At 39.2% G+C, this 72,089-nt stretch overlaps 1 protein-coding gene across 3 annotated transcripts; it reads right to left on the bottom strand.

Moving 5' to 3' along the window:
* Nucleotides 1-13,772: 13,772 nt before the first annotated feature.
* Nucleotides 13,773-53,544, bottom strand: YWHAZ (tyrosine 3-monooxygenase/tryptophan 5-monooxygenase activation protein zeta). 3 transcript variants are annotated; one of them, XM_020969456.2, is made up of 6 exons: nucleotides 53,390-53,544; nucleotides 50,048-50,352; nucleotides 18,603-18,726; nucleotides 16,553-16,716; nucleotides 16,382-16,477; nucleotides 13,773-13,912 (listed from the first exon to the last, which is right to left on the bottom strand). In XM_020969456.2, the coding sequence occupies exons 2-6, from the start codon at nucleotides 50,339-50,341 to the stop codon at nucleotides 13,853-13,855; spliced, it is 738 nt and encodes a 245-aa protein (XP_020825115.1). In that variant the 5' UTR covers nucleotides 50,342-50,352; nucleotides 53,390-53,544; the 3' UTR covers nucleotides 13,773-13,852. The 3 variants fall into 3 exon arrangements, with proteins under 3 accessions (XP_020825115.1, XP_078009814.1, XP_020825117.1); XM_078153688.1 differs by lacking the exon at nucleotides 53,390-53,544 and adding an exon at nucleotides 52,516-52,612; XM_020969458.2 differs by lacking the exon at nucleotides 53,390-53,544 and adding an exon at nucleotides 52,512-52,610.
* Nucleotides 53,545-72,089: the final 18,545 nt, after the last annotated feature.

Below are 72,089 nucleotides of genomic sequence, written 5' to 3' on the forward strand. Positions count from 1 at the left end.
TTTATTTGTATCCCCAGCACCTAGTTCAGTGTTTAGCACATCATAGATATGTAATAAAATGTTTGCTAATGGATTGATTAAATGTGGCAAGCAGTCTCCAGTAAAGTACCTTAGGGATCTATGCTTGACCCCATGCTGTTTAGCAGTTTTATAATAGTGACTTAGATAAAGGCATAGAAGGCACGTACACTGGATGGCACATAACACATGGCAAGCAGATAACCCAAAGCTGGGATAATTAACACACTGGATGACACTCCTACTTTCTTCAGTTGATTTCTGCATGGCATGATCGTGAGGCCCTCCCCATCCTGGTTGCCTTCATAGGGATCTTCTCTTTCTTATCACTGTCTTTCCTAATATGTGACACCTGGACTGAAAACAATCCACCAGGTGTAGCCTAGGGGACAGGAGAGTATCTTAATGCAGGACTATATCATGATGGTTCTTTTGTTTTTGTTTTTGGTAGAAGGAGCTGGCTGCTAAAATAGCTTATTGACTCACTGATTTTTGCAGTCTACTGACTTGCATTTCAAAACACAAATTCTTTGCCCACAAAAGTCTGTCTCCAGTGCTTCATGATGTCATGGAAAAGACCCATATGATTATACATATTTGTTACATGGGTTTTGTTTTTCTTTTTCTTTTTCAGCTGGAGAAGAGGGAGAAGTAGGAGAGAGAGAAAATTAATCTGTTCATTTTTTTAGAGAATTTTTTTAAAGAAATGAATGGACTGGGTCCCCCTCTTCAAGAAGCAGCCCAGCTGCATACAGAGAGGTTTATCTTGAGTTTGCCACTGGGTGATGAATTGTTTTGGCCATTTGACAGATTGAAAATTTTGCTACGATGGAGCCTGAGTGTTGAGGAAAAAGAAACAGATGGTATGAAGAATCATGCAGTTCCTAGACTGTTTATAGACACTAATTTAACTATTGATTCTCTTTTGATATACTTCTGGAGAAGACTGAACCACATCCCTATTGACCCTATCACTATAAATGAAAGCAGCAGCATCCAGATGTGGCAGCTGAAGGGAAGGCTCCCTTACTAGAGGCAAGGCAGCTGTTCTGTTCTTGTGATGCTCCAGAAACAAGAAACATTTCATAAGACACTGGGTCACCTTGATTTAGTATGCCTGTGGTGAAAGTAAGTAAATAGATTAATCTAAAGGCAGTTGCAGCCAAAGATGAAGAAGCAGAGCATTACTAAATCACTATTGATTAGAGAAATGCAAATTAAAACAGTTCTGAGGTACTACCTCATACCTACCAAATAAGCTAACATGACAGACAGAAAAGGAAAATAATAAATAGTGGAGGGGATGTGGGAAAACTACTGGTTCAACTATTCTGGAGAGCAATTTGGAACTGTGCACAAAAGACTATAAAACTGTGCATACCCTTTGACCCAGCAATACCACTACTAGGTCTGTATCCCAAAGAGATTTTTTTTAAAAAAAGGTGGTAGGGAGGGGAAAGGACCTATTAGTACAAAAATATATATAGCAGCTCTTTTTATGGTGGCAAAGAATTGGAAATTGAGGGGATGCTCATCAATTGGGGAATGGCTGAACAAGTTGTGATGCATGATTGTGATGGAATAGTATTGTGCTTTAAGAAATGACAAGAAGGCTGATTTCAGAAAAACCTGGAAAGACTTATACAAACTGATGCAAAGTGAAATAAGCAGAACCAGAACATTGTACATAGTAACAGCAATTAACTGTATGGTGATCAACTGTGAAGGATTTAGCTCTTCTCAGCAATACAATGATCCAAAACAATTCCAAAAGACTCATGATAAAAAATGCTCTCTGCCTCCAGAGAAAGAATGGATGGAGTCTGAATGCAGATCAATCATACTATTTTCCATTTTCTTTATTTTTTTCATGGTTTTTTTTTGGTCTTCTTTCACAACATGACTAACATGGAAATATGCCTTACATGATTGCATATGTATAACCTATGTCAAGCTGCTTGCCTTCTCATTAAGGGGGAGGGGAGGAAAGGAGCAAGAGAATTTGGAAGTCAATTTTTTTTAATGAATGTTAAAAATTGTCTTTATATGTAATTGGGAAAAATGCTTTTTTTAAAAGAGAGAAAAAATGTAGAGCATTCAAAGGAAAAACCTGATAAGACCCTTGAAACAAGCCAACATATGACTTGAGGGAGTGAAAAGAGCAGTCAGTCAGCAGTGACACCTGCGGATTATACTGGTAATAAGTGGCAGAATGAGAACTCATACCCAAGTCTCCTTACTCCAAACTAGTGTTTTTATCACTGTATTATAATTGCCCTCATTCCTTGGAAAAGTTTAACCAATAATGATGATGATGATATCACTTTGTGGTTTACAAAGCATTTTCTTTTCCATAACCCTTGAGAGTAGATATTGGAGATATTATTAACTCAGTTTTACTGATGAAGAAACTGAGGTTCATAGATGCTTGAGGAGCCACTCAAGGTCACAGAACTAGTAGCAGAGCTAAGAATTGAACCTGGGTCTTTCCTGAGTTGGTTTACTATACCAAAGTATCTCATGTAAAGCTGAAAATTTAACGATCAGCTTTGATGAACCAAAAACTGACTCAGCCATGAAGAGACATGTCAGGCAAAGCAAAAACCAACTCAAAACATGACTGTTGACAAAGCTTTACATAGGTCTATGCAGGGGAACTGTTGGAGCCAACTTATACTAGTGCATCAGAAGTGATTATTAAATTTTTCAATGTGAATATTTACATCTTGGAAATCAGCAAAAGCTACAAATCTGGGTTTGCTATATTGTTTTGTTGATTGTCTAGACTTAAGACAGTGATGCAGAAAATGTTAATGATACAGTTGTTCAGTTGGCTCTGACTCTTCAAGACCCCATTTGGGGTTTTCTCAGCAAAAATACTGGAATGGTTTGCCATTTCCTTCTCCATTTTACAGATAAGGAAACTGAGTCAAACAAGTTTAAGCAACTTGCTGGAGGGTGGGGGGGTAGGGTCACACAGTGTCTGAGATCAGATTTGAACTCATATCTTCCTGATCCACTCTATCCACTGCTCCATTTACCTGCCTCTAGCTCATATTTACATAGTGCCAACTTTGTGCTAGAAACTATGTCAAGCACCTTACATATATTATCTTATTTGATCCTTACAACAATCCTGAGAGGTAGGTATTATTATTTTTTTCCATTTTACAGATGAGGGAAATGAGGCAAACAAAGGTTAAATGATTTACCCAGGGTCAAAAAGCTAATAAATATCTGAGGCTGGATTTGAATTCAGGTCTTCCTGACTCTAGAACTCTATCCATTGGGCCACCTAGCTGCCTTCTGTACTTGTGGCACCCCTCTTCCAACTTACCCTATTTCTGTTGAGAGCACCAAAATCCTTGCCAGTTTCACAATTTAATGTCATTCTCAAGTGTTCACTCTTCCTCACTCCATACAGCTAGTCAGTTGCTGAAACTTGCCATTTCTATCTTCACAATAGCTCTGGTATACATCTCTTCCCTACTCACCCAGCCACCATCTTAGTAGAGACACTCATTACCCCTTACCTAAAATGGTCTCCCTGACTCAAGTCCTCTTGCTCCAATCTAACCTCCACAAATTGATTTTCCTAAGGCATACATATGACCATTGTACCATGCCCCTCCCCCCCCACTCAATAAACTTCAGTGACTCCCTATCGCCTCTAATATAGTCTTTGGCAATTACTCATCCAGTGAGTCAATAAGCATTCATTAAATGCTTATTACATGCTTTGCACTGTGCTAAGCACTAAGGATACAAAGAGAGATGCTCGAGGATCAGCAAATCAGCTGAAATTCAGTGTTGGAAAGTTGCTTATAGCACTGAATAGATTAAGTGACTTGTCTATGGGGTTACAGACCTAGTTTATTTATGTCAGAGGCAAAACTTAACTGGGTCTGTCTGACTCCAAAGGTCAGACCTCTTGATACAGTAGACAATGAACTAGCCAGCCCCTTATTAGCAGTATGACCTTGGCCAAGTCACCTAATCTCTTCAAGCCTCAGTCTCCTTATCTGTAAAAGGGATGGGATTGGAGCTGAGGGATTCTTCCATCTCTAAATCTATGATGTTATCATTTAAATGACAAAACTATAATTCTTTAGTTGAAACAGATTTCAAAGAAACATAAGCAAAGTGATAGAAATGTTATTGTAGGGGCAGCTAGGTGGCACAGTAGAGTACTGGCCCTCGAGTTAGGAGCATCTGAGTTCAAATCCAGCCTCAGACATTTAACTAGCTGTGTGGCCCTGGGCAAATCACTTAATCCTGATCGCCTCTAAAAAATAAAAACAATAACAAAAGAAATGTTATTGTATCAAGTGCCACAGTTTATTGAATTCCTAATTCTACATATTTTCAATTTAGGGTTGGACAAGTAACCTGAGAATGGTATGTTTGGGGAATCTGGATATCCCAGCAAGACAATAATATCTAATATTTATATAGCATAGCACTTTAAGTGTACAATTGCTTTGCCTACATCATTTAATTTTTACAACTCTTTAAAGTATGTTATTATAATCCCTATCTTATAGATGAGGAAACCGAGATTCAGAGAGGCTAACTGACCTGCCTACGGTCACAAAACTAGACAGAGACCAAAACAGAATTTGGACCCAGATCATCCTGGCACCTTCCGGAGCCAAATGGAACAAGTTTAATCCCTCTTCCACATAAAAGTCCTTCAAAGTCATCTCTTCTCCAAGATAAACAGCCCCAAATCTTTCAACTGATCATCAGACATGTACTCAAGGCTTTCACCATCCTGGTTGCCTGTCTTTCCACCTCACCCTGATGACTCACATTAAATTTGTGGCATACTAAAACTCCCAGTCTTTTTTATTTTTAAGCTTGCTAGTTATGCCTCTTCCTGTCTCAGACTTGTGTGGCTGACTTTTTGAGTTAAGTATACTTTACATTCATGCTTAATGAATTTCTTCTTATTAGAGTCAGACAAATGTTTCAGACTACCAAGATACTTTGAAATTCTGCACTGTTGCAGCTATCTCACCAGCTTTATGTCATCTGTGAATTTGATAAACATGCTGTAATACCACAATCCAAGTTTTTTGTAAGGACGTAACACACCACAGGGAGACATATATATATATTAAAAAAAATTTTTTTTTTGCCTCAATACCCTTATCTCTACCAGGGTGGAAGTGTAGGGACACTCACAGGCCTGACCTCAACTACCCATCACCAAGGGACCCTTGATCTGCTCCATTTCTGACCTGAATCATTTTGCCCCTCCTTAGGCTCCTCGGAGTTTACCACATCAGTGCAGACTCCAGATTGGCTTAGTCCACTGCAGCTCCAAGCTCCTGAACTCATCATCAGCCTTGGCCTTTTTGACTTGTAGGGATTACAAGCTTACACAATTTGATCTGTCCTTGATGAAGCCATGTCAGCTTTGGGTCATCACTTCCTTTTCTAGCTGTTCACTTATCATTGTTTTTAATAACCTTTTCTACAATTTTTACAGGAATCACACTTATTGGCCAATAGTTTGTAGACTTTTTCAGACATTTTTCAGTAACGTCTCTTTGTGACTCCATTTAGGGTTTTCTTGGCAAAAGATATAGGAGTAGTTGGCCATTTCCTTTTCCAGCTCATTTTACAGAGGAGGAAATTGAGGCAAACAGGGTTAAGTGAATTGCCTAGGGTCACACTGCTAGTGTCTGAGGCTGATTTGAAGTTAGGAAGATGAATCTTCTTGACTTCAGGCCTGATGCTCTATCCATTGTGCCACCTAGTTGCCCTTGTAGACTACACTCCCTCCTTTAAAAAAAAATGGAAACATCTTTTAGTCCTGTGGTACCTCTTTTTCTCTACAATCTTTCAAACATCAGCAATCACATCTGTCAATTCTTTCAGTCCTGAGAATACAGTTCATCTAAGACAGATGACCTTAATTTTTCCATGGCAACTGGGTGCTTTCTTACTGTTTCCTAACTTAACTTGGATACCAACTCCCTAATAGACACATTTGTTGTGTCTCTCCCCATTGTGAAATAAGAACCAAGCAGTTCTTCTGTCATTTATGATCGTCCATGGCACTCTAGCAGTTCTCTCTCCTTTGATCCTCCTCTTTTCCTTAATGTAACTTGAAAACCCCTTTCTCTTTAGCTTTCGGAGACAGCCTTGGCTTGTTTGGAGGATTAGTACTCCTGACACAATTCTAGGAGGATTGCTATGCTTTTTATATTCATCCTTCGTTACCTGCTTGTTTCTGCCACACATCAAAAAAAAAAATCCTTGTTGGGAAGTTTTCAGTGCGACCACTTTAGATCTCCAGATTATCTTCATCCCATTTCCTTTTGTGTCCACAGAATTTCAAACTTGAATTTTCCCTCCCGTCTCAGTTGAATTCCCCTAAGGCATTTAGATTCAGGAGATCTTCCATTCTTCTGAACCTTTTGTAATCTCCTTTCTCAAAATCTAGGGAGCATTTCAGACTTCATTACTCCTCATTATTTTGAAGAAGAAGTAGTCCCTTATCTGTACAATTTCCTTTATATCCACCCATAGCAACCAGTTTCTCCTAGTGAGAATTAGTCCTAGAATCTAATTCCCCTCCTACTCCCCAGGACCGTTGTTAGTTCTTTGTGAAGAATTATAAAAAAAAAAAACAACAACTATTAAGGCAAGACAGCCAAGAAGTCATTAGCTACTCTACTTTTGGCAGAAGATCTAGCAGACCTGAAGTCCTCACCACTATTACTATTCTCATACCTCTCTGCCAGGCTTGCAATCTGTTTTCTGACCTGTTTTCTTTCTGTCCTGGTAACCTTGATGGCTCCCCCTTCATTTCACCCAATCCTCTACTCCATGCACCTCCCCAAACCACCCCACATTTTATTTTTTTAAACCCATCCTATTTATTTTGAATACGATACACCTATTCAGAACAACATACGAATCATGGTTTGGAAAGTAATAGCTCTGAATGGTATTACTCAAAAGAAACGTAGTTTACATATGAAGAAACAGGCCCATAGAGATGATGTGATTTGCCCAAGAACACACAATCAAATAGTAGAGTCCAGGTCTTCTGACTACAAATCCTAAGGTTGTACTTAAAGAAAAGGAAGGTCTAAGTAACTTCCACCAAAAAAAAGTCTGAGGAGTTTCAGGTAACAAAAGAGATGTGTAAATACATACTGAAGTTTCTAGACAGCCTTGGCAGTAGTATAACCCACGTGGCTACAATATAGTACTGATGCCACATGTTTATACAGAGCTTTCAAGTTTACAATATGTTTTCTTCAAAACAACTTCCAGAACCTTATACGTGTTTAGTGAATTTATTAAAGTTACAAAATTCACTAACATGGTAGAGCCATGATTCAAACCCAACCCTTCTACAAGTAAGAGAATCAGATGAATAAATGAGCATATTAAAGAATGGCTCTGTGATAAGCAGCAACCTGGGAGCATGGGGATGGGCACGGATAATGAAATGCTGCTAAGAAATGAGGCTGGAGTAGCAGCAAAAATCAATAAACCTAAAAGGATTACCACACTGCTATGTTGATCTGGTCATTAATCGCAGAATTCTAGAGGTAGAAGGGCACTTTGAGACATCATTCATTATTCTCACTTTATAAACATAAGTATTTATTAAGCACCTACTACATGCACTATGTTGCAAATACAGAGCCAAAAATGAACAGTCCTTAACCTCAAGTTTACATTCTACTAAGGGAAATGTAAATACTTGTTTGGTCAATTTTCAGTTGCGTCCAACTCTTTTGGGGTTTTCTTGGCAATGTTACTGGACTGGTCTGCCATCTTCTCCTCCAGCTCATTTTACAGATGAGAAAACAGAGGCAAACAGGATTAAGTGACTTGCCCAGGCAGCTATTAATTGTCTGGGGCCCACATTAGAACTGAGGAAGATGGGTCTTCCTGACTACAGGCCTGGCACTCTATCCATTGTGACCCCTCGCAGCCCCTGCACAAACATTAAGTATATACAAAATAAATGAATACAATGTAATTTTAGGGGTGGGGGGGCACTAGCAGCTGGGGGTTGTGTTTGGGAGTTATCAGCAAAAGCTTAATACACCAAGTATCTAAACAGGGCTCCAAAGGAAAAAGATTCCACGAAGTAGAGGTAAGGTGAGAAGATGCATTCCAGGCATGGGGTATTGCCTATACAAAAGTACACCAATGCAGTGGTATGTGTGAGGAATGGCAAGCAGGCCAGTTTGACTGGATGGGTTTGATGAGGGGTAACGCATGAGCTTGGATAGGTAGGAGGCAGTCAGGTTTAAAAGACAGTTCATGTTTGTTCCTAGAAGTAATAGGCTGGAACTTATTGAGCAGGGTCAGTCCTGAACTTAGGAATATTATTTTGGCAGATGTGTGGAAAACAGATTTGAGGAATACCAGTTAGATCATTAAAAGTCTAAGCAAGAGGTGATAAAAGTCTGAGTGGAGAGGAAGGTAACAGACATGAGATACTGAGAAAGAATCAAGCTGTATCCCACTGATTTGGGTGACTATGAGGAGCAAAGGGTAATTCAAAGTTATGAGTCTGGGCGACTATAAAAATGATGGTACCCTTAAAAAAAAAGGAAGGTGGTGGGGGGCGGAGCTTGGTTGTTGGTAGGGGTGTTGATTTTTTGGGGGGGCCTGAATTTGAGATGTTTGTGGGACATCCACCTAGAAATAAACAGTTGGTGAAAGTCTCCGTTGCCTTCTATTTAATTTAAATGACTTGCCCAAGGTCACCCTATAAAGTAATGGAAATAAGACTAGAACCCAGGTCTCCTAACTCACCAGACAGTATACTTTATACACTATGCTGCTTCCAAGTAAACTTGGCTAAAGTTCACATTGTCCAGAAAGCCACAGCTCATCACATCTGGTTTTCTCCGTGTTTGACTGGTATAGAAGGTGTAATGAACCAAGTGGCCACGTGGCCACCCAGTCCAACTTTCTCATTGTACAAATGAAGAACTCAGGGCATGAAGAGGAAATGATTTGCCTGAGATCACCCAACTAGAAAATGTATGCTGTGGATCTATACTCGTGTCTTCCTGATTCCAAATTCAGTGTTCTCTCCACTTAAATCACACCCCCTCTTCCGAGGTTACGTGAAGGTTGTTCTCCAGTTCAGCATCTGTCTTTTTATTCTCCCATTTCAACAGAGAATTCATATAACTCCTTTATAGATCAATGTGTTGGTGGGGTTTTTTTGGCCTATGAGGAAAAAACTTGCATTGTGCTTTTCAAAGAACTAGGGAAAAACACATGGAACTCCAAATGAAGTACCTCTCTTCTTCCTCTATTACACATTATTGTAACAGCACTTACTAGCACAGTGCCTGACACATATTAGGCACGTGTTTACTGACTCATTAGTCAAGAGACCTAGGTTCAAGTTCTGCCTCTGTCATCGCGTAACTTGAAACAAATCATTTAATCTTACTATGGTCTAATTTTCTCATGTGAAGTTGAAACAATCTACCTAGTCTCTCACAAGGATATAAGGACCAAAAATATGATCACGTATGTAAAGGCTATAGAAACCTGTTATTATGTACTATTTGTGAGCAGGTGTCCTATTCTGAAGGCCTTACATCAAATTATTCCTACCTCTCAATAACCAGTTGATCACATCCTACACCAAAAAAATGGGACAGAGGCAGCTAGGTGGTGCAGTGGATACAGCACTGGTCCTGAAGTCAGGGGGACCCGAGTTCAAATCTGACATCAGACACATAACATTCACTAGCTGTGTGACTCTGGGCAAGTCACTTAACACCAATTGCCGCCTTAAAAGAAAAAAAAGGGGGTCCGGGATGAACATGGCCCAGTCACTGAGGCTCTGCCTTGCTGTTGAGCTTCTTTCTCCAGAAAAGACCTGAGGCCCAAGGTAGGAATCAGCTACAACAGACAACTGCAAAAATTTAAGTCTCCTCCTCCACGCTGAGTTAATCAAAGAAAGAAGACACTTTGAACACACATCATTTTAGGGAGAGGTCAACTTCATCCAAGGGATTTAGAGTGATGGGGGAAGTTTTTCCTCTCTTTAAAAAAAAAAAAATCTGGGGCAGCCAGGTGGCGCAGTGGTTAAAGCACCAGCCCTGGAGTCAGGAGGACCTGAATTCAAATCCGACCTCAGACACATAACATTTACTAACTGTGACCCCAGGCAAGTCACTTAACCCCATTGCCTAACCAAAAAAAAAAAATCCAGTTCATTCAACCTCCTCCCTCCTTACTAGCCAAATCTTACAGAAACAGGTTCCAGCTTACGATGTGAAAAATCAACTAGGTGGAAGGAGTACCTGTATATGGAGAATGTTATTTCCTTTGTAGTCTGGGAAAAAAGATTTATGACCCAGGCTATGTTAGCCCTTGCTAGTAATGGTTGTTGAATTTAGAAATAGAGATATCCCAGAAATTTCTTCTAGGCAGGAGCCAATCCCAAGCTTGATGCAGCTAGAGTGGGGTGCTGAATGTGAAGACATGAAAGATTTATTCCTTACGCTCTAGAAACTTTAAAAAGATTCCTGTGTTTAATTTCCCCCCCCACATTTCCCAAAGGGATTCCAGGTTTTTTCCTCTAATTGTTTTATCAATCTTAACTAAATTTTTAAAAACTAGCATTCATCCAAGTTATTGTGTGTCCCTTTGGGAGGCTACACATTAAAAATCCAGACACCTTCTTTCCCGTCCTCAGAAGCTGAGGGACATTAATTAACAGTATATTCAATGGAACAAATCTTATTAGCTAACCCACTTAAACCATCATCCCTGCAGCACAAGTTGTGCTTTCATGTTTTTGATCCAACTTCCCCATGCACTGTCCACCATTCCCTCTCCTCACTCTTGGCCTACTGAATTCCTTCCCTTTCTATAGAAATTAACCAAAGTAATCCTTTTGGGTACTTTTACTGAACAATCACTTGTAAACATTTTCTACCTCCATCTGACACAGCATTTTGTTTTGAATCTAAGGAAATGATTAGCTGTGTATGTGCCATCTGTACTCATTAATGCTAAGCGCAGGGAGCAAGGACAGTTATTTAAAACAAAGTTTTTCACTATATCTACTTTTATAAAGCCTGGAATATTGCTTTATACTTAGTGGGCATGCAACTGTTGAATGAAGGTTGTGCCAAGTCCAAACCCTAGAGCAGAGGTAGGAAACTCGCAGCCCCAAGATGGCTCTCTAGGTCCTTAAGGGCAGCCCTTTTGACTGAATCCACAGTTCACAGAACAAATCCTTTAATTAAGGATATGGCTTTGAGGTTACAGGTCCCCTACCCGTGCACTAGAAGACTAGAGGAAGTCAAATCTAAATATTGTGGAGATTTAATTGACAAAAATAAACTGAATAGTATCCAGCCTTGGTGTTAAATATCCACTGTCAAATTTATAGTCTAGAGAGCAAAAAGTTAGTTATACTAATTGAATACTAACAGATAAATTAATCAAATGATCAAGTCCTTTTATAGGTTTTTTTTTGGGGGTTAGTTTTAAACTGAGCTTGTATAGAAAAAAATAACTAAAAAAGAACCAAATTCATGACAATTTTCAGATTTTACCGAATAGCTAAGCTAAGCTTCAAACTAGCTATACTTTCTCTTGGTCTTTTAAGAAACTTCTTTTTTTTAAGTTCAAAGAGATACGGTTAATTGCCAAGCGTAAAGTATAAGGAATGCTGATTGAAGATGATCTATTTATTCCAAAGTTGAAATCTCTGCTCCAAAGAAAAAGCCTTTGAAGCCTCCACTTTGTTCTAGGCCATCACCTCCCAGATTAACCTAAGAAGGATATAATGGAACAGTAGGCTTATAAAATAAACATTAGTTGAGATTTCAGTGCAGGATTCTCACCTCTGCTTATCATAAAGACTCACTGCCTCCCATCATCAATATTTATTGAGCATTTACAGTGTACTAGGCACAACAGAACATACAGAAAAACATTGTCCCTGCCCTTGAGGAGCTTACATTCTATAACAAAAAATACACCTCTCTCTTTAAATGGTATTTTGTGTTTGGTGTTTTCTACAAGGGTAGTGAGGGGAAGATTTTGCAGCGTGAGCTTTGGGTATAACTTAGTCCCACCATCACTTGGTGAGAGGATTGGGTTAAGGTAAGAGTTTAAGGCAGACAATAACAGACCATTCAGGGTAGGGTTTAGAGTGAGATTTAAAAAAAAAGCCACTATCTCACTAAATTAAGGGAAGATTTCCTATAGGAAATAGGAATGGAGGCAAGAAGTTTGTGGGATGCAAGCAAAGGAAGAAAGGAATCTCAGATACTGAAGCCAGAAATATCATGCTATCTTTCCCCACACAATACCCTCCCTCCCCCCTCCACCACCAGAATAGGAGTATGGTTGGTGACAAGGCAGAAGGAGAAAAGGCTAAAAGGTATACCTGACAAATTGGAATATGGGATTAAAATCCAAGGCAGGTTATAAGAATAGCAACAAATTCTTTTAAAGAGGGGCACTGGAAGCACAAACCTGATAGTTAACCAATGTCACCACAAACCATGAGACTTGTAGCTTCCTTAAGTTAGAAAAATGCCATACGAAAAATTTTAAGTGGAACATAATGATTTTATTCAGACCACCACTTTTTGTTTTAAAAGAGTAACTGAAAATCAGGGTGGTGGAGAGGGGAGTAATGTTTGGAACAATATGGAACACATGGAACTTTTGTCATTTGATAATTTTTATACTTTTTTAAAGCCCATTATATAGCTACCAAGTGGGAAGTAAATCTTCAAAATGTACAATCCTTTAGAGAAGTTTCAGAACTAAAGATTTGATTTACATAAAAGCTGTAGAGAAAGTAGTTGAAAAGTCCATTCATAAACTTTTATTCCACTTGCATCAACTTAATACGCACGTTCTTAACAATTATGCTTGGATTGTTCATGAAAATTTCATAAGACATTAAACAAAGCTAGCCATCATCTCAAGTTATTTCCCTGTTAACTATTTTTACAGCACATGCATGTTAGGCAAGTATCAAAAAAGTCACAAAAGAAAAAAACTTTTAAAAAGTTAAATACATGGGTTTTTGTTTTACTGCTTTGCTTGATATACATGAATTTATGAATATCAAGCAATTCATTTTTACTGCATCTTTGCTTGTATACTTGTTCTTAGGTTGCCTAAACCATTTTAAATAAATACAAATAAAATGAGTTTACAAAATTAATGAAAGCAAACAGCAGGTAACTTTATAAATAATGGAATGTGAACCATTCCTGCTCTTCTCCAGAGTAAATTGACTGGGTTAAAACTTTGTCTTAAGGAACACTTTTGCAACTGCAATCATAAAGGTACATTGAGACTGTGTATTCACAGATACACATGGAATGACATGTAATATCTATGGGACATCTGTTTCTACCACAGCCATGAGTGCTCCAACCTAAAGTACCACAATAACTACACCTGTGGCTGGAACCAATTATCCCTTTATCCCCCACCATGACAGACCAATATGTAGGCAGTTTTCTTTGCTTAGACATGGAAGCTGTTTTAACACTGGCCTTGTGAAATCACAATGTACCAAAAGTACTATGCCAAACATGTAAAACGTGTATAAAAATTCCATATCCCCATATTGGCCACCTCAGATGAAAACAGATAACTCCCCAAATGTTAACTGGCTCTACTCCCCTAATATTAAACATAAAAACCACATGGGAAATATAGAAATCCAAATAGAAGTAACATAAACCTGTCATAAATCGTAAACAAAAACTATTTGTGGGACAGCATGGATGACAAATGGTCTACTGTGTAAATTTTTGAATGAGGCAGACAAAAGTTGGAAGGCTGGTTAATTCTCCCCTCCTTCTCCTGCTTCAGCTTCATCTCCTTGGGTGTCCGATGTCCACAACTGATTAAAAAGAAAAAAAGGAAAAAGTTTAGTATCTATCATTTGAAAATGTAAAAAAAACACAACCTGCTTGTAACTTATGTTTTCTTCAACTTAATATCTAAGTAAATGTAATGAATAACACGGCATAACAATTATCACTATCAATCAAGCATGGCAAAGTATATACTGTTGTAACCAAGTTTAGTACCTCACCAGTCTTCCCAATAGGATTAACTACAAAAAAATTATTTTCAGACATCAGCAGTTATGAGATGAAACTCCTAGAAATTCTATCATCACCTTCATCAACATACAGGTTCAACAAACAGTGCATAAACCTGAAAGTAATGAACACAGTAGAAAATACATACACGTGTACATAAACATACACTAAAACATAGACCAGAAATGCCAACACCCTTAAACTAGACTATTATTTGTCATACACAGCTAAAGAAGATACCCCTAAAGCTGCCATATTTTCAGCTCTAGTCTGTACAAAGACCAAGACATTTCATATTTATAAGTAAATAGCACCAAAACATAAACATAGTTTTAAGGGAAAAAAGCAAAACAAAACAAAAAATTCTGGCTAAAATTTATGCTCAATACTTCTTTACCTATGATTTCAAACAAACTCCCCCCACCCCCAAATATATAAACAAGACCAAAAATAAGAGTGATGTATTTAACTCTAGATCACCTTATAGAGGTTATAACAGAGGAGGGAAAAGAAAAGCTAATTAATAAGTCAGGTGAGGAGAGAACCAAAAGATTTGCATACAGGTTATCATTCAATTTTAGATCAGTAGATTTGATTAACATTCAAATACAGAACCACAAAAAGATTCAAGATGAAGGGATTATTCTGACTGGAGTTTCAACTAACTAAGATTTTGTAAAGTAACCTTAAGTTCAATGTCCAATATTTATCACGAACATATAAGACACAGACTTACAGTTGGGTTTCATCATTCTACCTTTCAATCCAAGCGCCCCCCCAAAAAAAACCCCTCCGAATGAAAGCAGAAGGGGGGGGGGGGGGACACCTGGCTTGCAACCTCCATAGCTGAGAGAAGAGACCTTCTGCTCTGCCCACCTGCCTAGATATCTAACTTCTGTTGGTCCCTTCCTGCCTCCCCCCCATGTTGCTGCCCCTTTTCTCCTATCTATGTCCTTGTCTGCCCCCCCCCCAATGCTTTTTTCCTCTTGGTTCTATCCAGGCCCCAACATATTCCTACTCCTGCTCCTTTCTCTGCCCTGCTCCCACATGTCCGTGAACTGTGCTGGTCTCCTCCCTTCTCTACCCTCATGCCTGGGGGCAAATTTGCGTTATGCAAAAATCACTTCACAAAGAGGTCTGCTATGCAGTCTACTAATGATTAAAGGGAGAACACTTTTGTACACAAAACCTGGCAAAAGAACTAGAAAAAGTTGGGAGAGAAAAGGGCCTAAGGAAATGTGAGGGTAAGAAAATATGCAGGGTATATTTATAGACTCTGTTTGGAGGAACAGGCTACTAGAAATTATGTTTTACCCTAACCAGGTATTGAACCTATCATAACTTACTGGCTTTGATACCCAATAGAAACGAATACAATAGAGCACTTGATATTTTTGCAATGGGAGGTGGGGGTGGGTGGAGACTTAATTCCTATGTTAAAATTTCTTGGTTTTATCATATGCACAATTATATTCTGATGGATGTTTTGATCTGCTCCACAAATACAAATGGTTACTAAGAAGTGCTGCAGAAGAAGGATAGTACCTGTCTCGAAGCAATTTTAAAATTCAGAGGTCACTCTCTTGAGGCTAACCATGCTTTTTTGACAGTGTGTAACTTTGTGCCACTATTACACACATACTGGGTTTCAATATGGCTCTGTTATACATCGGATTGTATGCTCTTACCAAAGTTTTACCCTCATGAAAAAGAGCTATGAAAAAAGGTTAACTCCTCCATGCTACAGATCACTAAAAGTTAGTGTTCTGCTCTAACCAGTAAATTAATTAAAAAAAAAATCTTACTGTGATAAATTCATCTGATTTACTTATAGCCCAAGGAGTACATTCATTACAAATTGTTGAAGTTCATATTCCCTTCCACACACAATGAAGTCAGTTATGACCTCCTTTGTCATCCATAAATGCTGCTACTTATGTGTACCTCTTTAGCTATTGATCAAAAGCATTCCCCTCCAAGATGGTTTTAAAACGTAAAATATACGTAAAATTTTTGTACAATCCTAAATAGATAACTGAACTATGAACTTAAAATTAGTCTTGCTTGTAAAATTTGCTATTACAAAATCCTAATCAATTCAGAAACTGTTTCAGGACAATAGCTATTTCAGATGAATCATATTAGTATAAAGCAAAGTGAATTATCAAGCTAATTGCTTTCATTTTTAAAGTAACCAATCCAAAAGTGATTCTTCTTCACTTTATCAAGCATTACACCACTCTGGTTAATAAGACAGTACTTACTGTCAAGTTGTCTCTCAGTAATTGCATTATTAGTGTGCTGTCTTTGTATGATTCTTCACTTAATGTATCAAGTTCAGCAATGGCTTCATCAAAAGCCTGTAACAGGAAAAAAAAATTAATTCTCAAGTTCTAACTAAGTTGCTAAGTGTTCAAACAGAAAACCAAACTTACTGTCTTTGCAAGGGAGCAGGCTTTCTCTGGAGAGTTCAGGATCTCATAATAGAACACAGAGAAGTTCAAGGCCAGACCCAATCTTATAGGATGCGTTGGTTGCATCTCCTTTTTGCTGATTTCAAAAGCTTCTTGATATGCTTGTTGTGATTGATCCACTATTCCTGAGGAATGAAAAAGTCACACTTGTAAACTGATACAATTATTTTACCATGCAAAAAAAAATAGCAAATTTAAAGATAATTAAGTAACTGGCATAATACAAATTTATTAAAAACAAAAGAAATCCTTGCCTATTATCACATATTCAAAGTGACTAATTTAAGATGGTAACTCTGACTCTAAACTGTACACACTGCAATTAGGAAGGTGGAGACAAAGGCTAACACTGATTTTCAGCATAGTGGTCAGCTTTTGATAATTGTAGAGCACTACCACACGGACATTTTGTGACTGTCATTCTAAAATTCTGTTACTTGTCCTTCGTTTTTTTGAAGAGGCCTAATGACATCACATATGCTGGGAGTCAGGGTAAGGCATGCTTGGCTGTGATTGATCAGAGAACAAGAGTTCGGAAGACACAAGTGTTTTGTTAGAATATTTAGAGTGCAACTGGTTCTGGATTTGCACGGTTCACATTTCCTCTATGCTTCTGCATTGCTCATGGAGCACAGTGTAGGCACACCATGCTGGGCAGTCCTGTGCTAGTGAGTCTCATGTCTCATAATTGATACACAATGGATAATCTTCAGAGAGACCTTATGAGTGTCCTTGTACTGCTTCCTCCGACCTTCATGTGAGTGCTCTTTGTGTGAGTCCTCCATAAAATAGTCTTTAGGCAAACACGTTTGGCATTTGAACTACATGGCCAGCCCATCAGAGCTGTACTCTGTACAGTAGAGTTTGAATGCTTGTCAGTTCAGCTCTAGAAAGACCTCAGTGTCTAGTACCTTATCTTGTCAGGTAATCTGCAGGATCTCCTGAGACAATTCAAGTAGAATCAGTTCAGTTTTCTGGCATGGCCTGAGAGACTGTCCAGACTTCATAGGCATACAACAGTGTAGTCAGCATGACAGATCTGAAAATATTCAGGCAGTGATACCTCTTCTCTCCCATAACTTTCTTTTGGAGCCTTCCAAACACTGAGCTAGCTCTGGCAACACATGCATCAACCTCATCATCTATGTGGACAGCCCTGGAGAATATACCGCCAAGGTTAAGTGACCTTATCCACAGCATCTAACATTTCTCCATTTACTGTGACCAATGTCTCCACATATGAATGGTACAGTGCTAGCTGGTGGGAAAACTTTTGTTTTCTCAATGTTGATTGTCAGGCCAAAATTAGCACAGGTGGGAGAGAATTAATCCATACACGCTGTTGTACCTCACAATCATCTGTGAACAAAAGCCCTCTATACTTTGGTTTTGGCCCACAGCCTTTTCAAGGTAAATAGTTTATCATCAGCGTGGAAGCTGATCTTTATGCCATTTTTGTCCTCCACTGCAGAAAACATCATGCTGAAGAGCAGGGGATCAAGGACACATCCCTGCTTCACTTCACTGGTGACTGAGAAAGTGTGAGAGTATCATCCTTCATCTAAAACCTGCATAACCATGTGATCATGAAACTGGCATACAAAGCTATCAAATTTCTCCAGGCAACCCAATCTCAGTACAATCTTCCACAGGCACTCCTGACAGTTATTAGAGATGTATAGATATGTATGCCTATATGTAGTTCCAACTTCCCACTGAAGCATACATAAGCCAGAACTGAAAACTAAAAGTCTAACTTAAAACATATTCTCAGGGCTCACACAAATTTGAGTGAGAAAGTTTCCCCTATTATGTTCTAAATAAAATAAAAACAAGTATAAAAAAACAATGAGGATGGGGATTGTTTGAGGCGGGGGGGGGGGGAATCACTTCATAGTCTTTCACATTAAAAAATTTAGTGAGACAAAGTGAAATTGCATTCTCCTCAAAGGTATTTGTCCAAGTGCAAAAGCAAATGTTACTCATTAGTATAATTTTAACACTGACATACCTTTCTTGTCATCACCAGCAGCAACCTCAGCCAAATAACGGTAGTAGTCTCCTTTCATTTTCAAATAGAAAACTTTGCTTTCTGCTTGTGAAGCATTAGGAATCAAGAACTTTTCCAATAGAGACTTAAAAAAAAAAAGAGGGGGGAAAATCCTAGTAAGCATAAAGGTTTAGAAAATTTAAAAAAAAAACTACCTAGAATTCAAATGAAAGATAAAGTATAGTTTTCAATTGTTAGTACAACATTAAATACAAACTTGACACTAAAGCTAATATATATGCTTTGTTACTTAATAAGGGACACATTTTAATATATGTTATTTGTTTTGTTCAAAGGGTTGAAAAAAGTACCAATGAGATCAGAGATGCACTAATTATTTTAAAACTGCAAAGCTTACACATACTTCAGAAAGGTTTACCAATAGTTACCAAAACATATAAGCCTGAACAAATACTAAAATTTTAGCATTTTCTCCTTTTAGACTTAATAAAGAGATCCTTTCAAAGTCCTTAAGTTATCTTTATCTATTGCATAATCAAACTTGAAGATGACAATGTTTTAGATCAATAAACATTTACTAAGAGCCCATTAGATACAAGGCAAAAACTAATAAAACCTAATCCTTATCCTGAAGCAGCTTAGAAACTCTAGAAGACAGAAGAAACACACAAGAATTTTGACAATAGTGCCAGACATCTGTAAAATGAAGAGATTGAGCCAAATGATAAGACTCACTGAATTGTCAAGAGACTTACCAAAAGCTAGATAAAGTACCAATGAAGGAGAACCCCAGATGAACTTATCTGATTCCTAGTCAAAAGATTTGCTACCAGGGGTCTAAGAGCTCAGAAGGAGAAAACTGAACTACCTGTAGCTGGGAATCAAAGAAAGGAATCTGGAGAGCTTCACGGAAAAGATGACATTTGAGTTGGGCCTTTAAGGATAGGCAGGGTTTTCAATAGGCACAAGAGAAACCTAAAGTTTGTTCAGAGGGTGGAGAATTAATCTGATTCGTCTGATATATAGAATATACGTAGTAGGACAGTGGTAGGAGGAAAAGATAGGTAAAGGTCAGTTTTGAATGAGGATAAAAAAACCTTATGTATTTTATGGGCAACAGAAGCTATTATAGCTTTTAAGGAGGCAATGACTGAATATTTTTTAAAGAATACTTTTGTGGTTTTATGCACAATAGACTGGAAGAGGAGAAAGAAATTAGTTAAAAGGCTACTGTAATATCCCAGATGAGAATTAGTAATGGCTTGAAGTAACCAGAAAAAAGGAAAAGGGAAAAAACAAACAAACAAACCAGAAATAACCTAGAGTAGGGGGAACACTTGTCTTCAAAAGGAATGAAAAAATACTGGAGTTTAAAGAGTCTTAACCAGTGATTCAATGACAGAAACAGCAAAGTAATGTGAAAGAAATGGGATGGAAGAAATGAATATGGCTTTAAGACACACTGTATTTTGAAGGTTGTGGAAAGATATCCAGGTGATATCCAACTAGCATCTGGAAATGAAATCAGGGTTTGAAACAAATTTGGGAACCGTTTGCAAAGAGACAGTAAAATAATTGTTAGAAGCCTCTGGCACTGATAAGATCATCCAAGAGGCAAATATAGAAAAGGCAAAGGTTGAGAACACCTTTAAAGAATCCATACTTTAGATAGGTGGTATCAAACTCTAATAGAAAGGGATCCCCATGGACAGCATTTAGACTCAGAAAATCACAAATTAACATTATGCTGTCCTGTACTTTTTATTTATTTACATCTCGGCCCTAAGACCTATTTCCAGCTTCCTTTGAAATGAGATTAGCCCACTTTTACAAAAAACAGATTCCAAATGGGTCATCTAGAACTTAAAGCCTGAGATAAAGAAATGCACAAAAGCCAAGGAATAAGCCTACACAAATTCCCTTTTCACTATATTTAACATTTATTTCCACCTCTCTGATAGGTGAAGTACTAGTCCCAAATGGAAATGGGGAAAAAGGAAGAAGAAAAAGTAATTAACTTTATTTTGCATACCCATCCTCGTTGGCCAATCGCCACTTCTGGCTTTTGCCATTTGCTTCTTCAAAAGATAAAACCAATCTATCAATCCTTCCCTTAAACTGAGGATGGAGGGATTCAAAATATATAATTGTGAGAGTACCAAGTAAAACAACAATCCGCCACCCCCCCACCAGAACCAGTAAATAAAATATATAGTTATTGTTCAAAGGATCCAGATTAGTCCTAAAACCAGAAAGGAATATAAAAATGTTTGAGAATATTACTTTTGCAAAATGATTCAAAAACTATAAGGGAATAAAATATACAAAAGACTCTTACTAATAGAATAAGCCCTTCCTTGCATTAGACATAAATTGGAAGCTTAATTTTCATAACAATACAACACATTCAGAAAGGCAGATTTTGATCCTTTCCAAAACAAAGATGTGTGTGTGTGTGTATATATATATATATATATATTGAGCAATGTTGACGCAAAGAATTACACAAATATGTTTTTGAGCTGGAAAGGCCTTGGTAGAGATCCAGTAAAGGAGTTCTTAGAACACATTTTTCAAAACAGAAAACAGAAGTTTATTCTCCATTACTGATTTTGCATACTTTTTTGTATTTGCTTATCACCACAAAGTCAGAGTTTAGTTTATTTCTAAGTCAGAGTATACTTTATACTGCTTCTATATTATTTTGAATGATCTCTCAATGAAATTTTATCAAGAGCTCAGCTGACATGTCAGAATCCAGTTGGAGGGAGTCACAAGGGAGGAGGAGAGAATATTGGACTGTTATTATAGCTATTCTCACATCAGAAGTTAACTGCTACAGCACTGCTCTAATAGGCCATGTGCAGAGAGGATTCATACACAAAGAATTTGGGAATTCAGGAAGCTCCTTTCCTTAAACAGTAGGACAGAAGAAAAGGCTCTAGAGTACATACATACATATATTAAAAAAAGTTCTAAGCAGGTATTTGGGGCTGTTGTTTTTCCAGTCATGTCTAACTCTGTGACCACATTTGGGGTTTTCTTGGCAAAGATACTGGAGTGGTTTGTCATTTCCTTCCACAGCTCATTTTACAGATGAGGAAACTGAGGGGCAAACAGAGCTAAGTGATTTGTCCAAGGTCACACTAGTGTCTGAGGACACATTTGAGCTCAGAAAGATTACTCCAGGCTGGATACTCTATCCACTGTGCCACCTAGTTGCTCTAAGTTATAAATGGAGAAAGGTATTCTTGATTAAGGAAGCATGCATAGGTAGCTGGAAGGAAGTGAGCCTGATATTAAGAACACCAAACAAGTTCCAGAACTAAGCTGGGACCTGTGGGAGTTACAATTTGGCAAAATGCTATGCAAAAATACAAAAGAGTTACAGGACAAGAGTAAAGAAGCACTTATTAAGAATCTAAAGGGGGCAGGTAGGTGGCATAGTGCATAGAGCACTATGGCCCGGGAGTCAGGAGGACCTAAGTTCAAATGTGGCCTCAGAATAGACACCTGACACTTACTGAGTGACCCTGGGGCAAGTCACTGAAACCCAACTGCCTCACCAAAAGAGAGAGAGAAAGAGAGAGAGACAAAGAGAGAGAGAGAGAGAGAGAGAGAGAGAGAGAGAGAGAGAGAGAGAGAGAAGAGAGAGAGAGAGAGAGAAAAGTCTCTAAAGGGAAGGGAAGAAGGAAAAAGCCATCATCATCATCATCATCATCGGAAAGGGGGCTTTATAACAACTCCATTGCTAATTAATCAGACAGTCCCCTTAAATAAATCTTTCCTACATATGTAAATGCTAATTATTAGCTGCATGCTTATAGAATTAAGGCTCCCTAACACAGAATTAGAAACCAAATTAGAGATGTTTCTAGAACCTAAATCATTAAGTTATTCTTGAGAAGCTTTCAAGATTGAACCCCAAATTGTCCTTCTGAGCCATGAGTTACAAGAACAGAGGTGATGATAAAAATTAGAAGGAACTTTATAGATCAGCCAGTTCCATCCTTTATTTTACAAAGAGGAAACTGAGTCCCAGAATGGTTAAAATGACCTGATTAAGGCCACCAGCAGATTAGAGCTAGACTATGCCCCAGATATCTGGCTTCTAGTCAACTGTGTTCCATTTTCAGCATTTATACCTCTTTATATCTAAAAATGTGCAAACTTTTTTTTAAAATTCCATAACACTATGTTAAATAATAGGTTTGAGGGCAGAGTATCAGGCAAACCAAATTAAATGGGTGAGTGTTGGGGGGGGGATGCCATAGCAGTAACATTGAGAAAAACCACCTGAAGGGATAATGAATGGGGGGCCTTTCCTTAATGGTGGGGTTAATTGTACTTCACTTACAATATTCTGCTCTATTTTTCAGAAGCTAGCCCTAAAGTCCTGGCGCTTGGTTGCAATTACTCTGATGTGGTCAAGAGTCAAATGAAAAAGCCACTTTTCTCACCTCCAGAGACCTGAAGTACAAGCAGATTGAGCTGGCTTAGGAAAATATATGGTTCCATGTCAAAACACCCTCGTTAAAATGAGCAAACAGACTTACCAACGTGGCTAGTTATTTGAGGTCAAATGGCTACACTAAATGCCTTAAAACTGGGCTTTGGTATAACCTAACACTGTCTCTCTGTACCACTTTTGGAAAGCAGCATGTTAACAGTTAAGCACTGAAATAAAATGTATATGTAATTCACTATGAGGCTAACTTGGAGATAGAGATTATGTTTTTAAAATATTCAAATTAGAAAAGCATTCTAAAAATAAAAATGGATATTTTTTCCCCCTATTTTAAAGATAACTAGATCTTCATTGTGGAATTTGGATTATATACATTTTAAAATAGTACTTTAATGTACCGAGTAAGCATTTAGCACCACTGGATGCAAGGCATGTGCTAAGTTTGGGGACATAAAATGACAGTTCCTCACTCCTTTAAAAAAAATTGTCTCCTCTCACTATTATTACAAAAAAAAAAAAACACCAACCAAGGCAGGCAGGGGGAGAAGGCCTCCACTATAGTGGTTATCTTCTATTTAGAGATCTGTGGCAATACATGGACAAGAATCACCACCAGAAGGGAAGTTTTAGGAAGGGGTATCCTCTTCAAAAGTGAAGGGCAGATGGGCAGAGAGCTAGCTAGGTGGTGCAGTGGATACAGCACTGGCCCTGGATTCAGGAGGACCTGAGTTCATATCATGCCTCAGAAACATAACACTCAGTAGCTGTGAGACTGTGAGCAAGTCACTTAACTTATATATATATACATATGAGAAATAAAAATAACTAAAAGTGATGCTGGGGAAAAAAAAGTGAAGTGCAGGACGGCATGCCCACATCTGTCCAAGGTTAATTGGAATGTCTAAGGATTCACCGAGAACATGGCTGTATCAGAGGACCTCATTTTGAATGAAGATTAATTTGGAGACTTTGTGTGAGTGTTGAGAGGTCAGCAGAGTGAGACAGCTGAGGTCTTCCAGTCCAAAAATCTGAGTTTATGAACATATATAGCCAGCCCCCAGCACTGATGCTCTGAAAAGCAAGCAATGAAATGAACTTTGGGACCCATCCCAGTGGTAGCTGAGATGATGAATCACATGGCAGCCTATACAGCACTTGAACGTGAACTTGGTGGGTTGCGAGGATATGGAGAAACTTATATTAAATCTATGCTCACTCTCCCAGTGACTGAAATCACTAGGGCAGAGTAGTGAAACTCAAACAGAAAACAGGAGGGAGGTGGGAACTAATCCATACATAAGGATCCCTGTGTGGTGCATAGTGACTTGGCTTTAAAATGTATTATCTGTGTTTCAATGTATTTTTTATTCATTTTTGCTAAATATTTTTGAATTACATTTGAATTTGGTTCAAGCCACACTGAGGATTCAAGTGTAACATGTTGACATCTCTGATTAAGAGATCCCTGCGAGTGCTAAAGGGAAATGTTAATGTCCTAGCTAAAGTCTAGCTAAGTCTTCAAAGTAAACATCCCTTTATAAATGTTAACTGAAAGTAATCACTAAAAGGCAGTAGGGGTGGGGGAGAAAACATACTCAAAACAGAGACTTGAGCCAACACCTTGACCCTTCAGGGTTAATCCTAGAAACCCTGAGATATGTGGCTAGACTGACCCTGGGACAGTGACCCTTTGCTACATTTCATACAGTTAATTTTTGCTGAGACTTTTAGTTTGAATTTACATTTTTTTTTTCTGAACCAAATGTACTTCTTGTGAAAAGCAAAAATTGACAGTGCTAAGTATTTATTGGTAGATGAGGGACTGAGACAAATACACTGGTACACAGTTTTTAGCAAGGTAGGGAAGGAAGGTGACAAAGGAAAGAGTCAAAGTGTCAAGAAAATTTGAAAAGAAAACTTTTAGTTCAGGGGAGAGAGAAGGGAAAGGAATACAGAAAGACAATACAGAAGTAATGGTATTTGAATTCAACCTTCAATTTTATTAACTGACATTTATAAAGAACTCTTAAGTTTAAGCAAAGTATACTCACAACAACTCTTGTGAGATTCAATACTACAGGTATTATCTGCTCTACATAAATGAATGGATGAACAAAATTATCAGAGGGAGATTCAAACCAGATCTAGATCTCTCTCCTGATTTCAAGTTCATCATTTTTTGCAGTATCCTACACAGTCTCAAGAAAGGAAGATTCTGAAAGACAAAGACTGAAAAAGAATTGTATTGCAAGCATAGGGGACTGCCACAATGAATTTGAAGAACAGCATAGTCCAATTTGGCTGGAACAAAGTGTGTGAAAGGAAGTAATGTGAAATAAAGCTGCCAGACACTGAAACCAGGCTATACTGGGTCTTAAATATCAGGCTAAAGAGATCATATTTCTTCCTAAGGGCAAATAAGCTGCTGAATGTGAGCACAGGCAATGACATAGTTAGCCCTATTCTTTAGGATAGGGAGGATAAACTGAAGGGGAAGACACTGGCAATTATATGCTATTATAACAGTTTAGGTGAGAGGTGATGAAGGCCTGAGAACTATAGTAGTAGAATTAAAAGAGCTTGGTTACTTATTTGCTATGGGGGTAAAGAAGAAGAAAGAGTAGAAGGTAACTCCCAAGTTTTGAACCTGAGTGATTAGGAGGATAATGGAGTTATACAGACATAGGAAAGCTGAAAGAATGTTTTGAGGAATTCAGGTTTTTAGACATGTGAAGTTGCAATACTTGGTGACCATCCAGGTACATATGGTCCAAAAGGTATACATAAAGAATACAGTTGAATTTGAAGTTCTGAAAGGCATGAGAACTATGGGAGCAGAGTACATCAATAATAAAGAAGAGATCCTAACAGAATCTTAAGAAACATGAAAAAATGAAATTGCAAGAAACCAAAAATAGTCAGATAAGCAAAGGTATGAAGAAGTTAGTGCTTCCTAAAGTGAGAAAGTTGTTGAAGGCTTTAAGGTAAGAAATAGATGAACACAAAACCATAGCATTTAGCTATGGTCATTGGTAACCTTTGAGAGAGTAGTTTCAATCAAGTCAGGGAATCAGAAACCACATCATATGGAGTTGAGAAGTGAAATAAGTAGGCAGTGAGTAAGTAGAAATAACAAATGTAGTCTATTTTTTCCTAGGAGTGCAGCACTAAAAGGGAGAAGTTACTCAATACTCAAACCTAATCTCATTTATGTGACTAGTTCTATAACAATTAATACATTCCTGCCCATCCTGTGTGACTAACCCATGCCTTGCTCACATGAGTTCAACATGGAGGGTCCACCTGCTGTGTTAAGGTCCCTTTCTCATTTTTGTGATGATTGATGTCATGAGTTTACTAAGCCCACAGGTTGTCCAGCAGGCTATTCTGCGCTCTCAAGATGCGATCAAGCTCATTTTTTTTTACATGCCTTTCTTTGATAACTTATTCCTCATCTCTTTCATAAAATACTATTAGCAATATGCTACAGACTACTCATAACTACCACAGTCCTTTTCATTCTCCATTGAGTGAACTTCAATTCTCATCTTTCAGAGACTAACATTTTATGACCTGGGCTATACAGCTGGGAGAACATTGGTATTAAAAAAAAATAGACCTTTGTTCACGATAGTGAGAAATGATTATTTTCTTATTATATTAATAACCGATTTTATATACAGGACCCAAAGGACTCTTTTTGAGTATTAATAATCAGTTATTAGTAGTTTTTCATTTTTTTTTCTCATTTAAAGCCCAGTCCTTGTGAAGGACAGAACTGATCAGACATTCTCCTCAATCTTGAGCAGGACCTTACTGAACTAGGAAAGCTTATTTCTGATTAAGAGGCAAAGAGAACCTAACCTAGGTGAATTCTGGCCAACTATGTTCAACTTAAGTGGTCTGGATAGAGATGAGTCTCTGACCAAAATACTGACATGATCAAAGTCAGGTACCCAGTTCCTCATTAGAAAAGGCCCATCTCATTATAATATTCATTCTCTCATCAACTGTTAACCAGTCAAAGTTGATCTCCACCATCAGGGACAACACCTTTTCCAAAGGTATTTAAATACGCAACAGACCTCCATGCCGGGTCTTTGGTTATCAAGAACCACTGACCTCAATTTATTATCTGGCGGCCTAAAGAATGAACTGATTATTAATTATTGACAATTAATTATCCAGAAACTATCTCTTGCACTTTTCACTCATCTCACTAGGATCTTACAAATAATTTTTCTATTTTCCAAAGTCAGCTTCTTTTCCTGTTCAATTATTGAGCTCAGCCATCATCTAAGATAACACACGCACACACTGATTGCATTTATAGGAGAATTTTCAGGCTTTGATGCTCCAATTCAAAGGCATCATGCAAATAGGAGGATCTGGAGGACCTTGACATCTATAAAGAATCAATGTTCAATCTGAAGGAGATTATGGAAAAAAAAACTGCATGACAGTAGTGATTACATGTCTCTACGTATTCTCTCTGGCTTCAATAATTAGAATGCAGTAATATCAAGGAATTTTTAAAAATTCTGATATACACCTGGGAGATACCATATTGTACAGCAGAATTTAAGATAATGTTTTGCTCTATGAAATCAAAAGCCTTTAAAAAAGTCAAACTAAAGCATAGTGGGGTCAGTTTGGCTTGAGGGTAAAGAATAGTTAAGAGAAGGAACTTCCTATATTGTGAGGAAAGACACACAAATAATTTCAATATAAATTAGGTTAATTAAGTAAAAAGGAAAAGTTCCCAATACTATGAAAAATCTGAGAAGGGTGCAAAATCAAGAAAGGCTTTATGGAAGGTAGAGATGGAATTTGAAGTACTGAGACAGTATGTTTTTACCCAGAGCATTCTGTCATACCTCTAATTCATTTGCCTAATTTTCATTACTTAGTACAACTACCAAATACCTACAGAATTATTTCTCTGTAATTATTTCTCCTTGCTTTCAGTTAAATTAATCTATTAATTTAATTTTGCTTAAATAAGGAGACCTATGCTATACAGTTCCCTGCTTTTACTCAGTGCAGGGACTTGAGGGAAAGTGTTACTGGATCCAAGGGGTAAAAGGGGAAGAATGTGGAAATGATAAGGGAAGAATGAATGACTGGGATCAGGGAGTACTGTACTATTTGGAAAGAACATTTTCATTCGGATTTTACAAGATGTATAAGAATTTAAGTGGGACGGGTGTGTTGGAGAAGAAGGGGTAAGCATTAGTTAAAGTGTGAACAAAGGTATGGAGGTAGGAATGTGCTAGGAATATTTGTTTTTGAGTTTTGGCAGAGAGATGGGAGAGGGGAGAAAAGAATTTCCCAGTTTATCTGCATCATGGAGTTCATTCATGGAAGAAAGTAAAAAGAAAGTGCCAGAATGGGGAAGGCTTTAAGTACCAAAGGAGTCTGAACTTAATCAGGACTGAACACCTGAGCAGGGGTGACATTATCAGATCTATAAGCCACTATGCTGAAGATGTAAAGATTGGAAAGGATAGAGAGTGGGCAAGATTTTTTTCTTGGGGAAGAGGGAGAGGGAGATTATAATAGCCTACAAGGACGATCATGAGGTACTAGTCAGTAGCAAATGGAAGAGACAAAGATGGGAAATTGTCAAAGTGAGAGCAACAAAATCATATAGTCTAATGCTTATCATCTAAGAGATAAATAAAGTTAATTAAAAAGAAACCAAACACCTGTCATCACACAAATACTAAAGTTTCGGGGCTAGATTTACCCTCCCTAGGGCTTCTGGCTTTCCAAATTGAGGATTCTTTCAACTACCCACCACTATTACTATCTAACCGATTGTAAGAAATTCAGGTTTCTCAGAACAGACAGCATCAGAATCAATGATAATCCTTAGTTTTTAAACATGGAAAACAAGGACAGTAAGGAACTTCATGATCATGCTAATTCTAGGACTGGCTTAATGGACTATGGAAGTGGACAACATGGTATGAAAAAACACTGAACTTTGGCTTCAGAAATAAACATCACCTGAAGATCTTTCTAGAATACCTATGACAATTGGTTACTTGGTGTTTCTTTGAAGGTCTCTAGTGAGACAGAAAACACTTATCTTCTGAGGTAGATAGCACATTTACCTTTCAATAAGCTTTCTGATATATTCTAATTTTTCAGAAGTTTTTCTATCAGCAGAACTATGGCAGTCTGTAACCTCTACCCCTGTTCTTCTTAATAAATAAGTCAAAAGTGACAGTGAATGTAAGTTTACATCAGGTTTCTCCTTACGGGAATCATAGCATTATATACTGCATTCTAAAAGCAGAGGCTGCCTCTGAGTTTGCAATACGTTTCTGGAATAAAGTCAAACTACTGAAGGAATATTATGGAGCCTGGTTTTTAGAGCCACATCACACTATTAAGAGACATTTTTAAAAAATGAGAATCTCCCCCCCCCAACTCTAATAACAATTTCTGCAGGATGTTTTTAAGCCCCCCCTCTTCAGACTAATTAATTTTAAATTGCAAAACTGAGAGCTGGAAAAAAAAAAGAAAACCATTCATCTTTTCCTGGCTAAAAATAACTAGGATAAGAAATAGCTACAAATTCCAATGATAAGACAGGATAAGAAAATCAAAAGCTCAAAATAAGATCAATAAAGCATAAAGGAACACTGTGCCTGGTTAGCAAGTTAAGCTACTATAAGAGCCACCAAGTCCTATAAAAAGCACACCACAGCAATGAAAATAAAATAAGGCAAAGGGACAGAAGGGAAGTAGGAGGCAACAGCAAATGAGGTGGTTATAGTTTAAATGGCAGATAGGACAAAAATCAACAAGACGAGGTGAAAACTGAGACAAGTTATTTTGGAGGCAAACCAAAGTTGTAAGACAGACTTGAGAGAAGAAAATGTAATTGATGGGAGATTTTTAAAATGCAATCTCTAGAATACTATATTAAGAGATAATAGATTTAATACTGTATCCCCCAAATAAGAAAATAATTTTTTTGGAGACCTTGAATTACAGACGCGAGGCAATGACAGACGGTTCTTAACCTGAGGCCTGTAAACTTGGCTTAAAAAAAAACTTTTTTTTGATTAATGTATTTCAAAATATATGGATCTCCTCTTTGTAATATGATCTATTTTATTTTATACATATAAAAACACTATTCTGAGAAGTCCCATAGGCTCCACCAGATTGCCAAAGGGATCTGTGATTCAAAAAAAGATTTAAGAACCCTGTCTGTGAAAGAGAAAACAAAGTCAGGAAGACTTGGATTCTTCTAGTCCTGGTCCTACCACGTGGGCAATTAAAAAATCCAAAACTATTTTTTGTTTCCTCACCTGAAATATGAAAAAGTAAAGAGATGACTGTCCTTTCTAGGTTTAAAACAGTAATCTAATAAATAAGTTGTGTCAATTGTAATACATGTTATATATTGTACTGGTAAGTCTCTTGTCTTTGCAAATGTATTTTAGAATGATTTCCAGAAAACAAGACCAACTACAATTCAATCAGCCACAAGTATTTAAATTTACTATATTTTAAAATCTCTTATACTGACCATGCTAAGAAAAATGCTTTTAAAAAGTCACATAATCTTAATTAAAAAGTCAATCAAAAATTTTAAAAATTAAGTGTCATTTAAAAAATATATAACATATAAACTTTTCTCTCTACATTTTGGAGCAATTATATAGAAAAGTAGATTTGAAAAATATTTCTCTAACTTCCTCTGGGTGATCCCCCTAAGGCTGCTCCTTTGCAGAATTAAACACACTCTCTATCTCTCACCACATCAACCCCCCCCCCCAGCCCCAGTCTCTCTACTGAACTACAAAGTACCAAGCTACCCCTTGCCCTCCTCTCTTTCAGAAATCATCTACTCCCTACTAGACAGCTCCAACAGGGTTCTCAAAACCACTGTGTTCAAATACTCACTCTTGATTTCTCTATTTTCTCTTATTTTTAATTTTTTTTTTTTGGCTAGGAAATGGGGTTAAGTGACTTGCCCAAGGTCACACAGCTAGTAAGTGTTATGTGTCTGAGGCCACATTTGAACTCAGGTCCTCCTGAATCCAGGGCCGGTGCTCCATTCACCGCGCCACCTAGCTGCTCCTCTGTTTTCTCTTGACAATACTACCACCATTCTTCAAAATCAAGTTTCCAATGCACTCTTGAAATCTTCCTTATTCCTTTCCTCTCCATTCACATGCTACCACACCAGCTCAGGGACTACTTCTATTACTCCTTGCCTGAACTGTTAAAGTAACCTCCTAGTTGGCTCTACCTGCCTCTACTCTCCCCCTCCATGCAACTACCAAATCTGTATTCCCGAAGTAAGGGTCTGACCTTACTACTACTCTGCTCAAGAAGATCCAGTGGCTCCTCTCTTGATAAAATACAAACTTTGTTAAGTCCTACAAAATTCTACATATCTTTCCAGGCTTAATCGCAAATCATCCTACTTCACACCTCCAGGTTCTAATTATTTAAAGCTTTTAAGATCAGTAGTCAATTACAAAATTCTTGGATGACTACCCATCACCCATAAATATGTAACAGCTTATAAGTTGTTTTGAGTTTCAAACTGTTACCAGAAGCCAATTAAATGAAAGAGTCTAATTTCCAAGTGAAAATTCTGACTCATTAATCTTGCCTCCTACACTCTTAAAATGAGAAATGGCCTCACCATTTCAAAGTAATATCAAATAAATGGCAAACAGAACATGATCACTTTCAGAAAATCACTATGCTTCTAGAGATTCCATTACATTAAAAAATTGAAGCCACTGACTGGTAAACAGCCAACAGACAGTGGCAATTAATAGTTACTGCCTAGAGAGTCTTGGTAATTAATGTCAAAATGTTCAATTTTAATGGTTATTCTTTTTCCTGACCCTTCACTAGAAGTCCTATTCTTAATGCCTCATACTGGAATGTAGATGACCCTGCCAAAAGAACACAAGAGGTGTTCCATCAAGTTGGCCCCCTTTTTTGAAGCTGTCCTGCCAAAGACCAGTATGGAGCTCTTCAGATACTTTTTTTTTTTTGGAGGGGGGTGGTGGGGAGAAGGGTGGAAGGGAGAGAAGAAGGAACAGGAACTGTATAGTATGTAGGGAGTAACCATCACAGATTCCTTAAGTATTCCCTTCTGACAGACTCAGACAGGAGGACAAAGTCACGCCATTAACTAATTGTGCTTCTGAAGTGAAAAATTAGCCAACCATCTTGTCAGAAGTTAAAAGGTGATCCAGTGGACAGGGTTGTTACTACATGAAAAAGGACTAGGATCAGTAAAGGCATGAGTCTTCACTTTCCAAAGATCAACCTTAAAAATGAGGGAAAAGGTCTCTCAAAACATAGGTAATTAAAAAATTAAAGCACTTAAAGTAAACAATGGCAATGTTTTTCCAAAAGACAGGAAAAATTTTCGAAGGAGAATACTGATAAATTAGCTCTCTTTGCTTAGTAAGGAATTTGGCTAGTTAAACTGTTTGGTCATCTAATATTAGATACACTGAAATTTAAAATTATCCAATCTCTTAACACAATCATGAGTTATAATTAACTAAAACAGTGGAGATAAAACCAGCATGATGTCAGAACCACCTAACCTCTCTTCATATCTATACTACACCTTTACTAAACTAAAGTTCAACTAAGAACTAAGGGGGTAAAGGGCATGTTATTATTAGGGAAGGGCAGAAGGCTGGTGAAAATATGAGTGAACTGTATCTGCTTTCCGTTAACTTTCCATCAACTCAGATTAAGTGGTAAAATGGAGCATTCCTTCCACTCCTCTGTCCATCTATAGAGCCTTAAGCCTAAAAACAGCGAGTATGATAAAAGAGAAAACAGAAGTGTGACAGAGAATACAATATACAAGAGTGATCAGTGTACAAAATCCCTACAGGTAGCACCTTTGCTTTTTTTTTTTTTAAAAGAGCTATTATTCTAGATGTTTTGTTTTTACCTTCTACAAAAGCAGACTTCAGAGCCAAAATTCTGTCTTCAAAAAAAAAAAAGGTTAAATTAGGCAAGACTATTATCCAAATCTTAATTATTATTAAAGCAAAAAATGTCACATTAAAAAAACTTGGGGGCAACACATTTGAGATCAGTCTTATTAAAAAGAAAAATAGATGCTGAGTGAAATGAGCAGAACCAGGAGAATGTTGTACACAGTAACAGCCATGTTGTGCATGACTAACATTGATAGACTTAGGTCTTCTCAGCAATGCAAGGATCTAAGACATCTCCAAAAGTCTCATGATGGAAAATTCTACCACATCCACAGAAAGAACTATGAAGTTAAAAGGCAGAGCAAAGCATAACATTTGCTCTTTTTTTCCTTTTCTATTTTGTTTCTTCTTTCTTGTGGTTCCTCCTATTGGTTCTAATTCTTCTTTACAACATGACTAATATGAAAATATGTTTAATAGGAATGTATATGTAGAGCCTATATCAGATTGCACACTGGCTTGGAGAGGGAAGCAGCGAGGGAGGGGAAGAAAATTTAAAACTCAAAAGCTTATGGAAGTGAATGTTGAAAACTAAAAATAAATTAAAAAAGGGGGAAAAAGGAAATAGGCACTATAATTCATAATTCCTCAGATCAACTGTCCTCCTGAGTCCTAGCACAACACTACTGATGCAGCTGTACTACCACCTGAAATTTATAATGCTCTTCAACATTTTTATCTGATTTTTACAATTTTGTGAAGTATAAAAAAAAAATTAAAAAAAATTTGTGACGTTATCAAGTATTGTCCAATCTATTTTACAAATGATGAAACTAGCTCAGGTTAAGTGACTAGGCCAAGGTTGGAGAAGTTTGCCAATGTATGGACTTGATTACAATTTCTGACTTCAAATGTAACATATTTTTCAATTATATCACAGCTCCTTCAACAATAAAGAGTTTAACACTGATAGTGTTTGGTAAGACATGCCAGACAATTACTGGATAAATTACACAAGCAAAGCAGTAAATGAAAATAAAAACTCATTTACAGAAACAGGAAGAAACCTATTAACTGGACTAGTTCCCTATTCTCCTTTGCAGATGCCTCTACTCTTTCACTGGATTTAGAGGTGGCAACACAAAACAAGCAATTTCCTTCTCCTATGCTATCAACTAAGATGAGGTGCCACCACCAAATGTCATAAATGCTTCTATGTTAAAGAATTTTAGACTACAGAAAAACAAATTTACTTGTGAGATACTGTTTTATGAGGACTAAATATGTCTTAAAAGGAGGTTGTTTAGATTACATTCTTCACAAAGCTAGATATACAGATTAACCAGGATATTAAAAATTATTCCCCCTTTGTCAGCTGGTCAATCAACAAACATTTATTAAGCTCCTAGTGTGTACCAGGTACTGTGATAAATGGATACAAAGAAAAACAAAAAACAAAAACAACAAAACATAACAGTCCCTACTATTCAAAGAGAGAACCTACAAATTCATGGGAGCTGATAGTAAAGAGGGATAAGACGGACTCAGGACAGAGCCCTGGGGGTGACTGAATGAAGCTCTAGCAAAGAAGACACAGAAGGAACAGAAAGGTGAAAGGAGTGAGCAGTGTCATGATAATCTAATGAGCAGAACAAAGAGGTGATCTAACGGAAAATGAAAGGCTGCAGAGAGATTAAGAAGGATGAAGATTGAGAAAGGGACATTAGATTTGAGAACCAGGAGACCGGTGAGGGAAAAAAAAGATCACTGATAACTTTAGACAGCAGTTCCACTTGACTGATGAGGTCAGAAGCCAGGCCACAGACACCTAAGGAGGAGAGAGAGTTTATGGGCACAGACCAAACCAGTGAAGGTTTTTTGAAGCTGAGTAAAATAGGAGTGTTTGTACGTAGTCAGGAAACACCCAGTAGACAGGGAATGATTAAAGATTATCGAGAATAGGGATGATGGAGGGGGCAATCTACTAAAGATGGGCCGGAATGAGATTAACTGTACATATAGAGGGATTTGCCTTGACAAGGAAGACCAACAAGGTTAAAGAACAGTAGCAGAGGTTTTCAGTGACATGAAATAAGAGGAGAAAAGAGACAAATTCCTCAGCTGGGGAAGATGAGAAAGAAATGAGGTTTGAGAATAGAAGAAAATGTTTGGAGAAAAGCTACTGTGGTGAGTGGAATAGTAAATTAATTAGGAAGGTGTAAAAGTGAAGACCCAGTTGGGATTGTATAACAAGCTTGTAGTGGACTCAACCATCAAAGTTTTATGATTTTCTCCAGCTTCATTTGGCAGCATGTGAGCAGGAATGAAGGCAAGAATATTCCAAAGCTAAGGCTTGGCAAGGCAAGGTCAAGAGACTGAGTAAGGAGGCAAAGGATTTATGAGAAGATGACAGTATAAAGCTGAACTGGTTCATCATGGGGTCAAGATGGGAAAGGGAGGACAATGTAACCAATGTAGGAGTTATGGCCTGGTAAAAAACTAAGGAGGCAAGACACTGAAGGTCACAGTGAAGATAAAGATCAGGGGGGTTGCAAGGAGGTGGAATGACGATAGACTGTGATCAAATAAAGGAATTTCAGAGATCATGAATGTGGAAGTGGAACATTTGTGGATAATAGCGAATTATGTGTAACATTAATTTATGTAACAATGGTACTTCCAAGATTATTTAATTAGAAGTTCTTGGGAGACTAAGAAACAATCTTAATTCAATTCCTCCATATGAAAAACGGGATTTGTTATCTACTACTTTCTGCAATAATAACGACTATTCCTAATGTTTCCCAATACAAATCTTTAATCTACAGATATAAGTGCTATTAATCCTCTCCTTGCATTCATTTTATTTAGTATTTATCCCCTAACAGGCACTTAGGTTACTGGTGAAGATCAGTTAATCTTAAGTTACTTACACTTCAGAGTTAGCATATATCAGTGTTTAGGTCTGGGGACCCTTAGGGGGTTGGGTCCATAAGATCAAATTTGTTTTCATAATACTAAGAGGTTTTAATATCTAACATTGTAAATATCAAAAGATATAGCCCACATAAACAGAAGCTCTTAGGAAAGGGTCCTTGAGACTCTATTCTCTCCTCCATCCCAAAGCCAAACAATTGCTCACTTTACTTATAAGCTTAACTACAGAGAACTTCAACTAAAAATTTTAAAATATTTTATTCTTTGTGCAGCATCTTCTCATGTGATAAAAAGTTTTCTATTCATTTGCAAAAGTCTGTTTTTTTTGCAGTAGTGGCACAATAACTAATGAGAAGTTTTATTTCTACCAGATGACCAATTAAATGACATTAGGAGGCCAAAAACCTATCTTGAAGTTTTTTTTTAAATAACAATTCAAGATATTTTAAGCTTTTCTAGTCTTCTGGAATGTTTATAAGCAGCAGCTTCAAAGCACTTACTATATAGGCAAACCTGAACCAGACATGGGAATCATATTCTGCCAATGCAAACTGCGATAGCAAAGGGGAAGTAACAGCATCTAGGTAAAAGCCAAAAATGGGTGCTTGTATTTCTTGGGCTTATTCCCAGAATCAATAAAGCAACTCTGAAGCAGTAACATTAAGAATCTCACATTTGACACAGATACTAGCTGTGTGATCCTGGGCAAGTCACTTAACCCCAACTGCTTCACCCCCCTCCCAAAAGGGGGAGGGGGTAAGAATCTCAGTTAATCAGTACTGACCATGAATCTGCTAACTAGTGCTCATCCAGTCATAACCAAAAGAAGATCAAAAGCAAAGGGGAACCCATTTCCTCCTGATGTAATCTATTCTACTTTTGGATAATTCTAGTCACTGTGAAGTTTTCTCTTCAAGTTAATGCAACAAGCATTTACTAAGTGCCTATATCAGGTTCCAAGCACTGTGCTGGGCACAGGGTTTCACATTCTATTGGATTCCCAATGTCAAGCCTGAAAGTTACCTCTTTTCAATTTCCTTCCCTTGCTCCTAGTTCTGTACCTTTTAGGACCGAGAAGACCAAATTTAATCTCTTCTCCAAGAGTCTGTCTTTCACACACTAGAAAGACAACTCTCACTCTCTCTTCCCCAAGTCTCTTCTCCAAACTAAACATCCCCAGCTGGTTGTCCTCCTTTGTTCACTCACTAACTTACCAAAGTCATTCCTAATACATGGTACTTAGATCTAAATACAATACTCCAAATGTGATCTGACCAGGGCAGAGCAGAGCACAAAGGTGGTTATTACCTTACTAATCCTGCACATTGCCTCAATGCAGCCTAAGAATGCATCAGCTTTCTTGGCTATCATATCACACTGCTGCTAAATTTTAGCTCTCTTCCCTGGGAAAAGTAACAAAATAAAATGGACCATTAGGAGGGTGGGGGATGGAACATACAGACAGGCACCTAGGGACTAAGAATGTGAAATTTGGAACATAGCATGCATCAGACTCACTTGATGTTTTGATGCACCAGTTAATTTTGTTGAAATACTTCCCTCCCCACATTCTTTCACTTATATAGTATGCTTATGTCTTTTACATGACCCATTTAAGCATTAAAGAGGTTGGAAAGAAGACATTTTAAAACGAAAATGATGCTAAGAACTAAGCATATAAAAAATTTAATGGCACTGTGTCCTTAATTTTGATCTACTGAAGATACCACCATCTAACCTCCAACCAGTCACCAAGGCTCACTACCTGGGAATCACAGAATCATAGATCTGTAGCTGGAAGGGAGTTTCCAGGTAGCTGCCCTAGATGACCTCAGTTTGTTGATGAGGGAATTAAGGCCTAAGGAAGTTAAATAACTTTCCGGGTTACAAAGTTACAAGTACGTGAAGTGATAAATACTCTGACGTTAAATATAGCACTCTTTTCCACTGTTCTTCCCTTTCCCTAAGCCTCCTCCCCAAACAGCTGCCAAGTTTTGCTGATTCTACTTCCATATCATCTCTTTAACCTACTTCTTGAATCTCTTCTATTCAGAGCAGGTTGCTCATCGTGTTTCACCTGAACAACTGCAATAATCACCTAATTGGAATCCTTGCCTCCAAATCTCTTCCCCTTTCAAAGGACCCAAATTCTAAGCTGCCAAATTAATTTTCCTAAAGCCCAAGGATGACCATGGATGGTCTCAAGTCTTCCCTCAGTGGATCCCTGCTGCCACTGGGATAAAATAAGAACTCAATAGGGCATTTGAAGCTCTTCACAATCTAAGTCCAAACCTTTCTTTCTTATGTTATTTCATAGTACTCTCCTCTGCCTTTGACAAATCAGTGGTCCAGCCAAAATTAATTAGGTGCTCTACTTCAGCATTTTATCAACTAATATTCTCCTAGAGGGGCAGGCTCTTTCCTGACCTAGAGGAGGGCAGGAATGCTGATGTGCAAACTGTAGTACTTTTCTCTCACCTCTAGGATTTGGGAGGCCCACGTGACCTCCAGGAACTGGATCTCACCAAGACTGCTACCGTAGATTGTATCCAGCTCAGAGTGGAAAAAAAAACCAAAACGTATTGACAGACCAACTAAGATCAGATGAAGGAAATGTTAATACCTGGCCTGGAAAGAAGAAAACTTTGGGGGAATGGGGGTGGATGATAAGGAAGGGCACAATAATATGACATGCATGGTGTCTCCAATTCTACAATACTGCCATTTGATGTGGTTCCACTGATGGCAAGTACCGGGTGACTTCTAGATGTTAGACAACACTGTTTTACAGACACATTCCCAGACTTCTACTTAAATGGACATGGATAGTGACACAATGTTACAAAGAAAGACGAATCTGGGTTATGAATGTAGTCTTTAGTAAACCTCCCTGGCCTGGGAAACCTGAGTCATTAATTTAAGAAGAGTGGCATTAACTAGGCTTGCATATCTGTAACAGCAGATTTAACACCATACAAGAAAACAAGTCTTAAGTCATGGATTTCTATATTAATGTTGCTTGTGCAAACTGTTTAATCTGTATGTATTTTATCATTTCTTAACCCTGCTGCAACTCCTCTATTCCCCAATCCCAACAGAATCTCCTTCAGATTTCTTTTCCTTTTATTTATCTGTAGGGCCTACCTAGAACATGGAAAGTATTTAATAAATAGAGCTTCAAGACACAATTCTAGGACAGAGCAGATGCTAAGACTAGGAATAGCATTCCTTTCCATCAGATCCTTTAAAATCATCTAGGTGGGCATGTTTAAGCTCAAAGAGTGTGCAAAAAATATCTCCCTCTGCCATAAAAGGCATTATTTTTCTAGGGAACTGGACAGATAAATGACTCAGAATCAAAAGAACTTGATTCACTTTTGACAAATGAAACAATAGTTAATGAGTCCATCCTAATTCTTGGAAACAAGATCAATGGCCCTGAAGCCACTGGTCAAAAGAGGTATAAGTAGAGACAGATGTTTATATGGTCAAACAACAGGAAAGGGAAGTGTTTCAATAGAAGAACTGAATTTAGAAGTCTTCATATGCAGCATGCTAGAGATAAGGCTATTTGCTGAGTGGCACAGTACATCAATTAATTCTGAATCCATATCCTTCTTTGAACATTAAGTCCACTTGGCTATTTAATCACTCAGTATATATAACATGAATTTAATAGACTTATTAGTTACAAAGAAGATTTTTTGATCATTAATATATCAACTATTGATTCATGAAGATTGAAAACAAAAAAGGGGGGGAGGGACAATTGGGATTAAGTGACTTGCCCAGGGTCACACACCTAGTAAGTGTCAAGCGTCTGCTCTGAGGCCAGATTTGAACTCAGGTCCTTCTGACTCCAGGGCTGGTACCTATCCACTGCACCACCTAGCTGCCCCATGAAAACCAATTTTAGGCAAGTGTGGTATTATACTGCTAGCTTTCTAATCCCATTTCCAATCCCATATTTTACATCCTTCTACAATTTACGATTTGACATTTGCACCCAGCACCATTTCTGGACAGAGATTTTCCGGTTCAGGATGTGAAAGTGAATCCACTTTTTAAAGAGCTAAACAGATATGTCAATAGCATTTAAATTTCATCATGTTAAAATTTTTATATATTTTTTGAGAAACAGCTTCATAAATTTGGACTATATAATTACTTGTCTTTAAGGTACAATTAATAATTAGCTTAAATCCTTGCATATTCTTATGCAACATTATAAAATATATTTTTGGCAAAAAATACATACAACAACGATTAAAAAAAAAAACCAACCCACAACTTCCCCCAAATCTCTCAATTTAAGTACAACTGCAACATGAAAGCCTTCCCTGGTTTCAAATGCAAATTGTTCCTTTGCATTTATTGGTATTTGTAATGTATTCCCACTAGCTTAAGGGGTTTAACTTTTTTGCGTCATGAGCCCCCTTGTCAGTCTGAATGAAACCTATGGACCTTTTTATCAATGTTGTTAAATATAACAAAATAAAATACAAAGAAAACATTTGAATAAAGACGCAACCTGCTTAAACCCAGCAGATTAAGAAGCTCTACCCTAGCTGAATGTAAGCACTTAAGGTCAGAGAAAAGTCTTATTTTATCTTCAACATCTATCAGCAGGCACTTAAATTTGTTTGATGAGTAAAACTATAGTTAGTCATTCTGTGGCTATCCCTTCTTAGAAAACCAGATTCTCAGGACTAAAAGGAACATTAAAGGTCGTGGCATATAGAATGGCCTCATTTTATAGAGAAATAAGTCAAAGTCTTAGGAAGTCACAGACCAAAGCAGTAGCATAGCTGACTCTAGGAACAACCAAGTCTCCCAAAATCCCAGTCTCAAGCATATTGTGTATGGTATATCTCCACCCTCCAAAAAAACCCTGAAGACCTCCACCAGTTAAGTGGCAATTTATGAGATGGAAAATTCTGAAAGGAAGAGCAATTAAGTACTTGGAACTTATGCTGAATTACAAACCCAAGACAAAGTTAAGTTCAATTTATATTCAAACACTAAATTAAACTCCATGAACCCATAAGTGGACAATTTCAGTACCCCTGTAACTTGAGAGTTAACTGATCTTTAAATGTAGTGATCTTCCTATTTATTGATCTGAAACCAAGTTCCATAAACTTAATCCTATCAATAATGGATATTTTAAGACTCATTCCTATTATTTAAGAACCCCTCTGAGGAAAAAGTATAGAGTTCAAGCAGTGATCTGACAAACTAAGACGATTCTTCGAAAATTGGGATGGGCAGCTGCTAAGTGGCACAGTGGATAGAGCACCGGCCCTGGAGTCAGGAGAACCCAAGTTCAAGTTTGGCCTCAGACACTTGACCCTTATTAGCTGTGTGACCCTGGGCACAATTAACCCCAATTGCCTTTTATAAAAAAAAATTGTAGGGGTGAAAACCTTTTCAGCCTTGAAAATTTTGGAAAGCCATCTAATCCAAAGGCCCTATGGGCCTGTTCCAATTTCCAAAGATGAGCTAAATGAAACATCTTTCTCAAAAAGTTTCTTAATGCATTTGTAGACAATCTTTTTGTTGTATATATACATTCCCAGTTTTCTAGATCCTGCTAAATTAAATCTATCCTTATGTTATACTTAAAGCAGATTTTGACTGGATATGGGGTGTCTGGGCACAAAACAGTCCAAGTTAACCATGAGGTGGCAGCTATTAATGGAAAAACTACACTTCATGTTTATCTAGTGATGGGGTATCTTTTACTCAGCACCTCTTGTAGTTAACAGTGAATTCCTAAAATATTTGAGTCAAATTACAAAAGCTTGTGTCCTCAACTATGTTTCTTAACACAAGATTTTATTATTGGATTTAGGACTATGATAATGAGGTCTTTGCAGTATTTTCAAGGGATGAAAGTCTCAATGAATAAGGACCAAGACAACTCTGTTATACTAAATTCTGGACCATGGTGTGCTACACATATTAACCATCTCTCTCAGAAAAATTCTTTGCTGCTTTTAATAAGATGTATTCTGGAAGGCTGAGGGTGGAGATTACCTTAAAGGTCTTTTACTGTCAAGGGCATTATTTCTCACTTAAGTGATTTATAACATTCAATCTTCTATTTACTATTGGTTAGTTTTAACAGTGCCTTTGGGCACTGACTCCCAAAACTTAATATTATTAACAAACCCTTTAGTAGTAGTGAAAAAAACTTTTCACAGTTGAAACTTTCAGAAACCCCACGACAAACAGCAACACAGGAGCTTAAAATCATCAAGACAAGATCTGATTCTCTTTAAGAGGCAAGTCACTCAATTTTGTTAAGTATTTTTTCCAAGCAAAAAAGTTGGAGAAAAAAGTTAGCTCTCAAAGCCAGGAACTTTATCACTGTTTTTCTCTAGATGTCTAACATATACACATACCTACAAATCAAGTCCCTGGGGGCAAATAGCCTTAAAAACAAAAACCAAATACAATTCCATTACAAGCAGTCCAAGATACAAACTTGGGCCTTATAAGAGTATTGGGGGGAGGAGAGGAAAAGGGGAGAATTTGAGAGTCAGGATTTAAGAAAGTGTGGCAGGGAGGAGAGACGATCTCTTGAAATAGGGGCATAACTCCCAGACCATCCTACTTAGGAATATGGATTGTATTTTCTTAAGTGGCAGCTAGGTGGTGCAACTAAAAAAAGTGATTGCCCTAGAGTCAGAAACACCCCAGTACAAATGTAACCCTGGGTAAATCGCTTAATCTGTTGCCTTAGTTTCCTCAATTGCAAAATGGGAATGGATAATAATAGCACTTATCTCCCAGGGCTGTCATGAGGATCAAATGAAATGATAATGCCTACCACACAGCAGATGCTTAATAAATACTTGTTTAAAAAAAAAAACTGGACCTCTCTTTCCAGTATTTATATATGTGTGTGTATAAATTTTACAATTTTTTTTAGATTTTTCTTGAGAAATGGGCAAACTAAGAATTCTACCAAACAGACACTACAATTTGGGGCATTAAATTATTCTCTTACTCTGGGCTATTATGTTGCCATTCAACCCTGGACACTTAATCATAATAAAATACAACTGAGCCAAACTAACTGGCTATACTTAACCTATCAGTTTAAGTAAAAAAAAATAATTAAAAGAGATTTTGAACGTCAATAGAAAAAAATGCCTCCTCCCAGAACCAAGACCAACATATCTGAATACCTACTCAATGTTAGATACAAAGAAGAAACAAAATTTTTATTACTACAAAACTAGCCACCTATGAATAGATCAAATCCTTCAAATTAGAACACAGGTTCATCCTAAGTCTAAGAGCTATAGGAACTCTAAGGTCATCTGGTCAATCCCTTCACTGTCAGAGGGGAATCTAGGAGGCCCAGATGTGAACCGACTTGCCCAAGGTGACATAGGTAGGAAATGCAGCAGGACTAGATTTAAATGCAGGTCCTGAAACTTCACCATACCACACTGATATCAATTTTAGACTTGGAGGGAAAGTACAATAGGGTACGAGACAAGGTCCTTACCCTCCAATAATTTTTCTGAACTAGGTGAACAGATAAAAACCGTAAGAATACTACACAAGACAGAAAGTGTTGTGATATGTTATACAAAATATAATACAAAACAAAGATTAATGTGACTTTGAAGTGTCAGTAGGATTTAGATAAGTAAAAGGGAGGATAATAATACATTTAAGCTAGGAAAAATACAGGGCAAAAGCACTGAAATATGAATTAAAAGTATATGAATCGGTGACTCTGGGCAAGTCACTTAAACTCCATTGCCTAGTTCCCCCTGCCCAAAATATAAGAACCAATAAACATTTATTAAGCACCTACTTTGTGCCAAGCACAGTGATAAGCTCTGGGAATACAAAGAGGCAAAAGACAGTCCCCTCCCCTCAAAGAGTTCATAATCTAGTGAGGGAGACAATGTGCACAAAGGAAGCTACATTTATACATGAATTAGAAGTCGTTAACACAAGGATGGCACTAGAATTAAGAGGAACGGAAAAGGTTTCTAGGGATTTCAGCTGAGATAGGAAGTCAGGGAGTTCAGCACAAACAGCAGAGGGGAACAGCCAGAGAAAATGCCCTGAGCTGACAGATGGAGTGTATGGTTTGTAGAGTAATCAGGACAGCTATTAGTGAATCAAAGACTACCTGTCAGGGAATAAAGTGTAAGATTAGAAAAGTAGGAGGGGGGGCAAGGTTTTCAAGGGCTTTGGATAACAAATGGCTTTTTAGATTTTACCATGGAGGCAATAGGGAACCACTAGTTTACTGGCGTGCATCTAGGTGGCACAGTGGATAGAGTGCTGGACCTGGAGTCAGGAAAACCCCAGTTCAAATCTTGCCCCAGATAACTACTAGCTGTATGACCCTAGGCAAGTCATTTAACCCAGTCTGCCTCAGTTTCTTATCTATAAAATGAGCTGGAGAAGGAAAAAGCAAGATTCCAGTAGCTTTGCCAAGAAATAGGACAGGACTGAACAACAACAAAAAGTTGGAGGTTTTTTTGTTCGTATGGTTTTTTTTGGGGGGGAGTGGGAGGAATATAGTCTAACCTGTGCTTTAGGGCAATCATTTCATTGACTGAATGGAGAATGGACTGGAACAGCAAGTCTCCTGAGGCAGGTGGAACTACCAGCAGGATATGCAATAGTCCAAGAATGAAGCGATGTCCAGGAAATAGCAAGTAATTCCAAAAGGTAAGAAGTGGATTAGATCAATTCTAACCTAATACCTTCAACTTTACAGATGTCACTTTAAGGTTTACAAAACACATAATGAGGTAGGTGATATTTTTCTGATGGAGAAGTTCAGATACAAGATAGTACCACCCTGGCAAGCCACTTTAAGTGTGTGACACACCATGTGATAGTGCCAGGTCTATGACTTGAATTGAGATCTCCAACTTAAACTGCAACTTTCTTTCTCTTACACTGTATTTGCCTGAGCTAGTGTTCCTTCTATTACACCATCATGTTGTGGAGGAGATAAAACACCACCATGAGCTGCAGTAGTAATTTAATAGGATAAAATAAGTGTTTTGTCATAGATGGATATATAATATTTGGGGTGGAGTAGAAACAAGGATAATAATCTATGTCCTATGACCATTCGTGGCCCCCAAAGATGAGGAAGCACCTACCCCTTGGAATAGAGGGGGAAAACAGTATGGTCTACAGATCATGGATTTAGACCTGGAAGTGATCTTAAGAGGCCTTCTGGTCTTTTTCATTTTACAGGTAGCAAAGTGAGGATAAAGGACTAGTCTTCAGAGTTAGCAGACCTGATCAAATCTTGCCTCTGACACATAGTTGCAGTACGACCAGGTCTAAGTCATTTTAACCTCTTAGTGACCAGTGGGAGCTCCTCACACCAATTAAATCATATATCCATTCTCCCCTGGCCCCAGACTGGTTAGTCACTGTGTCTCAGAAAAGAAACCAACAATGATACAGATTAACAATTCACCCTCAAGACACAGGAGCCCCCTTTTTTGGATGGCAGGCAGTAGCATCCACAATCAAAACCCACATACAGAGATTAGTCAATTCAAATCATCAAGAATCTAAAAACCTACTATATGCCAGGCATACTGGGGATATTTAAAAAAAAAAAAGACTGCAACAGTCCTTGGTCTCAAGGAGCTCACAATCCAATAAGAGAGCAAATGTACCAACAACTATGCAGAGAAGATACATACAGGACAAATTAGGGGTCTGTAAAAGGTTCCTGGTAGCCTGCTAGGAAAATCTAGATTTCTGCAATGTATCTCAGGGATGAACAGGTGGTATGACAAGAGTACATATAAAGTTTTTGGCTTCAAGAACCTTTTTTCTAAATTAAAGCACTGAACTTAATTCAAATGCTAAAAAAAAAAAATCAACAATTTATAAAAGCATCATAAGAACGTAAGATTTAGAGCTTGAAGAGTTCTGAGGGGTCCACCTAGTCCAGGGGCGGAGAACCTGCAGCCTTGAAGCCACCTGGCCCTCTAAGTCCTCAAGTGTGACCCTTTGACTGAATCCAAACTTCACAGAACAAATCCCCTTAATACAAGTATTTGTTCCATAAAACTTGGACTCAATCAAAAGGTTGCACCCAAAGACCTAGAAGGCCACAGGTTTCCCACCCCTGATCTAATCCAACCACTTAGTTTTATAGATGAGGAAATCTGAGTTACAGGGAAGTTGGGGCTGACTTAATAACAGGTGTTAAGCAGAAGAGAGTTAGGAATTGAATAGTAGGTCCACTGACTCCAGATCCTGCACTTTCCACTATATTGAGTTACCTCCCCCTTTTAAAAAAATGATCTGCTTCTGTGTATGCAGGCATTCAACAAACTTTCTTAGTGCTTACTATGTGCAAGGGTCATTCAAAAAACATTCAAGACAATGACCACAAACTTCTTCAATAAGCAGCCCCCATTTTCAACAATAACCACTGTCAGGAATTTCTTGGTCTTTTCTAACCTAAATCTCTTTGTTAGAAAGGTATGGATTACTTCCTTTACTAGACAATTAAACAAATGGGTCCCTGGTATACTTTCCCCAGTAACTTTGTGTTTCAAGGTCAATAATTCTTGTCCTTTAACTTTTTTATAAAAAGTTATCTTTTTGCTGTCACTAAATGATCCCCAAGTTCTTGATATTTTTATCTATTAGTGGGGCCTAAATAAATGGATGGAATACTCTAGTATGGATTTGACCACCACTACTAAAACAGAGCATAGGTCAAAGCTTTGATAAGGTAGTGACAATCTTACCAATCTGGACCACATACTGAGTGCCCATACTTTGATTTCCCCATCTCATTCCTTGACTGATCTCCCAGATTTGACAGAATCAAGTGACTTCTGAAAAAATTTCTTATTCCTAGTGGTAGCAAGTATTCTAGGGCTTCAGAGGTTGTCAAATCCTAGAACAGGAAGGTTTTCTCATACTTCATAATCACGTATCTGGTTGACCTTCAATTATTGTAATACTGGAGATAGGCAATGTGTATAATTACATCACAGGTCAAGTAATTTACATTTGGCATAAAGTACACAAAACTGAAGGTCTTCTGACTTGTCTCCCTAGCTCAGTATTCTTCTGTGTTCCCCTGATGACATCATCATACAATTGCTGCCCAGTTAATGCACAATTATCAAACAGTTCTAGGCAGATCCGAATTTAGGCAGCTGATATTAAGATTTCACTTTAGTATATATCAAATATAATTAACCAGTCACCGCTGTCAACTTAAGAAAGTAGACAGGAGGGGCAGGTAGGGGGCGCAGTGCATAGAGCACCAGCTCTGGATTCAGGAGGACCGAGTTCAAATTCTACCTCAGACACATAACACTAGCTGTGTGACCCTGGGAAAGTCACTTAACGCCATTGCCTAACAAAAAACAAACAAACAAAAAAATAGACACAAACTTTTTTCCCTAGGCTTCCTTCAAGGGACAAGAGGAAAGGAAGCAATACATTTGATACGTAAATGTAAGCTCAAGAAATGTAAACTCAGAATTGAGTTGATGGGTACTTAAGACTAACTAAGCTTCATCCAGTATTTATAGAAGTCAACTTTTGCTATTAAATAGAAAAGCATAGGTAAGCTGTGGTAAAGTAGTGATAATATTGCAAATCTGCACCACAAACTGAGCCCATCCCCTTTGTCTCATAAATAGGTGCCATACTTGATTGATTTCAGAAATTAAACCTAAGGGAAGGGTTGTTCAAGCAAAGAGAAGAAATAAAAGGGAAAGGAAAGAATAAGTTGGGTTTTTTTTTAAGGGCAGGATACTTATGGGCTTAGAAAGAAAAGTCTGAGCAAATAATTAAACATTTACTGAGTTAGTCTAATACATACTCAAGGAAGTGGACTAAGCACTTTGGATGTGTGTGTGTAAAAAGATGAATAAAATGTTTTAAAGGAAAATTCATAATCTAGAAGGTTGACAAAGATATTATTAATGCTAGGAAGAGAAATATTTAGGAATGGAATCTTCACAAGTCTCCACTGCTGTCTTGAACTAGCCTCAAGAACTTTTGCCAGGTGGCTAATGTGTTCAAAGAAATGAAGAGTCCTCAAGTACATACTAGTCTCATTTTCAGGATATTCAAAGAAAAACAATAGACCCCAGAGCTTCTGCTCTCAACAGTTTGCAATGAGCCAAGGGTTGACACATGCTTTAATAGTAGGGTTCTTCTGCTCATGCTATACTGTTCTCTATGACCAATACAAATTCTTAGAGGGCAGACATCATATTAAGTTGACTTAATTTGGATTGTAATTCCCTCAGCTAAATTACTCAATACATAATGAAGACATATACTCTGGAAGTCTTTTCACTCAGTTGTTTGTCAAAAGAATTTCAAGGGGTATTGATCTCAAATCAAACACTACTCAAATACAAATGACAAGCAAAAAAAAATCAAGTTTATAATAGATAGTTAACCACAGATAAGAATTGAAGTTACATTTTAAATACTGAAATTCAATTAAGAACTCATACTCTTTGACAAGTTAAAGGCCTTAAAAATAAATGTATTTTGGATAGCAGGACAATACAGAAAATCCAGATGAGCACTTAACAGCATCTTTTGTACTCTATTATCCTGAGAATCTACAAATACCTACCTGGAAAGGTAGATTATCTTTTTAGCACAATAGTGTTATCATGATTCTTTTTATCTAAATTTTAACCTCATGCTGACTTGTTTTATGGAAGTTTGCAGCAAAATACAAAACAAAACAAAAACCTTACCTAGCAACTTCAATAATCAAAAAGAAAATTATCATATCTCAGCTTGAATGAAAATATTCAAATCAGACACCCAAGAAAATGAAAGTAATTATTAAATTACAGATGTACACTAAATACTAGCTGATAATTAAAACTGAAACCATAGTCAGAATGATACTCATTTTCAAGCTTTTGAATTTATACCTCAATAATCCAAGGAGACAACACTGACTCCCTTTTCTTTTGTTTTAGGACACAACTCTCCATAAAGTAATTTTTAAAAAAAAGTTTTAACTCCAAGTATACCTCTGTATTTCCAAATTACAATTAGTATGAAAAATATTAATTGTCCTTTAAATACCCCCTCCCCAAAACCAGAACAACTCTCCTGGTAGTGGTCATGAATTTCTCAGCACATAAATCATTCCATGCATATGTATTAATAACAAAAAATTTCAATTCAGCATTATAGAAACATTAATTCTTTATTCTAATTCATTTAAAAAGTTGGCAAACTTGACCATGTGTTACTCTGTGAGCACGAAATTCCTATTTTCAAGGTACTATAAACAGGTAAAGAAGGATTATTCTATCAAATTCTATATTCTCTAGGCCAGAAAGGCACTTTGATAAACCATCCTTTCTTAGAATTAAGCTGAAACTTAGTATTTTGGTTTTTACCGCAACCTACAAAGAAAATTCATATTTGAGGTGTTCAGCATCTTTATCACAGCTACCAGTGATCAAGGCAATAGCAACACTGTGGATGCCAGACAGTTTTCTGCTTGGCTGACTCATTTTATTAACATTACATCAGCTAATCCAGGGAGGGGTACTACATCTATAATGAGACTCCTATTACCAGCCTCTTATACAAAGCACAACACAGAAGAATTCCAATACCCCCCACCCCACCCCCCAGACAGACAGACCAGACAGACAAGACACACACACACACACACACACACACACACACACACACACACACACACACACACCCTCTCTCAAGGAAAAGCGGGTATACAATGCGTAAGTCCTGTTACTCTATTCATAATTATCCAAATACAAGTCTTCTATCCCAGGTACCAAAAGACACAGCGAGAATAAGTTCTAAGACTAGCTGAAAAGCTTTTCTTTTAAGAAAAGGTACCCCACTCCCTTCTTTTTCTACTCTCTCCTCCATTTGGGATATAAAAAGGGACATAGCATTCCACAAAAAAAAGTGAATCTTAAGATCTTACTCAGTTTAATAGAAAACAAAAACCAAAGGAAGGCCACAGTCAAGCTTATTATATCTGATGTCCTCTACAACACAGAGAAGCTATATTGAACATATTTATTGATTCTCACCAGTACATCATTGCAGATATCTCTTAGTTCGGTTTCAATTTTCTCTCTGTATTCTCGGGCCATCTGCTGTTTTTTCTCAGCACCTTCCGTCTTTTGCTCAATACTTGAAACAACCCTCCAAGATGACCTTCGAGCCCCTACGACATTTTTGTAAGCAACAGAGAGAAGATTCCTCTCCTCATTGGATAATTCAGCTCCTTGCTCAGTTACAGACTTCATGCAGGCTGCCATGTCATCATATCTCTCAGCCTGCTCAGCCAATTTGGCCTTCTGCACCAGCTCATTTTTATCCATGACTGAATGTTCTGAAGGGAAAAAAAGTAGCATTTTAAAGACTTCAAAAAAATTAAAATCTAAATCCAGTAGAGGAATATTACTGTAATTAAGTAGTCATGATAACCCAAAAGGTACACTGATTTCCCATTGTCAATGGATACAAAAATTCTCATACAGGATGATCAGAATCAAAATGGCTAAAAGACCAATTTATTTAAACACATTCAGATTCTGGATACCCCCCAAAAGCTTCATAAGTTCATCAATACAAATGCTGTTACAGTGTCTTAACTTATGGACACCACTGTTAACTCTGAACTATCATCTTTAGTCAAATGCTTAAAACTGCCGTTTCCAATCTTATCACTGAACTAGAATTGAGCAGTTTTTCTAACTGTGGCTACTTTTTTTATGACCTGAAAATTTCATTGAACCCTCCAAACACTTGCGCCACTTTTACACTGACAGATCCATATTCTACAGGTTATGGGTGTTTACATTCATGATGCTTGTTCCATTAAAAAAAACTTATGACCTGTTTTGGTATAGGGTTCATATTTTATTAGAATTTGCTACAGAATTACCCAATTACTTTTTTGGACCACCTTTCGTGACCATTAATAACCAGAACGGTGCACACGTCCAGTTTGTGAATTGAAAAACATTTTAATTGTTTTATTTATTCCCTTTTTTCTTTCCCATCTAACTTCCCTTTTCCTAATTCTAAAGCTCCCTTGATTTTCTAATTTACCTTCCGATAAATTTTAATGTACTTAAGAGTGCTCGAAATTGACAAAAAATTTTAAGCAGTAAAAATTACTTTATAGTCACTTTGGATTAAGGTAATTCTTATGTTAATAAGTGAAGATCAGTTTCGTCACCATGGAATTAGAACCTAATTATCCCACTCCTCCACAAGAATTCCCAAATTTTATCAATTTTTCTCATACACGTGTTCTTGTCTTCAAGTAGATGGATGTTCACCTAGCAAAAACTGTTAGGTATACTTAAAATGCCTACATTTGATGCAGTTTCAGCTCCTCTTGATTTTCAACATTATATTATGACTAAGGCATCTTCTAGAGGCCTAATTTCAATCACTTATTAAGATGTCATATTAACCATCAAAATAGTTATAAAACATGCATGTTTAAAATTAGTTGCAGAATAGGGTTTTTTTGGGGGAATATCCTCCAACCCTCGGGTACAACGGAAGCGGAGGTTCTCACATGAAATAAAATGGTGCTTGTGGCATTACTTCTTCATGGCCTCGCCCATCAAGCCAGGACAAAACGAGGGTTAAAACTAGACCTCAGAGCTGGTCTTCAAGGAGCCCGAGGCTGAGCCCCTCACAACCTCCTAGCCCCAAGACCCTCCTGACTCCTCCCAAGTTATAAGCACAAGTCCCCTTCTCCTCCTCTCTTTGTCATGGCGGATCTGTGTCACCGAGCCCAGCCCACGGCTAGGAGCGTTAATTCCCCCCTCCAACCAGAGCGAGAGGGAGGAGCTGCCCGCGCCCCCGCCCGAAGGGGAGGGGGCGCCGCTCTGGCCCGCCGGACTGCGCGGCAGCAGTGCCTGCCCCACCGAAGCGGAACCACTAGGAACCCGGTAATGGACACACCCCACAGGGAGCGATATCCGCCGCGGCCGCCAGTCCTCGCACTGCCCCAATTACCGAGGCTCTAAGGACACAACAGCTGCAGCAGGTGGGGGGAGAGGGGTTGATGAACCACGCCCAGACAGACAGAGAGCCAGCCCTCCCCCGGGCACCCCGGCAGCGACTGAGGCCGGCCCGAGAAATCAGGGCAGAGGTCTAAATGGGATTTAGCGCCCTTCCGCACCCCCCCCCGCCGAGCTACATAGCCAGCCCCTCCCCTACCTGATCTCCCCGCCCCCACCCGATCTCCCCCTAGCCCATTCGCCAGGGCCTCAATAAAGCAAGGAAAAAAAAAATCCAAAAATCCAAGACTCCCTTTCCTACCCCACCCTTCCCCTCTCCGGGAAAACGCTAGGCTTTTCTCCTCCCACGGCTCCAACCGAGGCAAATTCAGCTCCACTACAGTGTGTGCATGCCCCACCCCAGAACCCTTCACTCTCGGTGGGCGGTAGTCACCCCCCATCCACACCCACCCGGGACAAGCCGCATTTGCGGCCTCGGCCAAGAAGCCGGACCTCGCCCCAGGGCTACCTGCCTGACACCTCAAAGCAGGCCCCGCCAGGACGCGGTCTCCCCCGGCGCCCTCCCCTCTGCAGCGGCACCAGTAGGTGGCCCGACTCCGGCAGGGCCAGCGCCGCCTCGGCCCCTCGGGGGTGGGGTGAGGGAGGGCTGGGGCCCCCCCTCCCGCCGCCGCAGCGCCCGCCCGCGACCAGAGCGCCGAGCCTGCGCCTCCGAGAACGAGGGCGGGAGGGAGGAGGGAGTGGTTCGGGGGAGAGGGAGGAGGGTGGAGAAGAGGGGACAAGAGGGGAGGGGGCGGCCTCACCTGCGCCGCCGCTGCTGCTGCTGCTACTGCAATGCCCGCAGCGGTGGAATAATTATCTGGGGAGGTAGCAGAACACAGGGAGAGGCGGGGACGGAGGAGGAACAAGGGAGAGTCTTTCATTTTCCCCCTTTTTTTTCCCGGAGAGTGGCTGGAGGGCAGGACACAGTGCTACCACCCCCGCCCGCTCCGCTCCGCTCCGCTCCCAGCGCCTCGAGGACGGACGCCTGTCCCAGGGGATCTCCGGGGTGGGCGCGGTTTTTTTTTTGGTGGGTGAAAGGGGGGAGGGGAGCGAATAGGAGCAGATCTGGGGCCGAGTGGTTGAAAAACTGCTGCTCCCGAAATCAGTAGCCGGAGGCATTAGCAAGAGCGGCCCGGCTCCAGCGGAAGGGAAGCCACCGCCCCGTCTCCGCCTGAACAGACTCCGCCTCAGCCCAGCGCCGCTACCGCCCGGCCAGGCGGCCAGCCGGGGAAGGAGGGAGGGGGCGGCCGTAGGGGAGGGAGATTTCTTCCCCCACCCCGCTTCCACCCCTTCCAAGGCAGGGCTGAGAAGAGGAAAAGGCCTGGGTGCGGCAGCACCATCGCTTACCTGTGCCCGGAGTGAGTGGCGGCGGCGAACGGACGGACGGGGGTTTCAGCGGTCTCTGGGCGGCGGCAGTGGCAGCGGCGGGGCTGAGACTCTGTCCCTATATCTCTCAGCTCACAGGCTCCAGCCGCTCCGCAGACACGGGGTTTCCTCCAATCACCAGCCCCGGCAGCAGGGGCACCACACGCACGATGACGTCAAACGCTGCTATGGCAACCACTGATTGGTGCCCACCGCTCCAGGGCCCAAGCGCAACCGCCGCTCCTGGCGCGCGCGCGCGAGGAAAAAGAGCGAACGAGCGTGGCTGGGGAACGCGCGCGACCCGACTTTTACCCAGCCCCCACCCCTTTTCCTCCTTCCTCACTCCCCTATCCTGGTCCCGTGAGCGCCTGCGCAAGGCGCAACACCCTCCCTCGCCACCTCTCTTACCGCAGCCCAACCTCACTACCCTTTCCTCCTCCACCCCCACCGCCCCTGAAACTCCTCCTTCCACCCCACTAGAGGGAAGAACTGCCGCCCCACCTTATCCTTTCGCTAGGTCCCTCAACGCCTGCGCCAGTCACTCCCTCTGGCTGAGGCTGCGTTTCAGCAACATCCGGGGCCTTTCAAACTCTACCTTTTCCCCCCCTCCCGCTTCCCTCTTCCTTCCCCCCTCCCCCCCCAGCCCTCCTCACCCCCCTCCCTTTGCCGCGGTTACTGCCCCCAGGGCTGGGTCCAGCGACCGGATAGTGTGAGCTGCCCCTCAGCTCCTGCATTGTGATCGATCTGGGGTGGGGCTGGGAGGGGGGTAGAGTGGCCTCCCCACCCCGGAACGGTCGGGGGGAGGGGCAGGAGAGCTGCCTCGCCCCTCCCCCTATGCTCCCTACGGGGCGGGGCCGGCCTGGCTGGGCGGGGGCGGGGTAGACCTGGAGTAGACATCTACCCCTTTCATTTCTCCCCCGCCCAGTTCTCTCTTCCTCTCTCCTCCCCTCCTCCCTTCCCACCGGCTCCGCTTTACCTGCTCGGCTCGGGGAAAGCTGTCTTGTGACCTTTTAAGGCTCGGAAAAGAAAGTAAGGAGTCCAACCCCCTGAGTGAACGTTGAGTGACGGGGAAGTTTTCCAATCCGGAGTTCGGGATCTGGGAGGACTGACGACTTGGAGAGGACTACGGGGGTGGGCCCTAGACCTAGGTGGAGAGGAGGAAAGAGGCGGAGGTGGAGGAGAAAGGAGGGAGGGAGACGAACGGGAGGCGAAGGCCTCCCCGCGCCCAGAGGAGGAGGAAGAGGGCCTCCGAATCCGAAAAGACCTGCACCTACCTGGGCTGGAAAGCAGAGGCTTTGATGGGGAGTGGTAGACTGGGCGTTGTGAGGACGTTAGGGAAGTCAGTGGTTGGAAAAACCAAGAGTGCTGGAGAAATAGGTTGGCAGAAGTCTCTTGTAGATCGTGCCTCAGCATAGTGCATTGCGGTCCATTTATTAGATGAGGCATTTACGTCCATCTCTCTCTGCTAGGCCTCTTGGTGCAGAGATTTAAAATGCAGGAGTCTTTAATGCCGGGCTAGGATAAGGCTAACACTTCTAGTGTTCCCAGGGCCAGTAGAGGACATGGGAAATATTGAGAAAATGGGTCACAGGAAAAGGGCAGCCGGTGGGAGGAAGTGGTATTGGTGCTACAAACATGCCAACCCAAACTACCAGGCCTACCGTTGGAACTACAGCAGAGAACTTAGGGAATTCTAAGACGTTCTCTCAGTATAAAATCGGACTCTCACTTCTTTATATTTGAATGTAATAAATGGACTCCTAGGAGGAGATAGGGTAGAAAGAACGCTTCCCGCACTGTTGTCTCAGAATGGTCTGTAGGACCTTTAGCAGAAAGTCTAGGTCAGGAGTGGGAAACCTGCAGCCTAGAGGTAGGAGGAGATCAAGTGCAGCCCTTTGACTGAATCCCCTTAATAAAAAGGATTTGTTCTGTAAAACTCGGACTCAGTCTAAAGGAGTCTCCAGGCCACATTGGCCTGGAAGCCAAAGGTTTCCTACTCCTAATCTAGGTAGTTAAGATTGAGAGGCCCAGCTTTTACTTTCTGTCGTTATGAGCACCTCTGCCTCAATAGTGGTAGCTTTATGGAGTTGCTACATCTATTCTAGTATTATGCAATACCAAGAGTCCATCGTTTTCTACAGGCACTGGTTACAGTATCTGGAGCCACCAAGCAGTCCTGGAAACTCCCTAGGGACCATTTGTCTGATTCACAGTTAGTATGGGAATGGTAAAAGTTGTAGAACCAGTCAAAAGTTAGCAGTGATGAGCCCAATTTAGTGGGTTTTTTTTTTCTTTTCCCCTGAGGTCAGGGTTAGCTTTGTGGGATGTTTAAATCACCTGTAACAGCTAAATGAATTCTGAGAGAGTGACTCATTCAAAGTGAATAATGTTAAAAAGGCCTAAATTATCTCTTATAAAGTGATGCTAAATTGTTTCTAGTTTCATACTAGGCCCTAGAAATTTGACAAAGGATATTAAAGATATATCATCTTTTAATGGAATGCTTTCAAATCTGTGTACAGAAAATGAGCTCTGTTTTTAAAAGGGTATCCATATATTGAACTTGCTTTTGGGAAGAGCTAAGGAATTAAATTGTATTATATTGAAAGTGACCTTTCTAAAAGTGCCTTAATTGGCTAGGAGAACAGACAGATTTAACGATCAAAATATTTATTAAACACTTGCAGTTTGCAAGATAATATATGTACTTGGGAGGTAAGACTCAATCTCAATCAATAAACATTTACTAAGTGCTTACTACTGACCAGACACTGCACCAAGCTGTGGGGATACAAAAAAAGAGTAAGGGGCAATCCCTGCCCTCAGGGAGTTTACAGTCTAATGGAGGAGACAACATGCAAACAAATATATACAAAGCAAGCTATGCACAGGATAAATAAGAAATAATTAACAGAGGAAGGTACCAGAATTAAAAAGGGTGGGGGAAAGGTTTACTATAGAAAGTAGAATTTTAGATGGGACTCAAAGTAAGGCAGAGAAGCCAGTAGACTGAGATGAGGAAGGAGAGCGACAGGCATAGGGGACAGCCAGAGAAAATTTCAGGAGCCAGGAGTTTTCAGGTATCGTTCATGGAACAGCCAGGAAACCAGAGTCTGGATTGAAGGGTACATGTCAGGGAGTAAGGTGTAGGAATAAAGGTAGGATAGAGCTAAATTATGAAGGGCTTTGAATAACAATCAATGAATTTAGTGTTTGATCCTAAAGGGATTCCTAATAGGGAACCCCTGGAATTTATTAAGGGGAAGATGGGATGAAGTGACATGGAGAAAGCTCTGCTTTAGAAAACCAAGATTATTGCTACCTTCAAGGAGCTTATTACAATTTAATGGGGGAAATAAAGATATATGGTAGACATGTGGAAAGTTAAATTTAACAATACTTCAAGAAGAGGTGTCATAAAGTTAACAGAAGTTAAGAACAGAAAGGCAGATTTAAAAGGTCTAAATGGAACATAAATAGGTTAGGTAACTGTGGCAACAGGTGAGGTTTCCCAGTGTAGAAAATATAGTTTATTACCTATATTTCAGGTGGAAGAATAGAGGGAAAATGTCCCTTGAAAAAAAAAAAACGATGTTGGAGGTGTAGTTGGGCTAATGAAATAAGAGATTTGTAAATCATTTAACCTCTCTGTATTTTAATTTGTTCACCTATAAAATTGTATATCCCCACCTTTCTTATCTCATACTGATAAGATGAATTGAGCAAATACATTTTAAAGTGCTTTGAAAGGTAGAATTTTACTTCAGAAATAAGGCTATTTATCAGTGCCCTTAGCTGGAGAGAGGCTGACCCACATATCCCCTCACATCTCTCTTAAACCCCCTACCTGATAACCACTCCCATGATTTCTCCCCAAGTCCAACTCCTGTCTTGGTAAGGAAGGGAAAAAAAACAAAACATTTCACAAGTGGGAAGATATAGATTATTCAGTTAGAGCAAGTTTGTCTAGACCATTAAGATTGTTTCACTCAGTTCTAAGACCCTATGGTTATACAGGTATGTCTTTATTAAACCATCAAGGCAAGAGAATATGAATGGACCACCACAAGTCCACTACCTACTCCTCAACAAATTCAATTTCATATTAAATACTGACAATATGCAAGGCACTAGGCTACGCACTGAGGAAACAGAAATGAAAAATGACAGTCTTTGTGGGCAAGAAGTTTATAATGTAGTGCGGGGGAGCAGGGAGGAAATAGAATATGACAGAGATATGACACAATATGTCCACAAGTATATTACAAGGTAAGATATATTAGAGGCAAAGGAAATCTTGGCCAAGTATAACAAGAAATTTGAGAAGGGAAGACTTTGTGGAAGAGTGGCGTAAGGATTGGACTTTAAAGGAAGGTGGACCTTCAAAAGATAGAGATGGGGGCAGGGTGTTTCCCCCCAAAAAATGGGTATGATGGGTTGGTAGATGAAAACTGGTGAGAATGGGGTAGGTTGAATAGTTTAGTTTGACTAAAAGATAAACTATGTGAAGAGGAATAGTAAGACATGTGCAGGATAGGTAAGTTGGAGACAGATTGTGGAATTTCAATGCCATGGTAATATGTTTAAACTTTATTTGATAGGCAATGAGAAGCTGTTGAAAGTAAAGAAATGACATGTTTATGGTGGTACATTAGTAAGAATAATCTGGCTGCTGTTTGGAGCCTGATTGGTCTGAGGATAATGAGGCAAGTGGACCCGGGAAGAGGCTGTCACTGTAGTCTGACTAAGAAGAGATGAGGGTCCAAACAGTGTATTTGCAAGTGAGACTCAGAGACATTGTGGAAATGATGGGACTTGGAACTTGACTGATGCGAATAAAAGGACCAGGAATAGTCCGGGTACGGTAAAAACAAACAGACAAAAAAACAAAAACATGCTGGATTTCAAATCGGAGGACCTGGATTGGAAACCCAGCTCTGCCACCACCACTCCATTTGTAATCTTGGGAATGTCACTTGATTGCTCTTGTCCTCATCTGTAAAGTAAGAAAATTGGACTAGATGGTCCTTAAGGCCCCTTCCAGCTCTAAATATATGATGGCATCATTCTTCTGGAATTTAGGGTTATGTATTTAAACATTAAGGTTATATATCTTTAGATTGGGGATCACATAGAGGATATTGCGTCAATTGAAACCTCATGTGCGGATGAGAACATCAAAGGTGAGTATAAAGAATCGAAGGCATGCTGAACGGCAGAACCTTGGAGAATACATACTGTTAAGACCTCAGAGAAGGATGAGGAACCTGAAAATGAGACAGGAGCAGTCAAAGAGGCAGGAGCATAACCATGAAAATACCATGAATAATATGAATAAGAAGCTAAAGGAAGAGTTCAAATTACACGCTCCACCACCCTGATGGTGTCAGTTGCCTCCTTTTCCTATGCAAAGTATCGTTTTAAAACTTTGCTAATCTGATATAAAGTCACATTAATATTTTGGCCTAATTGGCCAAAGTCCATATATTGGGATTAAGATCTGGTAACTAACCACAGGTAAGCAGTCTTTGAGCCATGTGGGCCTAAGCATGGGGTACCACTGGCAAGCCTAATACATGACTCAAAAAAAAAAAATGAGAGGGGGAGAAAGAAATAGAGTTGGAGAAGAGAAGAGGAAGGAAAGTCTAGCCTCACCGTTACAACACTTAACTGAAATTTAGGAAAAGCATTTGTTCTCAGTCACTCTTTTTTCTTCTTGTATGACGCCAGACAGTAATTTTATTACTTTTTCTTACAAAAGATTTATGTGATAGTATCTTACACCTGCGTCACATTCCTTGACCTGTTTCCTACCCCTAGACTTGATTATAATTCTCTCTCCCTGTTTTTGAGTTTATAATTCTAATCTCCCTGGCCTAGACTTTGTCTGGGGCCTTCTCAAACTTGATATGTTTTTTTAACTAATGTTGGCATCAAGTATAGGGTTTTTTAATGTCTTCTAAAAATTACCTAATATGCCGTGAAGATTTAGTGAATATTAAATAATATTACATGTGTATATATAGCAGTTATGAGGCTGTAGTAGAAATCAAAGAAATACAAATATATCACTTGCTCAGGAATATCCAATATTCTTGCTCAGGATAGGCATAGTTCGAACTTATTTGGGCTAAGGATGATCATCCAGTCTTATCCCAATTTATTTGAAATTGGGCAAATAAAACTATAAACACCATTACCTTTTCAAAAATAGACAGCTGTTGGAGGTTCACCAGATATTTGCTAAGATTTACTGGCATTAAAGTGAAGGTGTTGGCATGTACTAGTTACCAAATGAAATAATGGGGTTATGAGAGTGCTTTGTACCTGATACTATACAAATACAAGATATTATTGTCATCATTGCTGAAACCCTGTCTGCATTATTCAAGGACTTCCTCTGGAGAAGTAATCCCATGAGAAGAGAAAATGAGGAAGACTACATGTACTACCATGTCTGTCCAACCAATTGATCCTGTCACTGTATGATCCACAAGGCCTATGTAGGGAGCTAGAAAGGTAGGCAGTGCCAGGGTTCCAAATGCATACTCATTTACAATTCAAAATTGGTCAGCAGCAGTCAGGGAGGAGAAAGGTCAGAAGAAGAATTTGTCCTTTGCTGGCCTTGCATTTCGGTCCCAAGGACCCAAGAAGAAGCAAAGTGAACATTTGGAATTCATTAAGGCCAAAATGCAACTGAAATGAGTAAATCTTAGAGAAGTGGAAAATAATTTGGTTTATCCACTTAGTAAAGACAAGGTTCTTCCAGAGGACCCAAGGACGTTATGATTTTCTGGCAGCTTTACTAGATCTGAATTTTGGTGGACTTTATTTTATTTTTCTTTAAACTTTGGCTGGGTTCTTACCTCCCTTTTTACACTTATTTCAGGATAGTTGCTCTCAACTTGAAACCCCTTTTTAAAGTCTAGGTTTTCCTAACCATAAATCAAGGTGACTTCCTCAGAATGTTCTAGTAGTTTGATGGGAAAAGCAATATGTACTCAGCCCACAGAAGGATATTAGACAACTCATTTGAAGAAGCCAAATAGGTTTTTGTACATGATTATCTTTCAAACAGTTAATGCCTGACTTATTTGTTAGACATTGATTTTTTTAGACAGGTTAATAAAGTTGGCAGGCTTCTGACTAGAACAACTAAGGAACAAATAAGTAACTATTGTAGGAACATTTTAATTGATAAGTGTCCAAAGAAAGAAATGGACAAACCTGCTGATGAATTTCAACCGGAGTTTGTCAGATAATCTTACTATGAAGTTTATAAGAAGTCATTGTTGAACAGCAGCCTCTTTCCTTAATAAGAGTTATGACAGTGAGTTTACAGCTGGTTACTCTCCATGCATGCAAATAGCTGTGCAAGAGGCGCAAATAAGTTAAAATTAATCAACTAGGATGCATCTGTAGATATGAGAGAACAGGCACTAAAAGTGGTGCAAAGATCAATCTGTAGAAAAAACAATTGAGCAAAAGGAACTTGGGTGACTTAAGGAAAGTTTTGATTGTTTTATTGGAGTAGGTTAGGAATCATAGGTCAGAAAAAAGAACTGGGTGTTGTATTTGGGGTAGATAGAAAGAGAAGAAATTAAATAGGAAGAGACTTAATACCTCTAACAAAGATAAAAAGTAAAGAAAATCTGGCTTTTAAAATTTGGCTATGACATGTAGTTTACCTTTACAGGAATAAACTTGAAATTTTCTGTACTGACAACTAAATAGCAGTTGGCTCCAGAATGCTAATTGTATTTTGAGCCTCCCTATAGATTTTTTTTTTAAATCTCAGACATTGGGACATTGAGACTTCTGCTCTGTATTCATCTCCCTTAAAAACTTACAACAAAAGACCTAGGCTCTGGTAATTAACTATGTAAACTTGCTTATCTTAAGAAATTTAGTAAAAACCTTATTGCTAGTTTGATTACAAACATTTTAAATTGTTTTCATTTATGTGGGTCTGCTTACAACTAACTTGTAAACTGGGGAACAAGGATGTTTTCATATTTCTTGGCTTCCTGCCTCCTTCCCCTTAATGCTTAGTATGGGTGCCTTTTATATTATAGGTACTTAGTAATTATTTGTTGAATCAATGAAAGTTTTAGTTGGAGATGATTTTCCTTGATATTGTAGTTGAGGAATAACTTCAGTAATTCACATATAATTTTAAAAGCTTAATATTAATCATTTTATTCCTTCCCATACATTTCACAATAAATACTAAATTATCTAATTAAATTTAATTTCCTTTCATTTCTCTTATTCCTAACACTGCTGTAAATGTAGATTAGGAGTGAAATTGAGAGGATACTATCCTCTTCCCTTGAGAATAAGGACAGGCGAGCCTCTGAGCCACACTGTTAGACAAGAACCTAATTAGTTGACTCTGGGGCCAGCTCTCATCAGCGGCTGTCACCCCCTAGCAATCTGATCAGCCCAGCACCAGTTCTTTGGTGTCTTCCTGCTACCCAGAGATAGAAACCTTCTACATGAAAAGACCATACCTATTTTCATTTCCTTCCAATCCCAAATGGAATAACTCAAAGGAAAGGAGACACCTATTTGTGCACAATGTCCTGACTTACGTATCTTGCCTTGGTGACCTCTAGGATATTCTGGAGATGAGCTTGACTGAGTTCCAGTTCTGCCAGATACTCATCCATTTTCAGGACTTTGGTCCAAGTGCTGAGAGCAGAGAACTGGGAATGGAATCTGGAGCAAGGAAGTTGTGGCTGGTGCAGGAGTAGCTTTGCTATAGCAAAAGTTTGTGGTGGTAAAAAAAAAAAAGTAGGTCAGTCATATTAATTACATGAAATAAAGATACAGAAATTCTGTTGGAGGGGTATGATTTGTACAAATTTTCTACCTACCGGATTGGGGATGGTAGGTGATAAGTGAATTTTTATTTAAAAGGCCAATAAAAAGGGTGGTTCAGAAATATATAGTTTGAAGTGAACAGCAAGTACAAGAGCTCGAAAACCACCTGGAAGAATAAATAAGTTGTTCTGGAAGAAGAAGTGGGTATAGTGCTGGGAAGAATGTAAGCCATTTTCATCAAGGTATTAAATACTACTTTTCTCCCCTTTTCCTCATCTTCTGTCGCCACTTTATCCTTTTTCACATGATGAAATGGTCTTACTTATTAAAGCTAACTCTCTACTTGTTCTAGTGATCATGTTCCATCTTATCTCCAACAGATTGTCCCCTCTATTATCCCCACTGTCTCACTTATTTTCAGTCCCCCCCCCACCCCACTGGGTCATTTCCTACTGCATACAATGAAACCTATGTCTCCCCTATCATGAAAAAAATCTCACTAGATTCTTCCATCCCTGCTAATTATAGTCCTATTTCTCTTCTGCCCTTTGTAGATATCCTCTGAAAGGCTACCTACAGGAGTTGCCTCGACTTTCCTCTCCTTAATCCCTTATAATCTGGCTTCTGACTTTATTCTACCAAAACTGCTCTCTCCAAAGTTAATAATCTCTTAATTGCTAAATCCAGTGGCCTTTTTTCAACCCCCATTCTCCTTGATCTCTCTGCAGCCTTTGACACTGTTGATCACTCTCTCCTCCTTGATACTCTCTTCTAAGTTTTCAGGACCCTACTGTCTCCTAGTTTTCCTTTACCTATCTGACTGCTCCTTCACAGTCTTCTTTGCTGCATCCTCCTCCAGATCAGGCCCACATAGGTGTCCCTCAGGGTTCTGTTTTGGGTCCTCTTCTCCTTCTACATTACTTTATTTGGTGATATTATCAGGTCCTGTTTATTTAATGACCATCTTTATGCCGATGATTCTCAAATTACCTTTCCTGCTCCAAATTCTCCATTGACCTCTAATTAAGCATCTTCAACTGCTTTTTAGACATCTTGAACCAGATGTCCAATATACATTTTAAACTCAATATGTCCCAAACTTCCCCCCTCCCCAACCCCCTTTTCTCATTACAACACCATCCTCCCAGTCCCTCAGACTTCCAGCCTAGGAGTCATCCTGGATTCTTCACTGTCTCTCAGCTCCCATATCCAAGCTGTTGCCAGGGCTTACTAATTTCACCTTTGTGTCATCCCCCCTACTCTCCTATGACACTGCCACCCCTCTAGTATATGCTTTCATCTCATCCCTTGATTACTGAAATGGCCTGCTTGTGGGTCTACCTGCCTCAAGTTCCTCCACACTCCAATCCATTCTCCAGCCACGAAAGTGACTTTCCTAAAACAAAGGTCTTGTATAAACAAAGGTCTCAATAAACTCCAGTTACTTCCTTTTGCTTCCAAGAACAAATGCAAAATGCTCTGTTGGCATTCAAAATCCTTTACAACATAACCCCCTCCTACCTTTCCAAATCTTCTTACACCTTAGTCCCTAACAGGTACTCTAATCCAATAACAATTGTCTCATGGCTCTTTTACTCCATCTCTTGGCTCCAGGCATTTTTCTCTGGCTGTCCCTTATGCCTGGAATGCTCTTCCTCCTCTCATTCAACTACTGACCTCCCTGGCTTCCTTTAAATCCCACTTTCTACAGGAAGCTTTCCCTAACCCTTTTTAATGCCTTCCCTCTGTTAATTCCTATTTATCTTGCATATAGCTTACTTTGTATGTATTTGTTTGCACATCATCTCCCTCATTAGATTGTAAATTCTATTAGGACAGGGACTATCTTTTGTGTCTTACCCCCTGTGCTTAGCACAGTGGCTGGCATGTAGTAGATATTTAGTAAATGTTATTGAATTGAATTAGATGTCCCAGAGAAGATGGCAGACCTAGGATAGCATTTGTCCATATGGAAGATTAAGGATTCTGTGTTGATAGGAAGCCTAATCTGGTTTCCAATCAGGTCTTTAGCGCCAACATCTTAGTGTATATGTGGCTGTCCCAAGTGACCAACTTCAGAGCTTTGAATACTCCATTGTATCCAGTGGTCTGATTATTATGGGACAGGTGGAGTATAGTTGCCTGTCCATCATCTGTTGCATGGTTATATGAGGCCTTACGTGTAGAAACTTGTCTGAAATGGAGTCTTTTCAAGAAGTTGAAAGTAGAGTTGGCATACAAGGCAGTTGAGCCTGCACATTGTTCTGGTTGCAACCATTGCTATATGGCCTTACCTTGATTTCACTGAGACTGTATAGCTGGCCATGAAATTCTTGGCCTGGAGAACATTTAAAGGTTACACTCCATATGCCAACCTCCAAGATAAGAGCTTCTGCTTGTTGTTTCTTTTCAATTTAAAAACTGAACCAGCTAAAAAACAAGGCTGAATATGGTGCTGAGAACATATACCACCATCACCACCAATATCATCACCACCACTACCACTCCACTTCATCTCTTGCTCTGAATTAATCAAATCAGTGCTGCCTTTGCTTCTGGGAAAGGCCTATTGGTTGACTGTTCAGTGGATCAACTGGGCATCCCTAAGACTCCTAAGATCAAAAGAAAGGTTAACTATAGAACAAAGGATCTAAAAGGTACAATGGAAAGGAAAGAAAAAAGAGAAGGGAGAGTTGAGCAAGATGAGGACAAGACTGTGGACAAGGCAAGGGGGTTTTCACCTTGGAAGACTAACCATGAATCACAGAGACTAGGGGAGCAGGAGAATGTGAATTGGCTAGCCTTAGGGCTGGAGAAATTCCAGTTGGTCCAGGCTTCTGCCCCTGGGGATGACAGACAGGGATATGGTGTTTTATTTCCCAAACACTGAGGTGCTGGAGTTACATCTGAAGGTCTACCCCCAGGCACTGGATAAAATTAACATTTGGTTCAAAATCTTTGGCTACATCCCAGGACTGTGGGGAATGAGAAGCACCCAGAAGATAGCCTACATGTGGAAAATGCTCCCAATCTATCATCCTGAAGTTCAAGGCAAGTACAAGTGTAAGGACATTTAAGCATTCAGCCTGTTTATCTAAGGTTCCAGTATATTTTAAGACAAGTATAGTATTCTCACAAACCCCAGAATATCCCTATCTTTACAATGTTAGGAGTCCTTCATTATAGTACTATGAACTTCCTGTGGAATCATCCTGACCCTTCACTGGCCCAATAAATTCTGTTTACTCTGTGTGGAATTGACACCCTTCTAAATTTATGTAGAAGCAATGCTTGTAAAGACAGGTCAGGACTACAGAAATTAGTTGGTGTGGTGCTTGGAATCTTCTGACTAGATTAAGGTATCATCACACCACAGTCTTGCAAGTCTTAAAGAACCAAAGAACACTAAGATTGTAGCAGATTGATTACAGAGCTAAGTGGTGAGATTTTAAAAATCACTGACTATGGAAACAATGCCAGCTTTCGAGGACCTACCCCTGATATTTTCATGCTGTGTGACTTTGAACAAGGCTTTTAACCTTTCTGAACCTGGCACAGCAAGGAGGTCAGAGACTGAAAGGGCCTCATATGTACAATATAGCACATTCTCAGGAAGGAAAATGGGTGATCACTGGGGAATGGTTGAATAAATTGTGGTCTCTGAATATGATGAAATGTTAATTTACCACAAGAAATTATAAAGGTGAAGAATTCAGAGAAAGCTGGGAAGGCTTGTTTGTATTATACAAAAGTTTGAGTGCAAATTTAAAGTTTAAATACAAAAAATACATGCCAAATGGTGCAGGATGTTGGGAGGCATGAGAAAAGGACTCAGTACTAGATCAGGTGTCAAAAGATGAGTTTTCCATAGAGAAGCAGAAAGAGGACAGGAAAGAGATTTAGGATAAAAGGAAGATTAACTATAGAGCTTAAAGCTCAATACTTCACTAAAACTTTTGAGACAGTCTGTGTTTCAAATCTGTTAAGTCTTGTTTCTATATTCAAAACATTTCCTGCACATGTCCTTTTTTTTCCACTCTTAACAGCCACCCTTGTACAGGTCCTCATCCCCTTATGCCTGAACTATCATAATAGCCTTCTGATTGGTCCCCCTGCCTCAAATCTCTCCTCCAATCTATCCTCCACTCAGGTGCTAGAATGATTTCCCTAAAGTTCAGGTCTGACCATGCCACATCTCCCCTTTAATAAACTCTTGTGGTTCCCTGTTACCTGCAGGATCAAATATGAAATCCTTTGACATTCAAAGTCCTTGACAACCTGGATCCCTGCTGCTTTTCCAGTTTTCTTATACTTCACTCCCTATGATTCAGCTATACTAGCCTAATTGCTGTTCTTTGAACAGGATACCCCATGTCTCCACCCCCTGATTTTTCACATGTCTTGCATGCTTAGAATACTCTCCTTACTTGCCTTCCCTGCCTTCAATTTCTTCCCTGACATCCTTCAAGAGGAAATTCAATTTCAGCTTCTACAAAAGGTCTTTCCTCTTTTATCACCCTGCCCCTGATCCTTCCCTAATTGAAATTGCCTTCCATTTATATGGTATAAATTTTTCCTTGAAGTTTTGCTTTTTGTTGTATCTGTAGTACTTAATACCATGCCTAGAAAATAGTAAGTGCTTAATTAATGCTTGTTGACTGAATTGATGCAGAGTAGACCTAAGTAGAACCAGGAGAATATTTTTTTCCACAAGGCTTTCAGGGTTAAGTGACTTGCCTAGGGTCACATAGCTAGTATGTATTAAATGTAGGAGGCCAAATATGAACTCTGATCCTCTTACCCCCAGGGCCAATGCACCATCTAGCTGCCCTCAGTAGAATAATTTAAATGGTTACCATGGTAGGGGTCTGGCCTTATGTTGACTATCTGTTCACACTGGATTTCAAGATAAAAGTTATCAAAAGGAGGTTAACTTAGCTCAAACACAACAAGAATATGCAACAGGGATACAGTGACATTTCACTTTTATTGACATGCTCTCCCTCTGCCCTTGTCTCCTTGTAGTCTTTAGGTATCTACCTCAGTTCAGTGTGAATGGGATTTGTTTTGCCCTCACATAACCAGGAAGCTATGTTAGGGGAGATGGGAGCCAATCAGGTTTCAAGTCTTTTAGGGAAAACTTCCTTGCTGTGGAGCAAGGGGATGAGGGGAGGGGGAGAGATTCTTGGTCTTATCACACCACAATAATGTAAAAGAAAATAGCTCTGAAAACTTCAGAACTCTAATCAGTGCAATGCAGGTATGACCTCACAGGACTGACAGTAAACATGCTTCCCACATCTCTGTTGAGAGGTAGTAGATGACAGATGTGAAATGAGACATACATCTCCAGGCATGGTTAAAGGTTGATGTATTTTATGCTATTTGTTATAAGGGAGAATTATTCTTTGAGAGGAGAGGGGTCATTGAGAAGTAACAGTAATATAAAAAATGAAACATTTAAAAAATATAAAATGAGGATAGTACTTTTTACTACTTCAAAGGTGGCTGTGAGGAAAGTGCGTTGCAGACCATAATGTGATGTATAGGGGTAGCTAGGTGGTGCAGTGGATAGAGCACCAGCTCTGAAGTCAGGAGGACCTGAGTTCAAATGTGGCCTCAGACCAAACACTTGACATGTACTAGCTATGTGACCCTGGGCAAGTCACTTAACCCCCATTGCCAAAAAAATAAAAAATTTTAAAATTTTAAAAAATAGTAAAGTGATATATACACCATATTAGCCTTATTTATCTCATCCTCAATATAGAACCCAAAAGGCCTGACAATATGTTCTTTTTTTCACCAGGCAGTGGGGTTAAGTGACTTGTCCAGGGACACACACCTAGTTAAGTGTCAGGTGTGTGAGACTGGATTTGAACTCAGGTCTTCCTCACTTCAGGGCCGATTCTCTATCCACTGCACCACCGAATGTATTCTTATTGCCTGAATTGGATTTGGAAGAGCATCTTCCATTTGTCTTTCTGGTGGATACAAAGTAGTCTATGTGTTCTTCAGATCTTCAGTATGGTGAAAATTATGGCCTGCCTCAAATGGTTTAGAAGATCAGCAACAAAAAGAGCGGGTACAGGCCCCTAATAATGGTGGTGACATTAATGGTCTAATTGTGGCGCAACTGAAAATAACTTTTTTTTTTAACAATATTAGAGCACAAAAGGTGGAGGCAAAAGATGAAAACTAATTCCCATTAAGTGTTGGTGCCTATAAATTCCCATGTGGAGGTGAATTTCAGGCCCTGAGAAGTACTGAGCCCCTGGGAATGGATTGATCATGCAGTTGTGGGTGTGGTAGGGAGGGGGTTCATAGTGGTCACTGCATTTGTCTTGGAGGATAAGGTTGGTATTTGGTCATTGTGGTCAGCAGTAGCATGGAATAGTCAAATACTATTTGGAGGTGTGAGGGGAGTGATCCCCAGCTAAAATATTGCCTTCCCCAAGGCATCTTCCCAGAGTTCCCTTAATGCTAATGTCTTTGAATTTATCCTGTATATGTCTTGTTTGTACATAGTTGTTTGCCTGTTGTCTCTTGCCTTAGACTGTGAATTTCTTGAGAGTAGAGACTTGTTTATTTTGCCTTTATTTGTAGTCCTCATACTTAGCACATGGTAGGTGCTTAATAAATTCTTCTTGACTCTATGTTCTTTAAGTGAACAGGAAACCCCACCATAATGTGCCTGAGGCCACCCAGAAGCTGCATTAATTGCTAGGCAGCATCAGATTTAGGTGTACCACTCCCTGATCTCCACCCCCACCCCCACCCCCCACTCCTAGCTAATCCAGTCTTGGGGACACTTCCTTGGCTTTTAGGGAAAAAGTTAAACTAACCTGCATAGGGAAGGGGGAAGAAGAATCTGGCCCATCCCACAACCTTACATATTCTTAAGGGGAGAAAAGGAGGCAGGCCACAAACCCAGATGCCTTTTTTCAAAGCCAGTCATTTTGAGAGATCTGCTGTTCACAAGTTAAATTCTTGGGTTGAAGTTTGCTCATCAAAAAGGTCCACCTCTCTCAAAACTTGCTTAATTCATCCTGAAGGGTTATAACAGTAGTTGCAGAAAGCTTGGAAATTACTTCTTGAAGAGGGCAGCTCAAAGGGGCCACCAACTGTAGGTCTCTTTCACAGGGGTAACTGGGAGATAAAATCTAGGGAATACACAGTAGCAGAAGGGAATATGGGAGCAAAAGGGGACCTGAAATGGGGTGAGCAAGAATGATACAAGCTGAGCTGAAGTTCCAGGAAGTCTAGACATTGTGAGGCAAAGGGAGTCAGATCAAGTTCAAGGGGGATACAGATCACTGTCGGAGAAAATTGAGCAGGCAGGAGTGCTGAGAGAGTTAAGCAATCTAGATTGAGGGATCCCAGACACTTAGGAGGGCTGAATTTCTTGTGTCACATATTCCTGTTTGAAAGTCCTAGCTATGAAAAAAAACACCAGCATCAGATGTGTCTCTGAGGCACACCACCAATTAATCAAATATTTATTAAGTGACTTCTAAATACCAGTCACTGTGCTAAGCACTGGCGATACAAAAAGAGGCAAAAGACAGCCCTTGCCATTGAGGAAATTACACTTTAATGGGGGAGATGAATGTCCAAACAAGTATATATGAAGCAAGCTATGTTGAGAATAAATAGGAAATAATTAACAGGGAAAAGGCACTAGAATTAAGAGGGGTTGGGAAGGCTTCACATAGAAGGTGGGATTTCAATTTTGTCTTCATTAAGTGTTGAGATCTCTATTCCAGCTGTGCCACATAAGTAGCTGCTCTTCCTGTGTTTACACCTTTCAGTCTCTGCACTGTGGAAGCAGGCTTGCCAATTGTAATTGAATTCTAGATATGAGTGTCACAGAGTATACACATCAATCTTTTTACTTCTCTTCAAGCATTATCTATCAGCTGAGCCTAGTTCAAAAGAGGGGTTAAAAGCAGGAGGGAGAAAAAACAAGGGTCTTAATATTCTACACTGGATCATGAGATGCTTAGTTATTGACAAGTGAATGCAAATGCTTAAAATAATGAGATATTTCTATTTTTAAAAAAATATTCATTTCAGGAGCACAGCCTTGTAATGGAGGAGGGGAAGGAATAAGTCATTTTCTACTGTAAAAAATATATAGCACCTTCAAATTAAAAAAATTATTAATTCATTTTTAGTTTTCAACATTCACTTCCATAAGCTTTTGAGTTTTAATTTTTCTCCCCCTCCCTTTCCACTTCCCTTCCCAGATTGTACACGTGGGTCCTTTTCTCATTTTTATGATCTCTTTGGGATACAGCCCTAAAAGTGCTATTGTTGGGTCAAAGGGTATGCACATTTTTATAGCCCTTTGGGCATGGTTCCAAATTGCTCTCCAAAATGGTTGGGTCATTTCACAGCTCCACCGACAATGCATTAGTGTTCCAATTTTTCAAATTCTTTTAAAGCAAATTTTAATATAAAGTCAATGTATTGGAAAAAGTAAAGTGTCTTTTTTTTTTTTAAATCTGAAAGTGACCCATAGTGAGCAAATAGATTTATTTGTTTTAGGACCAAATTAGTTATTGACACAAGTGCATTAAAAGGCATATGTCTATAGTCAATAAATCAAGAAAAATATATTAAAAGTATCTCCTATGAAGCACTGAGAACTCTATGACACCTCTTTTTGATAACACATAATACCTTTTTAAAAAAATAACAATAGTAATAGATATTTCCGTGGTGTTTTAAAGTTTGCAAAGCAGTACACATATGTAATATATACACCCTGGCCCTAAGAACTAGGCCTCTTACAGTGCCCTTCAGAATTCCAGAGGAGCACCCCGAGGTGTTGGGGTATTCAAGTATTTCTACTGCCATCCACTTGAGCTCCCGAAGGAAGGGTTCTCCTATTATTAGAGGGCCAGGGACTAGTGCCCTACTTCCATGTAACCACTTAGTATCAATTGTCTTTTACAAAGGGATATTAATATTTAGCAAGAACAAACATAAAAACATTTCCCCAGTACCTCCAGGGCATACTTCCCCCCATACTACTTCTGTCTCTGGGGGAAGTAGGTTCAAAATTAAGCTCAATTACTAACATAGTATAGTCCCACTGGGTTCATGTTCAGAGGCAGCAGAGCTACTGGATGAGTCTTGTCTAAGCAATTGCTGGCCTGGGTCCGAAAGGTGCATCTTTGATTTTTAGAGCATTGATGTTTTAAGGCTACAACAGCCTGCCTGGGCACCAGAACACTGGCATAACAACCTTTCAGACTCACTAGGTTGTCAGGCCCTGGGACCTTCCACTCAGAAAAGTCAAGTCAACAAGCATTTGTCAGATGCTTTCTATGTATGTGCCAGGCACAAAAGGCCAAGGACTGAGGTCTATTTCTTGGGGTCATAAGGCCTTAGAGGAAACAACATGGTCTCTCACCATATGCCATGAGCAAAGAAGTTCACCTAATGAATCAAAGAAAGGCAATAAAGTAGCTAAAGTTAACAGGCCTTTTTGAACGCCTTCAAAGCCAGAGAGCCTTTCACCACCTGGATAGCTGACCAGAATCAGTTATAGAATATTTATACGTGCTTCATAGTCTCTCCAAGGTATTTCCCTTGGTATATTATCACAATTCTCCCTTCAGAAATATGCTCCACATGGAGAGCTAGCAATAGTGCAAGTTGGTAGAGTCTGCTCATGGGTCAGAACCTTGTTATACATAGATTATATTTAAGCCTCACACCCGCTTGTGAGATAGGTAAAATTATAGCTATATGTAAAAAATTTTGGACAACTGAAACATTTTAAGAGTTACTGTCAGGGAACATGCTTGTTTAAGGAATCCTCAAGTGAATAATTCTGTCAAATGAA

Source organism: Phascolarctos cinereus, unplaced genomic scaffold (genome assembly GCF_003287225.1).
Source record: "Phascolarctos cinereus isolate Bilbo 61053 unplaced genomic scaffold, phaCin_HiC Scaffold_4;HRSCAF=312, whole genome shotgun sequence".
Classification (NCBI taxonomy): domain Eukaryota; kingdom Metazoa; phylum Chordata; class Mammalia; order Diprotodontia; family Phascolarctidae; genus Phascolarctos; species Phascolarctos cinereus.

Coding starts and splice junctions, on each gene's coding strand:
- YWHAZ (XM_020969456.2), bottom strand. CDS start 50,341: ATGGATAAAAATGAGCTGGTGCAGAAGGCCAAATTGGCTGAGCAGGCT. Junction 18,727..50,047: donor ATATCTGCAATGATGTACTG/GTGAGAATCAAT, acceptor TTTTTTTTTAAG/TCTCTATTGGAAAAGTTCTT. Junction 16,478..16,552: donor CCTGCTCCCTTGCAAAGACA/GTAAGTTTGGTT, acceptor TTCCTGTTACAG/GCTTTTGATGAAGCCATTGC.